Below are 70,687 nucleotides of genomic sequence, written 5' to 3'. Positions count from 1 at the left end.
TGACTGAATCTTTCCTAAATTGCTTTCATTTTTAAGCTGTCATTGAGATTTTTCACAAGTGTCTCCGTAGGCTACAAAATTGCTGAAGCACTTCTAAAGTGAGGAACAGACTAACTAGCAGCACAAGCTTCTGCTGTAAATCTTGCTGCTTCAGGCTGCTGAGGATGCAAAGGAAAGTGATTATAAGGCTCATCCCCTTAAAACATTTGCATGCAAAGGCCCTGCCATGTGGAACAGAGAAGTCCAGGATTGCCCTGATTCAGCTAAGAGTACCTTGATGATTTCAGGCAAGTCACTTGAGCCAGATTTCTCTGAAATCATTCATCTGATTTTGAGAGTTCAGTTTTGAGGATGCACGATTTGAGATGTGGGCGTGAAGTAACTGCAGTTCCAACAGACTCTGCATCCGACCAAAACGTCAACAGCCCAGACACCAAAAATTTCAGACCTGGGGAACTTTCCTCTTGGGTCTTTCTATTTCCCAGTTACTAAAATGTGAAAAACAATAAACTAACCCTCTGTAACTCAGGCTCTTATGGAACTAACTCTAATATTAAATGTTATGTAAATAAAACCCCAACCATAGTCTGTTGCATCCAAATGTTTACTGGAGATTTATGCTTTTGAAAACCTTTCCAAAATAGCAATTTAAAAAAAAAGATAAAATCTGAGATGATCTTACCCCTTTTCCAGAAGATACTGCACAACGTCTACGTTCCCACTTGCACATGCAGCCATCAAAGGTGTTTTGTAATATTTATCTTTTATGTCTACTGGCACACCCTCCTCAAACGCCTTCTGTAGAGACAGAATGTCTCCTGCTCTGACAAGGTAGTTAATATTCACGTAAGTTTTCCTTGGCTCATCTGTATACCAGGCACGGTCATCGTGCACGGGGTGGGCAGATGGGTGGTCTCGGTTAAGATGGTAGCTGTCAGCAACGTTCTGAATAGCCTCAACCATGTACACAGGGAAGCCATCTTCCCTACGTGGGCATGCGCTCTTCGGAATAACACAAATCGGCACGGGGACGGCGATGCCTCTTCTGCCTCTTCGTTTCTTCTCTTTCTTCCTCTTCTTCCCTTTGCGTTCAAAGGACGTTATAAGACAGCTTTTCTGCAGGTATTTAGAGCCTTTAAAAAACTCTTCAGTGTCGATTCCCTCAGGGTGAGCTCCTTCATGCATTTCAGCAATCATCTGTATTTGTTCAATGTCCACAAAGGCACAATGCTTCTGAATAACTGCTGTAAAATCATCTTTAGCTACTGTCCCATCTCCTTGGTCGACGGCCTCAAAAGCCTTGCGGAGGGCAGCCTGGTGCTCTAAGGACCAGTCATACAGCCTCAGTGCCCAGCGGGGGTTGTCCTCCTTAGCCCCAGGCTTGGACTTTTTTCTAAAGGTATTTTCAATTTTACGCAATTCTGCTGCTGCTGCTTTAAAACCACCTTCCTTGGCAACGGCTCTTGGGGTCTTTCTTAACAAGTTTGTCCATGTAGGATCACAGCCTAAAAATACAGACACCATTTCACTGATAAGGCAGTGGAATTCCTAATTATGTAACAAAGAGATTTGTAATATATATGCAACTAACTGCCACAGGTCTACAATTTTTTACTGTCTTAACTATAAATCGCGATAGTACGTGGAACTGCATCATAGATCTCGGACTGGAAGGTTAGCCATGTGTCTGTATTTCTCTCCCAAAGGAAGATTCATTGGGCAACCCATGCTCTACTTATCTGACCACTCGTGAATATGTATAGAAAGGCAGAAGTTCTGTGAAAATTGTACATTTTTACTTAAAAGTGGTGAGCAAGGTTAAGAAGAAACAAACTAAGATTAAAATATCACTCAATGTTCTATACCCCAGCCTACTAATTTGGCAGTGGACTCCTTAGTTAAACGTTCAAATCACAAGAACAGAATGTAGGATTTTGCACGGTCCTTTTGAATCAAAGGTTGAAATGCTACAATCAGCTGATTAAGTTAGAGAGTGATCACAGCTTCTTTGCTTTGGAGTATGCTTCAAGGCCCAGGAGTACCAAGTTTTCTCCATGACTACACAGATGGTTTTTTTTTTTAAATGATCAGAAAACCAAAACTTAATTTTCTATTGGAAGTTTCAACGCAATACTTCTAAAAACAACTCCAGTCAGAACCACTTCATACAGTCTGATTCTAAAATATACAAACCCCTGATGTTTCTCCTGTTTTCTCTGAGAAATGTTTTACCTCATCTTGAGTAGAAATAAGTCATAATGGCCTATGTTGGGCACTTCTTAATGAGAACTACCTTTGCCACACGATACCCCAGAGGGTCAACTCCTCCATAAATGCCAAGTCAAATCTCTCCTTTAGCACAGAAAAAGAATATACGTGATAGTTGCAAAGGAACTTATTTTTAATGTACCTCTTTGCCCTATAAACTTGCAGCAATCTGCAAATCCTCCCTCCGCAGCATAATGAAGCGGTGTGTTACCATTCATAGCAATCAGGCCCAAGTCTCCATTATATGCTGAAATAATCCTCAAAATCTAGAAAAACAAAGACAGTACCACCAAAAATCTTGTCTGTTTCTTAAGATGGGAAGTGCGAGAATGATTTACAAATAAACGCAGTAACATATATTTTCAGTTTATATAGTTAGGTTCTCCCCCACGCCCAGCTGATCGATGCACACATAACATTCATGTTTTCTATAGTACTGTTTTTACTTAACTGAGGAAATAGAAACCTTGTTCAGTTGTAGACATCAAGGATGGTCTTCACTACTGCCAGTGCAGGCCACTGTCTTAAAAGTAACTGACATTGCACCCACCATCAAAACCGCATAATTTTATATACTTCCAAGAGGGTACGGGGGATAGGGAAGAATGTGCCTACCTGCAGCTGTTTGCATCTGCCCTTCTTATAAGGGCAATGTTTCATCTAAGTTACACAGCTGTGACATGCTACACATTGAGAGAAACAAGCTCTCTAGCAGAGCTGTTCACAGCAGCCAGCCACACTGGCACACACACTCAGAGGTACCTTGGCAAAAAGGGCTCTTCAATTATGAGAGAGATTCTTACCACTGCTGGATTCCCTTTGATCCTTAAAAAGAAGCTGCTTCTGATTGCTGATTATTATGCTTTGATCAGCTGAGATACTGGACTCAAAAAAAAAACCAACACAAAAACACCCAACCCCCCAAAAAAACAAACAGAAAACCCACCCTATGTTTGGCTTTGCAGCAACGCTTTAACCCTACAAATGACAATACCTCAAAAAAGCCCCCTCTGGCTGCAAAATGTGCAGCACTGTGTCTTTCAAGGTCAAATAGGTTAACATCGACTCCTCTCTCAAGTAGGCCACGCACCAGCTCGAGAACGCCTTCTCTTGCAGCTTCCATTAAGGCTGTGCGACCTGTAGCCTGCAAAGCAGCAAGAAAACAATTCAGAATTTGTTTCATATGCTAATTCAGGTTGGAACAGTATGATCTGATTGTTGCAGGGTGGCATAAAACTGAAGGTCTCCTTTTCAGGTATTACCAAAAAAAGGAAACAAGTCTAACAGATTCAAAGACATTTGTAGGTAAACTTTAAGAACCCAGTTATAATGCTGCTAAAATATGTGTAGTCAAATCCCAGCGACTCAAGTGCATTAGTAACTTGAGTCCCCTGAACAGTCCCCAGGAAAACCAACTCCTTAGTTAAGGAATTCTTTATTCTGTGTGCATGCTCTCCTGCATGTTTACAAAATTTAACACAAAATAGCACCTCTGTCATGAAAGAGCATGAGGAGGTATGGCTGGAGGAGTGCTACGGGGAAGGCAGAGCAACTGGGGAATTTCACTACTGTTCTGTCTGAGAGGAAAAGTTCTCATGCTATATCAGTGCTGTCTCTTTTTCTAGATAATAGTGTATATTTGTGATTAGCAGTACCTATTTTCTTTATAATGGCTAACTCGGGTAGATCTGGTGACCTTCCCAAGAGCAGAGCACATCTTGGATCAGCTATGAACATGCTGGCCCATAGCAACACTTAGAAGGTCTACCTTGCCACTCTACAGAGGGGCAAAGAGAGGAGTAAGCATGGATATTGTTCCACTGAACCATACGTTCTTCCCTGCTATCTGTCCTTCTCTGGGCCTAGCAAACCATTCCTATTACGGGACCAGGTATATGTGCCCATCATACTACCAAAAAAAAAGTGCAGGTTTATCATACTGCAGGTCCACTGAGTGCATGAAGTGGACATGTGCATGAGAAGACAGGGTAAGGATGTCTAAATGCTGGTTTTGCCACAGCTACAAGCTAGGAAGAATACTGCAAAACTGGGACCCAAGCAAAAGCTTGAGCTCCTTGACTTGATCAACAGCGGCAAGCTTCAGTCCTTCAGGTCTTTACTAAACTAAGGAAGTGAACAAATAAATGGCTAAAACATACAAAAGAGATAAAAGAGTTTCTTATGCCTCATCTCTGCCTTGATTCCCCATCAGGGGAATGATTTCATGCTGGACTCACCTTTTAGTGAATATTATTTCAACTCTGAAAACCTTAGGGCACATCCAGGCAAAGTACAAATCAGCATCGCTCCGCTGACATACAGTGAACTGCAGCTCCTAAGACCTGGCCCAGTTATGTTCTGGTTTTGTAAAATATTTGCACTCTAATCTACAAAGATCTAAATCGGGATACGCGATTTGAGCAGAAGCCTCAAATCCCTGCTCCTGCAAAAAAGGGGGATACGGCAGAAGGGAACAGGCGTGGCCACGGAGTTAAGCACTTGTCACTGCTTTATTATTTCAATGTGAGGATTTAAGGTCACATACTCTAGTCATCTGGTAACTATTCTATATTCCTGTATATATGTTTTGTTACAGAAATATTCATACTGGGTTTCTTGCATTGGGATTGGCTCCTCTTTCCAAGAAATTCAGACATATTTCTTTAATATCATCAGCTTGCTCACAGGCTTGTAGAAATACAGGCTTCCCATCAGCAGTACAGTTGTTAACATCTGCACCATAATCCAAAGCAATTTGTGTGCAGTGGTAATGCCGCCTTGTAGGTAAAATGCAGTAAAACAAAACACCTGCGAAGAAAAGCAGCAGGGATTACTGTGCCATACTAATGAGAAAGGTTACTTAGCTGTAAGCTTCACAGCTGAACAGACAAACTCCTTCAACAGAGACCCTTTCACTTCTCTTGTGGTATATACAGGCAAAAAAAAGAATTCTAGGTTAGGGCCTTTGAACTTGGGAAGTAAACCAGAACTTAATACGTGACAGGTCATGGGAGGAACACAATTCTCAATCGTAAATTATCTTTCAGCTATGTACTGGAGAGACCTATCATTTAAAGGCCTAGACTGTTCAGGGAGAATTATTTTCATTTTCAGCAAAGCTCTTATGGCCAATAGCTTCTATTGAGCTGCTCGACCACGGTTGCTCTCTACAGATTGGACACAACATACATAGCAAGCGTGAAACACGGCAAGGGGTCATTTCTGATCTGATTAGGTTTCCTTTCACTTACCTTTCCCTTCATTATCCACAACAGTCATGTCTGCTTTAGCTTTTGCTAATAAATCCAGAACCAACTCATGGCCTAGCTCAGCTGCCTTCATTGCTGGAGTACGTCCCATTTTGTCCTGGACATCTGGATGAGCTCCCTGTTCCAGCAAGAAGCTGCACATGTCGGTGTCATTTTTAATGCAGGCCAAATGAAGGGCACTATATCCTTCCACTGGCTCTGTGAAATTAATGAGATTTGGGAATCCATTCCGGACCAGTTTTTCTATTTGCTTCTTGTCTTTCTGGTGAACGCACTGAAGAAGCTTGTAGATCTGTAAGTTTAGAAGTCTGTTATCTACCGGTAACATCCTGGAGTAAGAGAAAATGGCTTCTTTCAAGGAAGTAATTTCTGCATGGGGAGAGAAGAAAACACGTAAACTCTGAGATGAGATTATAATTACATGCCAGTAAGAACAGGAATCAAACTATGTTCAAGGGATGAAAATATCACTTTAACTTGACAGAGCACTAAGCTTTGGATGAATTTATCTCATTTAGTAGATACAGCATATAGAGACCATAAAAACACATGTAGCACCTTGCAAAATTGTTCTTTCTAGTCTTCAAACTGTTCCGAAAAAGTCTCATTCAACATGAAAATTAAGTTAAGAAACTGTAAAGTAACTGCTTTCCATTCAAGGAACTGTTATAACCTACAATTACCTGGAAGCCTAAGGGGAGGCTGATCATCTGTCAATTTAGTACTTCAAAGAGAAAAAAAAAATAATCACAAGTCTCAGTGTCCTCTGCACTTGCTGAAAAACAAAATTGATACTAGCATCACCCATTAGTACCGAAGCACCTTTTTTTGTGGTAGCTGATGCACGAACTTCCTGCTTGGCTATGTACATAACACAGTAAATTGCATTTCTCTGCAGCAAAACCCTTAGGGAAAAAAAAAAAGATGCAGCCAGCGGGGCACTGGCCTGGAAAAAGGTTCCCCCAGGTGATGCAACACATGCTTCTTGAGAAAAGTGCCATGCAGGAAACCAGCTTTGTATTTGCCTCAATTCCGGGGTTTTTTTTAGGGTTTTTAGCCCCTTTTAGCTAGTTTCAGCACTTGGGGCTGAAGGGCCAAGCAAGGGTCAGATATTATAAGGATCAGTTCTGAAGCTTGCTTAAGGGGATGGGAGGCTTCCCATCTGCTTCAGCAAGCCTTGGGTAAGCCTGTCCTCCAAAATCAACAGTGCACTTACAGGACATGCAACAAAAAATTGTGGAGGAACAGGGTCCTGTTGTGGGTTTGGGTTTTTCTTTATCAGCAATACAGCCTGTAAATGGGATCACTCAGCAATCTGCCTGGCTGCTGCTGGGAGGATGTCCAAGAAAAGGTGAGTTTTGAGAGAGAGGTGCAGAAGGATGCACAATTCCAACCGACTTTTTGAGGCAATACCTCCCTTTCTGGAAAGGAAGCCTGAGAGAAAACTGCAGGAAAAGCAGAAAAAAAATTAATGAAGGCTAATCACGTTGGGGATGGATAGACCATGGTGATTTTGGTACCACAGGTACAACACGGCAGTTGTCATCTCTATAACTACTGTCCTTCATTTCTTTTGAAGTTCTGTGGCCAGCCTATTTTTGGGACAACAGAGACAGAGGTCAAGTTTACTGCTGACAGATCTCTCAGAACAGTCCCTCTTGTGTTTCCTCTATTGCTAAACAAGCTCCTTCGCACTCTCCCTGTGCATCTGGCCATGCTGCTTAAAGATACCTGCAGCCCTGAGCCACGGCTATGCGCCAAACAACCCCATTACACCCTCTGACACATCCGACTGCAGCTGATCGCTCCTTCCTGTAACAGCGTTAAAATAGCTGAGGTGTTTCAGGAGAGGAGTAAGGAAAAGGCAGGGAAGGGCCGTACAACGCCTGCAGCCACTTAAAGGTTGCCCTTTCTAGTCTATGGAGCATTGCAAAAACACTGTAAAATGTTCGTGTTTTGCTAGAACAACTGGTTTTTGTAACAGTTTTGACCAGCTCTACACCATGTTTTATTTGAACGGCAAGCTGCCACTTGCGGAAATGTTTAAGAGGCCACTAAAATGCGAAGACTTTCTCTTTGCAATGAACTCTGGTCAGAACAGGTCAGCTGCTCCCACAGTTTGGGGGCTTTCTCCATTTAAATATGACATTGCTTAAATGCTGAATTCTATTCTGTGTAGGTCTTAGACATCCCTCATGCTAATCATACAAAACGTGTATTCTTACATTGCATGATTAATTCATGAGGCAGCAATAACATAAATCTGTCGCCTGTGGCTTATTTATTCTCATCCCTACCATGTGGTGCTTATTGTGGCATATCGTCCTGTGAAAAGGAAAAATGCAGAGATTTTTTTTCCTACTGACAGGGTTTACAATGATAGCAGCACTCTAGTCCTAAAGTTTAAAGTTGAGAAATAAGACTACTTCTGGGTAATGCCCCGGTAAAGGTGAAAACTAGAGTCCCCTATGGAGTCTAGCTTTCAGAGCCTGAAACATTAGAAAGTTAATTTCTGAGCAAATCCTCAATACAGGAGGTTTTTCCTGGCCTCTGAGCACAGGGAAAGAAGCAGTGTAAACTCTGCAGGGGCTGTGGTGAGGAGCAGCAAGAAGGTACTGCACGGAAGGCTCTTACAGTACTTACAACACTGAAATTCAGCAAAAGGAATGTTTTTAAAGGTAATCCAATGGAGCTGACAAGCTTAGGTGTTCTCTCATACTTTTGTCCCACCACCACCCTGCAGCAGTAAGGAACTTGGGTTTACTTCCAAAAAATGGATCCTTTCTTCTCACTATTATTCATTATTTGCACCTGGATTTTGCACAGTGTTTTTTTCAGGAACTCATTTAGGATCAAAACTTGCCTTTTCTTCCCTTCTTTCTCCCCCCCTGAAGCTGCAAACGCTGAAGAAACTGCATTCTCCGTGGAAGTAGGTTAGTAATGCTACAGAACACAAGCAGCACTGCAGTTGGTAAAAATCTGCTGGTAACATTCAACGAAGGCACAAATGGATGTAATATTCAATGCGTATGGATTTGGATTTATTTTATGGATTATCCTTGAGATTCAGAACAGTGCTAGTGCCACGTTTTGCGCAAACACTGTCTTTGAGGCACAAGCATCTAGAAAAAGCATGTCCCAGAATGCTGTGTTTTCCAGCAGGTGAGACAACACACTTGTAAAACAAGGCTGAAACTAAAGTGAAATAAGTACATGGTTAGGTATTACTTGATCCCTGCAACCTTTGCTCCATTCGGGACACGAGACTGACAGCACACCTTACGCTTACAGCACATTTTCCTTTTTGCTCACGGGGTTATATTACAATTTTAGCTCCGACAGCCTGATCAGTTTTTCCTGGTGCTTCTGAGATGCTTATCATGGTATGCTTTTAATACTTCACACAAAATAATTATTTCCGTAAACTTAAGTGAAACTATTTTCATTACAATGGTGAAATATGTTGTTATCACAATTCAACCACCAGTGAGATCCTACCAAGTTTAAAGTCTTTGCTTCAAAGCACTAAGAACCAACAATTTCCACGAAAACAACCGTAACATTTTAACTGCAACAGCTAAGATTTCTTCGCAGTATTTCTTGAAAGCGACTGGATCAAGTTTTATTAGAAGTTTCTACAGCAACAGAATCAAAATAAGGTGGGATAGGAAAATCTATCCACAGTCAGGTAAAGTTACAACCAAGTGAAATAGGCTTCTATAATGAAAATATAACTACAGCATCCTGCAAATTTTCATTAAGTAAATACTACCAACCATATGTAATTTATAGAGGTTTTATCACTTCACATATAACAGATCTTTTAATGGAAAACGATGTACTGTTAACGTGGCTTTGAGACGGTCATGCTCTGGGGAGGACTTCATGAAGCTATAATCATAAATCCCAAGCTCGTAACATCTGCTTAGCAACAATTTTATCTGTTGACAAACATCAACAGAATCACTACCTTCGTTCTGCTGGCTTGTATCTTTGTTTTGGTTCAGAGCATGAACTCATTTCAAATTCAGATTAATCCTTTTCCCAGTACACCTAGTATTAAGAAAATCATTTCAATCAGATTCTTGTTTTCTCACAAAGCTTTCCAAGCTGTGACCGAGGTATATTGATAGGGAAGGTCTGCTGGCCAGTGCTTTCACTCGCTGACTCTCTGTCAAAGCCTGCTGCCTGACCCCTGCTGGAAGCACTTGTGACTCCTTTTTTTAGTCTTCAACATTGCAAGTTGAAAACATCCCTTCAATTATCACTATTCACAAACCAGTAAACAAAATTTTTATGTGTTTTATCTTTAGTGAGAGAAAACAGCTTAGCACTTTCTAACTTTAATCTATTTGCATGCTGGCCATAGAGATAAGCCTGAGCTCTGTATGCTGGTTATAAAAGAAACCAATATGGTAACAGTGCCACACTATATTTACAGCTTTATACAAATAATTGCACTGGATTTTTGCCTGTGACTAACGTTTAATAGGAGTCATGCAGCAAAATCCTCGTAAAACTGAATTCCAGAATAATGAATAGCCTATAATGCTGGGTTGTCTCTTTGAGCCCTTCTTGGTGTTAACTCTCAAGGAATGCTTTGCCTTGGGCTGAGGCATAGCTTAGCACTGAGCGATCACTGAGGTTTCAATCTCTACCCTGATACAGCCCTCTAGGAAACTGGGCCCAGTCCTGAGCCCTATAAAGACAGTCCCGAGGTTATGGCTGGATTAGAACAAAAGATGTGCATTCTTTTGTCTTCAGTTTGCCTTGCAACTTCCAGTCACTTAGCATTCATCCAAACTGGAAGGTAACAGAGCCCAAGTGGCAAGCAGCAGGCAGCCCTCATGGACTGCCCAGCGCCTGGCAATCAGGTGTATGGACCACACCTGCTGGGGACAGGGGCTGAGACGAGGTTGCTCCTCAGCTGGAAGGAAAGCTCAGGCTCTCTGCAAGCTCCTGGACTGCTGAAGAGTTGGTGATAAGGTGCTGCTGCACCCAGGAGCAAGCAGCAGGGGTGAGCAACCACTCCCACAGAGCCTGAAGAAGCCAGGTAAGGGATATTTCTGGTGTTAATTGATTTTTCTTGGGTTGTGACTCAGAGGAACGGGTGGTCTGTAGAGGAGCCGGGCTTCAGCGCAAGAGAAGCTGCTGGGAAGGGAATATGTTGAAGAGCTGGTGTTGACCCATGCTGTGCTTCTGTGGTAAGGACATGGGAGTAACCTCCAGTCCGCCCTCCTCTGAGAGAGGTGCCAGGCATAAGAGCAGGGTCTGGTATCTAGCATGGAGTATTTCTTTTAGAAATCTTGAAGCACAGCAGCTCTGTGGTGCCCCTCCTGCTCTGCTTCCCCCCCCCGCCCCCGCCCTCAGCTTGGCCTGCATCACCTCTAGAGCCCCCCCCCCCCCCCCTTACTTGCGTTCCTCGCCCAGGAATGCTGAGAGGCCGCATTCAGCCCTCGCAACCCGCCGGCTCTACCCCAACCGCTGGGGAGGCACCGTCCCGCCTCAACCGCCCGCCCTCCCTCCCACCACTAGGCCCGGCGGCGTCTTGCGGCTGCCCACCCTCGCCGCCGACCGGCCCCAGACCCCCCAGGCCGTAGCCCCAGCGCGCCCCTCACCGGGAACTCACCTGAAGAACCCTGGGCCCCTGAGAGAGCGGCGGCCCCCTGGCCGGAGCTGCTCCCGCCATCACCGCCCCCCGCCTCCGTGGCAACGGGGCGCCGCCGCCCGCCTGTCCCGGGCAATGGCGTCTGGCGGTTGCTTGGGAGGGTGAGAGCGCCGTGAGGCGGCGCTTCCCCTCAGTGCCCCGGCGGGGCTGGGGAGCGGCGGGACGCTAGGTAGGGGCGAGCGCCGTGCAGCCCTCGGCATGGCGGGATGGGACGGGGAGGGCACGCAGGCAGGCGGTTGGGCTGCGGACGGAGGGTGGCGAGGGGTGTCGGCGGAGAGGGAGAGGCTTGGCATAGTGATCCCCTGAGGGGTGCGGGAGCCTGGCCCGCCCTGAGGCGCTCTGGGCTGCGCCGGCTTCCCCGTGTCGCCTCGTGCTTCGTGGGGGAAAAGCCCCGTGTTTGGGGTCCTTGTCTTCTGTGGGGTCGCGGGCAAGGAGTTGGGTGTCGTGGCCTTTGACGTTTTCTTGCTGTTGACTTACTTTTTTGCCACACCCCCTTTCCCTCCCACGGGAAGCAGTGCAGTGTAGTTTGTTTCACCTCTAAATTTTACTAGAATTGTAGAATCCTAGAATAGTTTGGGTTGGAAGGGACCTTTAAAGCTCATCTAGTCCAACCCCCTGCAGTGAGCAGGGACATCTTTAGCTGGATCAGGTTGCTCAGAGCCCTGTCCAGCCTGACCTGGAGTGTTTCCAGGGGTGGGGCATCTACCACCTCTCTGGCCACGCTGTTCCAGTGTTTCACCACCCTCATCATAAAAAATTTTCCTCCTTATATCTAGCCTAAATCTGCCCTGTTTTACTTTAAAACCATTACCCCTTGTGATATTGTGGCAGGCCTTGCTAAAAAGATTGCCCGCATCTTTCTATAGGCCCCCTTTAAGTACTGGAAGGCTGCTTTAAGGTCTCCCCAGAGCCTTCTCTTCTCCAGGCTGAACAATCCCAACTCTCTCAGCCTGTCCTCACAGGGGAGGTGTTCCCAGCCCCTTCATCATCTTCATGGCCTCCTCTGGACCTGCTCGAGCAATTCCGTGTCTTTCTTGTGCTGGTGGCCCCAAAGCTGGATGAGCACTGCAGGTGGGGTCTCACCAGAGCAGAGTAGAGGGGGAAAATCACCTCCGTTGACCAGCTGGCCACACTTTTCTTGATGCAGCCCAAGATGTGATTGGATTTCTGGGCTGTGAGCACACATTGCTGGCTCACGTCCAGCTTTTCATTCACCCACACCCTCAAGTCCTCCTCAGCAGGGCTGCTCTCAAAATCACTGGCCACAAAAATGGAGTTGCAAGATCTGTATATAATCCAACTTCACAGGCATCCCCAGGGGGTTTGTGTAGCACTGTAATATACATGAGGTGTGTTAGACTTGAATTGAAACAATTGTTCATAGACCTGCCTGGAAGGAGAAACCTATTAACAGGAGAAAAATGTCAGTGCCAATGATTGGGGAAAAACACTCAAAACTGTTTAAGCATGTTGAAGCATAAGTCATTCTAGAAGGCAAACACCACCAACACTGGGACTTCCTAAGCTCTCTGTATTTAATTTCTGTCCATTTCCTTCAGTCTTTAATTTCAGCCTCCAAGTGCTGCAAACTAACTGACCCTCGGTGCTCCTGTTGGGCTCAGTGATTGTGTATGGATGACGGCTGGCTGCTACAGCAAGACTGTTTGTCTCATACCTAGCCAGGACTGATGATTGAATTATTTGCAGAACACCTCTAGCATTAGGAAGTTCAAGGACAGAGTTGTTTTTTGACATGAAGTATCATTTGCCAGGGAAGCAGTGACACACAGCTGGGTGCATGTCCAATGGCATGGAAAGGCGGGTGACACAAGGCATGGGACTGAGTGGTGAGTCACAGCAACAGAAAACATCATTTTAGCATAAAGCATTTCATTATTTTCCCTGCAAGGAGTGTCATTTGTACGGTAGCTATTTTGTGCTGGCACTTTGTAGTGTGAGTTGGTTGGATTATTAGTCTTGCACTGTTCTGCTTTGGTTGATTGCTTTCCTTTTTGGAAAATATACCATGTGTGCCCTTCTGCTCTTTCTCCCTGGTCACACTAAATAGATGGTGCAGACATGGCACAGCAGACAGTATTTCCCTGCCTGTTTTATGTAATGTTTAAGACTTTTTGCTGTTGCCACATAAAAGGAGACACATGTCTTGGCCTAAGGCCCAGGTGAATTCTCCTTTTTTCACTTAGCAGAGTAGCACGCGTTAAATGCGCATTAGAAAAGCTAGCACATGTATGTTGAAATTAGTCCTGTATGAAAATAACTGAAGATCCTGTCTGAAGCACCTGCATGATTTGACCATTGAAATTATGGAAACTCTGGAACCAGACCATAACAAGTGTGGGCACTTGGTATTTCACCCCAAGGGTGGATGTATGTATATGTGCATGTATGTTTGGGGGTTCATTTGTTTTCTCACAGTGATTATCTTTCCATGAGCTTTTTGAAAGTGATAACGAGGACTTGTGATTCAAGAAGCAAAACATCCTTTTTCAACTGCTGAACATCATCCTGGGTCTTTCAAAGCACTGTGGCTTTGGGAGCAGAGCATCTGTGCCTTGCTGGCTGAAGCTCTGGTATTGTGTGGTACTGCAGCAACTCCAAAAGAAACAGGATCAAGATCCTGTTAGAGAAACTTACAGTATTCCTTGTCTTTAGAGAGAAATAAAACTCGCCAGAGAAAATTATCCCAGGGTACGAAGCCTCAAGCTGTTGGGCTCTTTTTGGCTGACAGCTCAGTCTTGAAGGAGTGCCAAGCTGATGCAGGAATGCAAGTGGGATGGTGGTGTTAAAAATGTGACTGACTGCACTAAGGAAAGAAAGGTGTAAATTGCCCAGAGCTTTGAACACACCCTGGTGCCTGGTAGCTGGAGATTACAGCTCCCAGAGCCAAATCGGGGAAACACGTCACAGCACAAATCGAGACACAGTTCTTGCGCGGTGTGGTACAGACCAAGGTGCCTCCTGGTCTCTCTCCAGAGGTTTGATGTGGTATAAATTAGGGTGGCCTTTAGCCTGCTCTGTCCTGGATGCTCCAAGCGTGCTGGTTTTTATCTGTCGATGTAAAAGCATGAGGATGCTGCAGACATCCCACAGCTGACCTCTGCAAGGAAGCTGTGCACTATAGGGACTCTCGTGCTGGTTGGCACTAGGGTCCTGCTGGCATCAGTGGGAGCTAGATGAGAGCCTGATTTCAGTTGGAAGGTGTGCTTGGGGATTGCATGTTTTTTACTTAAGCCTTTTACTGTGCAAGTAATTATTACTGTTACTCATCTCTCTGGATTCTGATGCTACTGCAAAAAATCTGCTGCATGGTGCATTACACCCAAAATCTTCTTGGTCAGATTTGCCAGCTTGGGAGGATGACACAAACTTACACATTTGGCTAATTCTGAAAGTCGCCTGGACTGTTTCAGCTAGCTGTGACTTACACTGAGGGAGCAGGAGATCAAATCAAGGTGTTAATATTGGTAACTGTCAATAGAACTCTCTGCCTGGCCCACTCATAACAGTGCGGTGGGAGCGAAGTGCTGCCGCAGCTGCGCGGGGTGTGTGTGTGTGTAACTGGTGGTGATGCCTGCAACGCTGACCGTGAGTGCAGAGGTACAGCACTTCTACCCGCCAGAACAGCCTGGGCTGGGGAGTTGTCACGGGGATTTTCTCAAAAGTCTCCCTCTGGAAGGAACAGTGAACCTCTGGAGATGACCTTTGTTTCACGCAGCAGCACAACAAACTCAAAACTGTGCTGGTAGGTAATGCCCTGCTACCCCTTGTGTTATATGTGTATTTCCCATGCTCCACTCTGTGTCTTTTTTGATGATGCCATATGAAGCTGTTAGCACTCGGATCAATGCACAAGTTACTGATTTATCTTAACTTTTTTGCTCTTCTTTATATTCTTTCTGTGATTACTTACTGTCAAAAACAATGCTCATTCTTTCTATCAATTAATATGCACTCTTAGGAATAAGCCCTTGCATAGAAGAGAAAATCTATGAAATAACTGATGTAGGTGCTTAGTAAGAAAGCCCCACAATGGCTGGAATTTACCTCCTGACCAGCTCTCTGTAAAATCCATGTGTGTGTTCATACAGCTAGTAGAGTTCTCTGTAAATCACAGTGGTATTATGTCTGCTTATGCACTTTGTTAGGTCCCTGATACTGTGTCCCCGGAGAAAAGACTTGGGATAAAAGCTGTGTCTCTTTTGTGGTGGTTGTTTCCAAGGGGAAAATTAAATTTTTCCCAAACTGTCAGCAAGCCTTGTAACAGACAAGTAGTGATAAAAGCTAATGTCTTCTGCTGAGAAGTTCTCTGTTGAAGGCAATCTGAGATGAATGCTATATAGAAAAACAATCCCAGGAAACTGTCTGCAGCAGGTTAGCTGGGTATTAGGAGAGGAGCATTTCAAGTTTAAGAGTAGTGTCACTAGAGATTGGGTTTTTTCTTTTTTATTTTTGTCACCTAGGTTTTTCCTAAAACACTGTAACTGTTGCTTGTTTTGGATGTTGTAAATACAGGCTTCTTGTATGCATCCGTGCTTTAACTTGCCTTGAGGTAAAGCTGATTTCAGGGTTACTAGGTAAGAGGGAGGCACCCTCACCCAACATATGTGGCAAAGTAACTAAGGGGATGGTGGGGCAGTCCAGCAACTGTGCACTTCCCAGCATATGCTCCCCAGGTACTTCACGGGCCAGGGTAAGGGCTGGGATCCCTGGAGTCAAGGTGAGCTTTCCAGTGACACACAGGTGGGCAGGAGTTCGGCTGAAGAGCTGACAGCTCAGGGGGTCCTCGGAGTTTGTCACTGACTCGGTTAGCAATGTTTGGTTGCTGAAAGCTTCTGTTACTAATCCTGCAACTTCTGTACCCTATGAGATCTGTGGAGGAGGGAGCGCTGCACCCCTTTCATCACCATTTCTTAGGAGGGTCTCTTTCCTGTTAAGCCCAGAGACTCTGAAATCGTTCCCACAACTTTTTTTTTTTTTTAGGTTCACTTGTCTGATGCTGTGCCTTGGAACCCATATAACTCAGTGGGAGGATTCCAGATGACTTTCAGTGGGAGTTCATCAGGCCTGTTAATAAGTTCTGACTCTCTCTTGATTAGTTCTTTATATGTAGATCGTAATATTAAAAACCTGAGAGGGAAGATGAAAGATAATAATTTTGGAGCTATTTTTCAGTTAGCTTCTGCGCTGACAGGTTAGACAGTAGTGAAAATACAAACTGCCTTCATTTGTCCCATCTGTTTTCATCCAGCCTGTCACTGTATCCCATGTAAAATACTACACACTGCGAGTTCTTAATTTTCAAGACCAAGGAATAAACGTTCTCGGGTGTTGCTCATCTGCTGTTACATGAGGCTACTGAAATATTGGTCACGTGCTTCACCACATAGACAGCAAATAAAGGAGGAATTTTCAGTTGGAAGTGTTTCATGTCATTGATTTTCGGGAGGCTGCTCTTCTGGTGGTCCTGGCTCTCAGCAACAACTTCTTGCTGTAGCTTTTAGGAATGCAGATAGAAGGGAGACCGTGTAATGGAAAGCGACATTGTCTCTGAGACAGAGAGAAGAACATGTACCCTGGGCCTGATGGAGAAACATCTGGGTTTCAAAGCTGCTTGTTGGCTTCAGTGCCTACTTACTGTAAGGAAGGGTAATCTACACAAAGACTGGCTAAGAGCATGAAAGCAACTCCTCCAAAGCAATGTAAGGCTGCTGAAATCCCTGAGGTCAAGCGGGGGGAATTCCTATACAAGAAATAGATTGGTTCAGTTGGAATAAGCCTTGTTGCTATTCCCTTGCTTGGCCTTGTTCAGTTGTGGTTAAATGAGGAGAGTGGATGATAATCGTTTGATAATCTTGCTGTTGATGGGCTGAGGAACAGGTGGGAGCCCTGGCTTGTCCTCTTACCAGTGCCAGCTCCAGCGATGGGTCCAGCATTTGGGAAGAGAAGTAGAATGTTCCACAGTCTAAAAAAGGTGCAGTAAGATGGCTGTTCCACTGCTGAGTGTTATCAGGAGAGGACCTGGAATAGTCAGTCTCTTTGCTGATCTATGTTTCTGACTCAGACTGCCCAACAACCCACCACAACAGAAAGTGACTTTTCTCAGTAATTAATTAAATGTATTAGGAAAGACTTCCCAGATATAGGATGGAATTTCTGGTTCAGGCCAAAAAGTTAACCAGGTCAACTTATAGCAGAATCCGGTTTGATATGGGAGACCTGGCATAGGGGAGGCTAATGCTCTGTGCTGCTGCCCTGTATCTACCAGCATTACTGCCGTTGGTCTCAGCTATTCTGGGATCTTTTGGTTCCAGAATTCCTGGATTTTGTCCCATGCTACAACCAAGCTGAATTTACAACTGTGTACGTGTAAACCAGCAATCTTTGCCGCAACAGTTATTAGGAGACTGCTAATGAAGCAACTGTGCTCCATTACTCTCATAGATACATGTTACTAAAGTTTTCCTGTTCATGTTAATAGATTTTCTTTTTTCATCAGACCTTATTCCCTATAGTAGCAAAAACAGAGCTCCAGGCTGACTATGTTCTTTCTAAGCTACAGGTTGCTACTGCATACTGATATCTGTCACCTTGGTGTTTATCTTTAGGTTACTTTAGGTTAACACATTGATTAATCCAGGCATTAGATAAAAGATAGAGTTTATTTAGGATTGAATACTCATTTGTAAATGGAATATGCTACTTATTTTCCCAAGTCCAAGACATATTGGTTTTGTTATCCAGAACACCTGAAAAAGTGCTGAACTGTAGTTAGCCAAGTCGCTGTTTCCATATTAACAACTTTATTGTTTGGCTTTTCCTAACTTTCTACAGCCGCCTACCTCGTTCAAAGTATTTCAAGGTCTGTTTCTCACTCCTAACTTTTCCCTTAACCTCTTCCCATCACCCCTAATAAATTACTACTCAGGTTCCTACAAATAAGGTATTTTCATCTCTGCAGTAATGATTTCAGGTGGGCAGTTGCCCTGTGGGATATACTCCATTTTGTCTCCATTGTGTCTCTAACACAGTAACCTGGTATTTCTGGGAGCATTAGTCTGAGCCCTGACTTTCACAGTTTAAAAACCTGCCCAGCTTGAGTCACTGAACAGTACCAATATAGGCTATGCAAGTTTTACTTTACTCAGTGCGTAAGACAAAACAGAATCCATCACAACGGTTGGGAATAAAGCACACACAAACACCAGTGCTTTTTCCTTCAGCTTTGCTACCATGTAACGCGCCTTGGGTGCAGGAGACGTTAAAGCATCTACCATAGCATCTACAACCTCATTGCCGTTAGTGCTTCCCTCGCTCAGTATGCTGTTGAAAAAGTTTGCCCGCTCTTGAACATACTCCTTATTGTAAACTGCCTTTTCCTCTTCACTGAGTTCATTCCAGATCTCTTCAGCACTGACTGGTGGCTGAATTTTTGTAGAGCGTGCATAATTTCCTGGCTGAATAATACAGACCTAAAAGCAAGATGTAAAACTTATCAAGATGCAATCAGTCATTCTGAATTCAATTAAGTACTATAGTCAGTAAAACAGATCAAAAGCTTTCTGCAGACAGATTTCTTCTAGAAAATGCTGCCTTGTTGAAATTTTAACCTTGAAAACTTGACTCAAATCAAATATATTCCCGTGAAACATTTAAGATTGCAGAGGTGCTTTATTCTGACTTCCTCATTTTGCTCTGATGTTAATGTTCTTGTTTTGACTACGCAGCATACCTTCACAGAATGCAATTGTGCATCTTTGATTTTTAGGGAATGCTTAATGGTATAAATGTTTTGACAATACTGAGACAAAGCATTTCAGTATGACTTTGATGTCTCCAAAGAGGAATATTTTGGATTTTTCACTCAGTGGCAAATCTTGCAATTGGAATTTTTTTGCCCTAATCTCGGGCAAAAGGAGGATGTCAAAGAAAATTAGAAGGTCCTGGGGAAAGAAGTACTGTTTTTCCTAAGTAGGTGTAATTAAAAGGAAAATAGGCGTTGTCAGCCAAGTACAGAGGGGACCAAAGGTCCTGGTCTAGCTCTCACTGAAGTCATTAGCAAATTGCCGTAGATTTCTGTGCATGTAGATTTAAATTGAAGGCACGCAAATCCTTTGCTACTCTGCCTGTTTTCTTTGCATGTGTTGTTGCTACTCTTCTGCTACCTTCTGAGGCTTCTGGGGTATTTCAGAGCAGGATGAGCACTCGCAGTATGCACGCTTTTCCTCAGCAGCGAGCTTGTTAAAACTATTTGTAGATATGCAACATTAAAAACTCCATGGCATTTAACTGACCTGATTCCTAAGGACTACAACACAAGGTGAGGAAAAATGGTGCTGAGTTGTGTGAGAGACTTGGGGATGTGACAGGTGTTCTCCGGAAAAATCTGTGGTAATAGAAAACCTTAATGTCTCCACTCAGCCCCTCTACCAGAGGCTACCTACCCCTGGTGTGCCAGCACCGGCACATGCCTGCCTCTCAGCCTGCACGGCAATCGGCGCACTGCGTGCCGGGGGGGTTGGGGCACGGGCACTGTTAAGTGGGAGCGGGAAGGGCTGCAGGAGAGCTCCAGCAGAGAGATAGCATGCATAGCTGGGGGCATCTTGTGCTGCCTCGGATAGGTTTGTCACAGGGCATCTTTGGGAGCCCTCCCTTTGGGTGCTGTTTTCAAAAGTGTTCAGTATTAGCTAAGCTAATGCCAGTAATAAACTTCCCACATTTATTTTAAGCAAAGTAGGTTTGAAAACTTGATGGTTTGGAGCTTTTTGGAGTTGGCTAGGAGAGCAGGAGAGACGATGCTTTTTTCCCCTTCCTTGATTTTCTGTAGCCTTCTTTCTAATAGAAGACACAGACTTTGTTTCCTGTAGGCAGCCAGTTTGCCTGGCTGGAGTTCAGTGGGACAGAGCCATAGCTCCATCTGTTCCTTGACACCTCTGGATGACTTTCTGCTGTGAAAGGACAAAGGAAACAACAGGGCAGGGGAGGGGAGCACAGTGAAGAGGGACTGTGTATTCTGTAGGCTCTCTGTGGGCTAGGTTCTGAGACAAATGCCAGCCAGTGTCTTGCATACAGTGAGAAACAGAAAAATAACTCTCATAGATATTCTGGAAATGTTTGTCAGCCTGGCTTATTGTATTGTGTGCTGGGGCTATTCCAGGGGTGAGGGAACGTAAAAATGCCAAAAACGACCAGAGGAGCTAACCTGTTAAACTAAGCTCTTCCATGCATTTGAGATTATCCTCAGCTAATCGGTTCAAATCCTCATCATGCTGTGTGGTATTAGGATGTGTAAAATCACTCGCATTTTATAGCATTTTATATTTATCCAAAAGGGGTAGTTAATAGATGCATAGCAGTAATTTCTTCCAACACCAAGCTTATGAACAGTGCTATAAACCTCTGTATGTAAAGAGTACACCAATGTAACTCCTCTAGGGAAGACTTTTAGTGTTTGAGAAGAGTGTTTCAGCAGTGGAGTGACTCCAAGGAAAAAGCCTAGCGAAGCTGCTTAATGATCTAAGCTTCAGGTTTGACTATCAGTGTTGCTTAGACAGGGCACTAAGAGCACTCTTAGAGCCTCTTAGGTTAAGAGAATAAAAACATAATTACTACTCATAATTACACAGTATTGCCTCTTGTAGTGTAGCTTTTCCCACAAAAAGGAAGGAGCTTTTAAGCACTGCTATTGTGAGAGAAGAGAGAAAAAACCCCTCAGGCAGGTGACAAGCCTTCCTTTTTGCTGTACATCACTCACACCTGGGCTCTTTGCTCCTGCAGCCACCCCAGAAAAAGTTGCAGTTACCTGGTATTGTTATCAACTCTTCACAGAGCATGGCACTGCTCAGGCAGGCCTGTCTTAGGAAGTTTCTCCATTGTAGAGGATGTGGAGAAAGCGTGGAAGTTGCAGTGTTGCACAAAGAGGAGAAGCGCTATCCCACAGCTTCCCAGAATGGCAAACATCACCCAGGTCTGCTGTTTCGGTGATTTCTAGCTCACTCATTAGCCACAGAGAAACCACCTCTTTCAACAGGCAAGTTGCACCCATGGATTCAGCTCTGATCTTTACCTTTGTCATTTTTGATGCGTGGAGCTTACTTTGCACAAGATTAGATATAATTTTGTATAAGCTTGTTCTTGTTCCCTTGGCCAAAATTTCCACATGGCAGTTCCATGCCATTGTCTGGTTCTTTGTGCAAGTCACTTGCTTCTTTCCCCACAAAAAGATGCATTTCAGCCCCATAGGAAGTTTCAGGAGTGAAATTTCTCTCTTGCTCATATGAAAATCAATGCTAGAAATAGCAGGGAGTTTCACACAAAACAACTTGTTGTATCACTTACCTGAACACCGAACTTCTTCATTTCCAGTCTTAGAGCATCGCAAAATTTTTCAATAGCTGCCTTGGTCATAGAATATATGCCGTTTCCCAGAGAAAAATAGGCAATAATGCTGGACATGAAAACAATACGTCCTGGAAAGAAAGCAGTTCAAATAATGTAACTTCACTCTCAGTCTTTAACATAGAATTGATTTACCTGAGTCTTCTGAATAGCTAATAACGTGGTGTTTAGCATGATGCTGTGTTACTAAATGGTATCGAAAGCTGGGCTGTGTAGGTGTGCAGTCCCAGCACAGAAGTGCACTCAGCTCTGTTAAGCAGAGAACTTCACACAGAAATCTTCCTTCCATCTAGTGACAGATGCTGTACTAGACAAAGTGTAACACATTCCCAGCATGCTGCTTATTCCTTCTGAGTCCGAGACAGGATGAAAGGAGTGGAAACAAAGTGGTCCTCTAAAAACTTTAGAGTGAAAAATAGCAATAAAAGACTGCTAGTAATAGGAGAAGGACTGCAGAGGAGTGATGATTTTCCCTGTGGTGGATATATGACTACTAATTCCATTTTTTTCTGTGCTAATGATGTCTCTGCACTGAGACCTGGCTTACAACTGTGCACATAAAGTCAAAATCAGACTGCACAGTGATAAGCTTCACCAGGGGAAGGTGACTTGACAAAATGTGTGCAGCCTTACACTGCCTTGCTGTAATTTCCCTGATCTGTGCTGCTTTTTTCTCCTTTCTAACTCTTGCAGGAATGCCTTAAATAGCAGAGATTTCTGATTTGAGGCACTGGGCTGTGGCTCGTTTCCATTGTTTACTTGTAAACTTCTATCACATAGTTATACCATAGAGTTCAGAAATGTGTAAATGTGGATATATAAATACCAGGGGTGAGAGAGAAGATGGTGTTGTTGCTAACAAGGTATAAGAATGTTGTTGCACTCTTATTGCTGCCACAGATGCAGATAACGTCTGGGCCCCAGATCTGACCGAATGGTATAGGCTTGTGGGATATCAAAAGGGCATCATGGGAATGCAGTGAAATCTGTCTTGCTGAATTATGTTCCCTGCCTTCCTATGCAGCGTCTGGAATAAATCTTATATATAGTAATAGGAGAACAACTGCCAGCTTGCTGATCAAGATGCTACATCAGCTGGCCTGGTCCTCTGGAAAAGTTATGGGGGAATGTTACTCATCTCAGAGCTGGATGCTTAATTCTAGGCTGGAGGGCAACACCTCCTTATATATGTATCAACAACGTTGAAGTTTTTCTTGGAACAGGTGCTCCTGCTAAAACGGCAGTAAGCCCCTTCCTTCAGAACACGGCTACTGGGTAAGCGATGGTAGGATGACCTCTGCCTCTTTTATCCAGTAGCTAAGTGATTTGGGGCGCACACCCAGGATGTGGGACACATCATTTAACTTTTCCCTTTCACTAAGGTAATTGAAACCCAGCTTTCTGAGGAGAATGCTCTAACCTCCACAATTCAAGCTTTTCATCTGGAGAGGCCACTTGCTGCCCCCAAAAACATAAGCTTTAGCTGTCCTGGCTGTTCCTGTGAGGAAGGAGACAGGAAACCTAGGATTCTTTCTAGAAGTGCCCTGGCCTCCTCTCCTACATAGATGGGACTTGAAAATCAGGTGTGGGCAAGGCAGCATTGCCAGCCAGGAATAAGATGCAGAGTGCTCTTTTGAGATAAGGGACTATGCATGTGCAGCCACCCAGACTCAAATCTTCTAAAAGTTTATGGATGTGCTTAATATCATACACACAATTAGTCCCTTTCACTTCAGAGTAGCCCCTTGCAATTCATGGAGTCAGACAAATGCCTCTGATCAGCATCACAGAGTTATAGCAGTAAGTAGGACATCACGGGAAAAAAAGTGATGTCTCCCCGTGTAATGGCCACATAACACACTCACTGAGTATATGCAATAGCACATTTTTCTACAAAACACATCCAGCTTGCAGTATTTCAAGGTTTCTTTATTGTTGCATCAGAATATCAGCAGCCAAAGGCAACCAAGCGGAAAAAAGCAAAGTAACCAAAAAGGGAATGCTTTTATCTTACCAACATTTTGTGTAACAGTGACATCTGGGGCTTCCAGATGAAACCTAGCCCTTACTGTTCTTGATGCTGTATAGACACAGAACAAATCCTCACCTTAATAAGCTTACAACTTAAATGGACAAGCTAAGCAAAAGGGGTAGAAAGGAAAAGCGTATCTTTGTTTCCCAAATATAGATAGGGACAGGTAGGGAACAAACTGCAAGGCAATTGAGGCATGCTGCAATGCTGCAGAGGGCTATTTGAACCATTTAGTCTCAGAAGAAAGGATGAAGCCCACGCATGTGGAGGTCCATGCAAATGCATTTATCCCATTGGATAGCCATGCGTCTCTGTACCGCACTGTTTCACATACTTGAAGTTTCCTGCCCAAGGTCATAGAGAGGATCTTGCTAGGCCTGGAACTGGAAGCTGGATGTCTCTAGTTCACCTCTATAGGGTCATCCTTCCTCTCCTAATTGCCAAACAGTAAAATAGTAAAGCCTAAATAATAAAGTTAAGCAGGAGTTTATTGGATCTTTGTGTTTTCTGATTGTCAGTGCTTACAAAGCCTTGCCCGGGCTTAATGATGTACTGTAAGCATTTTTTCTCTCTTTTATTTTTTTGAGTCAAACACTGCCATAATTCATTATTTGTAAACACTTTTTTCTATGTATTATAAAGACAGGATCTTTAAGGGTATTTTTTTCCTCTTACGACTATACCCTCTTTTCAGGATCAAGTTGCTCTTTCAGGCCACACAGAAGGAGACTGTCATTTCAGTTCAATGAGAGACAATTAAGGCTTCTTTTATAGATGCTACATTACCCTGATTATAGTAAGCTAATTATTCTACGACTCTAAATAACAGTGGATTAGCATTACCCTTGTATTTCCTTAGAAGGGGAAGAAATGCCAGGGTTGTCCTGATGCTCCCAAGGAGATTCACATCTGCAAATTTTTCATATTTTTCCATAGACAGCCACCCTGTCTCACCAAATGTTGATATTCCTGCATTGTTGACAAGCCCCCAGAAACCTATGGAAGAGAAATGTCTCAGCAAGCATTTGTCACTGCAAAACAACCACCATTAGGCGATGAAACAACACTGGTGATTTGAACCCTTGGAAACATCTTTTTAGTTGTCTTATCTTTTTGTCTTTTCTACTTAGAAGTGCAGGCATGTTTTGTTTAATGAAGGAATGTAATTGTGGCCATTATCTGGACTATATAAGTCTCAGTGCTGTTTAATAATCACTCACTTTGTAGTCATCTTAAGTTATTTATGAATGACATGATCTGGGAGACTACATCTTACTGCCAATGCAGTGTACCATGATATTTTAATTACTTTAATCCCACTGTGTGCTATGAGCAGCTTTGTGAAAATTATATTAAGCAGTCTAAAGGCTAAGGGGTAATATTTTCAAAGTGCCTGACTAATTTAGGAGCCTGAGTCTTGGCTCCTTTTCCAGGATTTGAGCTTCGATGCCTTCTGAAATCAACCAGGATCAGGTACATGGGTACATCATTGGGTAAAGTAACCAAGTAAGGGCAGTGGCTACAGTATTTTTTTGGTTTATTTTGTACCCTTGGGCAACTCTATTCCTCCACATAACAATGCATTTTGGTGCTAAGGAGCCCAGCCCCCTGAAATGCAGTAAGATTCCAGTGTTTACAAGTGGAAATTTATCGGCAGCAAAGCTTGTTCTGACAGAACTCTCTGCCAGAAAATGCAAGGCCTTTAGCCCAAAGCCACAGCGCTTCGTGTGAGCACTGTGCAGTGCTAACAACCTCAGCTGTTGGAAAGGCTTTTTTGTTGAAGTGTAGAGTGCTCGCAGTTTGGAGCGGACGTGCTGACTAAATGCTGATTCAGCCATGCTGACTTGTTCTTGCCTTCAGAGCACATATCTGTAGATGTACAGCAAAGCAGTGAGTGACACAGTGCTTTTGAAAACATTTCTGTTTCTGTCCTCAAATCCTGACTGAGAGTATTTCTAGGGTAACCAGCAGTGTAACATGTATCCAGAAGTGCAAGGGTAGCCTGACTTGCACTGAAATAGCTAAGTTTGCAGCCTGTCTCTGCCAGCCTTGACAGGTTTTCTCATGCATTTTTTTAAAGAATTCTTGTACGCATCTGAGGCAAATGATTTTTTTGTCATGCCTTCTACAGGATCTCCAAGCCTAGTTTTCTGGTGAGGCAGAGGGGGTATCAGTGCCTGTCTTCCTTCTTCTGGACACAGAGTCTGGGGCATGGGTGTGATGCTGACCCAGCTGTACCATCCTGTACCCATGGTGGCAAAGTTATTCTCAGGGGGACCAAAGGTCCCCCCACTGAAGGTGCCACAGAAACCCTTGGGCTGAACTCTTTTCTTCCTGACCTTCTCTGACAAAGCTACTGTGATGATTTCATGGTATCTTGGGCTTTCCAGAGACCTGCCAAGAGCTGCTAATACAGGATTTCATTCACAGCAATAGTTAAAGCTGAAACAGATAGGTTTTTCAATTCGTTTGTAAAGCAGACCTCTGTAAGCTTTCCTAACATACATACACTACTTGTATTACGCAGTGAAATTGGTGTTTGAACAGAGAAAGAAACAAAGTTCTTTCAGTGAATGTCTTGTTTGCAGAGCAAAACACTCAAAATCAGGAATTTACCACACAGAACTTGGATAACCCTGTCCACCAAAGAGAATAAATCATTATTTAGCGGTCTGCCACACAGCAATCCTTGACACTGGATCTCTCTTGTAACTTTACGTACAGACTGACTGCTGTCCTAGCAATGCAGCAGTTTCCTTGTACTCACCTCTTTTCCACTGTCCCAGGTGTCAGCAGACAGTGGAGAGGAAATGGACCAAAAAAATGGCCACTGGAATTGGGCATCCTAGACTTCTCTCTTCCCCCTGCCATTGCCCTGTTGTTCCAGGCCTTTCCATCATTCTATGGCTTTATTTCTCCTTCTTAAAATGGAACTAGACCCATGGGACTGACCTCCCAGTAAAATGCTTCAAGATCAATGGATTAGAGAGTCCTCTGTAAAGGACTCAGTATTTTTGTACTTGCATGTGATCTGATCTGCAGATGGACTGACTGAGTAGCTGCACACCCCATCTCTTTCTACTTAAGGCTGGAGGTCTCTGTAGTCAGGTTTATTTTTACATAACTCTAACACAATACAAACTGAAGCCTGGCATCACTGTAAAAGCTGTTCTCTGATCTTCTCAGCTTTACCTTTGCTAATTAAAAAAAAAAAAAGTCATTCTGCTTCTGCCGACGCATCCTGCACAGCACAGCAACAACACTTGTTCCGCATATCCCTGAATTCACTAGGGCTTCAGAAATACAGCCACTAAACTTTAGACAATTGATTTTCTTCTTCTTTCTCTGACCTGTGAAGCACAGAATTTAGCTTGCAAAGCTTAAGTTTTCTCGCCAGCCATTTGCCTCATGGACTTCAAAGATTCCAGGTTGTTAGTGGTGAGGCCAGCCTGTGTGTATAAGCAGGCAGAGTTCACAGAATAATGGCTGCTTCTTTCTGTGCAGTGTCCAAATCAAAAGTCAAGAGGAGAAAAACTGGCTTGAGATAAACTGAAACAGGCTTTCCTGAAGAGAAGATTAAGTAAAACATAAAAAAAGATTTTGCTCAGGGTCAGATCAAAACATTTTGTTTGCCCTCAAGTGAAACTTACTGTTCCTCAGAACATTTTGGCATTCCCAAATGGGAAACGTTCAGCTATTTTCCACAAATTTTCCTGCCACTTTCTTCAGTTGAATCAATTTGCAAAGTTCTACCCAAGTAACAAAGAGTTTGTTGTTGCCTTATGCCACTTTCTCAGAAAACTTCCTACATCCTGAGAAACAACCCACCCAGCTGTGTACTCAGGGAAGCTGAATCTGCTTTGCTTTTCCTTTCCCAAAATGTTTGTGGTAAAAATTAATGCTATAAACATGCATACAAAATACATTGTATGTTTGCTTAGACAAATGCAGCTCAGGTAACCTAAGAAACATAGTCCTTAGATGGAAGTCTAGAAGGACAAGGCACAAGTAAGAATCAAACAGCAAAAGGAGAGAGATATTGCATTTCTGCAGAGTGTCCATGCACAGACACACTAGGAAAAAGCAGCTGATGTTTGATCTGGAAGGGAAAAATTACTCAAACTGTCAAAACAGAACTCAGCCCCAGCACAGTATAGGAAAAGGAGTATTAGACTGTGCTGCAGCAGGCAGGGAATAAATAAACTGGAAAGCAGAACTGGATGTCAAAGAGATTTTCACTGATCTCTGTGTTGGGAAAATGGATCCTGAGGACAACGATTAAAAGATATAGCAGGGGATCTAAAGAATCACTTTAGGAAACCTAACTTAAGATTAGTGAGGCTTTCAGGAGAAGAACACCAGCTCTCACATAACCTCCCAGATAATTTCTGCTTCAAGACATGCTGACCAAAAGACATGTATCCAGAGTCCTTATTTGGACCCAAAAGATGTCTGATGTTTTTCCAGAAGCTCTTAGAAGCTGTGTGCTTGCAAAATGTTTTGAAAATTAGGCCATTTCTATGTAGGTGCCTACACGCAAATAATATCTGAATTTGGCCAGGTTTTCTAAACTCAAACATGTATTCTTGGTATCACTGATCTTTGGGGTATCTCATCTAAACCTGAGCCCATGCAAAAATGGCAGACTCTTTCCTGAAAGGTTCCAATCCCGTACTAAAGGAAACTAGCCAGAGGAAGGAGAGTGTGGTTTGCCATATTACTACTGAAAAACGAAGAAAGGGACAAACCAATCTGTCTGTGGCAATGCTAGGTGTCCGTAGTAGCAGTCAAGCTGAGACTCCTGGGTTTTAGATAACTACATTTATGAGTCATAGAATCATAGAATGGCTTAGGTTGGAAGGGACCCTAGAGATCATCTAATCCAACCTCCCTGCCATGGGCAGGGGCACCTCTCAACTAAACTAGGTTGCTCAAGGCCTCAGTCACCATCCTTTGCTTGGAATAGCGTGCTGTAGTTGTCTTCATTGCAAGGATGAATCTATTTGTATGGGAAGTCTGGACTAAAATATGGTACTATGGGCCTACTGGGTGGCTTCTGTGAACAGGAAATCTTAATTAAGTGGAGGAGAGTACTTAATAACCTTGGAGTAGGAGGTAGGACTAAACTGATATTCCTCCTCTCCAGCTAGCTACACATCACCCACTCACAGCAGGCAACGACAGGAAGAGAAATTCCTGTTTTAAAAAGAAGAAAATCAGAAAAATACTGAGATTTGCTGTAGAGCCTGAGAGAGTTGAAAATTAACATGCCCCAAAGTCCCCGTCTACTTCATATTTGCTTTAATGTGCAAGTGCAAGAAGTTTCCTCTTTCTGAGCAAGAAAGGATTCTAAATATTTCAGAAAGACATCTTAATGGGCACACAAGCAAAAAAAAAAAAAAAAAAAAAAAAAGGCATCAGAGCCAGCAGATTTTCACAGAGGGACAGTTAGTTAGCTCTAGAGAATGAGCTAGGTAACAAGGAAATTGCTTTACCATCCTTTTCAGATTCACATAATTTCACAGTCTAGAATAGAACAAATATTTACAAGGAAACAAACTATGAAGCAGTGGAATATCCAGCTAGGTGTGTTACCAGTAGTTTGGATTCCTACTCTTGCATTAGAGAGACAGAGAAGACAAGGTGTAGCTTGGGTTAGTTATCTCATGGTTACGGCATAACTAGAAGGTGTAGGGAGTATTGTGCTTTATTCCTGAGATTTTATACATTTTTTGTACATTTTGTACTGAATAGTCTACTTAAAGCAGGAAGTCTTTTATCTTTTAGTCTTATATAAGTCTACTTATCCTGGGCCCAGGAAAATGTGAGAGCACAGTATTCCTCCATGACATCCCTTGCCTCCAGCAACTGCCAAGCAAGGCTTCTTGGACTCATTTTCCCCAGAATAAGGAACTTCTCGTGTGTTTCCATGCAGTGAACGGAGTCAGTAGGAGAGTGTGACTCTCCCATCCACTGGAGTCCACAATTAGGCAGTTAGGTTTTTCACTGGGACTCTAGGCAAAAAATACAGGCTTTACAGTATAGAACTGCAGAATCTTCAACTTGGGTCTAGGTTTGAAGCAACGAAAATCTACCAAAGAACAAGATTCAGGAGGGACTTGAGCTTTCTGAGCCCCTGTTAATTGCCAGCTTCTTGTCCGGAGAGCCCTCTGTTGTAGATTGTACACTCTTCAGGACAGAGACTCTCTTACTTTGTCCGTGTATCAGGTCTAGAATAAGAGTATGTGATGCTGACTGGGATCAATAAGCTTTATGCAAATACAAGCAGAAACAAGAGCATTCTGGAAGTCTGAAACAAGGAAAATAGTGTCTAGAGATGTAATGAATGCAAGAAAACATGTATTTTCATCAACTAAAGGAAAATATTTAAGATAAAGGACAAAATTTTGGCTTATCAGTCATATTAAGTTGACTCGGAAGACAGCATGTCTACCAAAAAAGCCATACTTATCTGAGATCCATGAGTCCATGGAAAGGATGATACTGTAATCATGAAGAATAAATATTTAATCTTTACTAGGATTTACGCTGAGCTGTTTAAACACAGTATGCAAAAAGCAGTCGTTTAACTCTGTTTTCATACATCTTCTGATGGTTAATTTGGAATCCATAGCCTTTGCACATTTACCATTAAACCTGGAGATTGCTGAAGTGGTTTCTTTGTGACTGTTTTTGGAATGATACAGGAGTGGTTTAGTGATCTGAATTTAGAAGTCCAGCACGCTGATGTGACGTACTTAAAATCTTTGGTACTAGACTGAAACTGATTATAGTAATAATTGAAGAAGAGAAGCGAGGGAACAGTCTCTAAGCAAACGCCTAGCGATTCCCAGAGATAGATGCCTCTTCTCAGTTTCTACAGGCAGTTGCTGAATAGAATTATCCTGTTCTGAGGGAGGGAGAGACAGACAGACAGAACCGTCCAATAGTACTTACAAGCTAAAAACAACATACGGAACTGTTAGTAACTATTAGAACTGCCAGTAACTATTTTAAAGGTGAATGTTTTCACAGCTTTTAAGTAAGATAGTCTGTGATCTGCTATAATCTTTCAGCCTGATCCATTGGATTCGTACAGCAGTATGAATTGTTTGTGCAAAAACCAAAAGCAGATTTTCTGTCTGTCCAGTGCTTATTTAAAAGAGTCTGCTGGACCGAACACCTGCTCTTTGCTCTCTGTACTACAAATGTCCGACACGTACTTGATTTTCAGTTTGGTCAGTCTCCTGGTGTAGGCTGTGGGTGCTGCTGTTTGTGATCCACTATGGAAAATGTCCTAAGCTTTCACTACGGAGAGTTCCATAACTGGTGGGACAGTGAGGCACATGCTCTGCTGCCCACCCTTTGGGAACCTTTGGGTAGTAGATAAAATGTTCTGTGCAGTCACATACTTTTCTCATCTTCTAGGTACTTTCAGAACATAAATGCAATTACAAATTGTTCAGAATTCTCTTTCCTAATGAAAAAGAATATCACTAAAAACAATCTTTGACCCAAATGTAAAAAAATTTTACAATTTCTATCTTTAACAAATAAATTGGTTAATATGAGAGCTAACCATCAGTTGAATCATTAAATTTAAACTGGTTTTGTGAAGTTAAAATACCAAAGAAAACAACACATCTATTTTCAGAGGTGCCAAGAAGGAACACTCCTACTGAAGTCTTTTGCTTAAAGACTCTACATAAGTAGAGTGTCCTCACAGTTTCTTTACATTTGAGATAAAAAATGTTTATGCCTCTATATTGATGAAGAAGACTTGTGGCATTTACTCCATTAACATCAGACATTAAAATAACTCCTTTGCTCCTTTTTATTTAATAAACTTAGGAGGAAGATTACTTGATAATTGAGAGTTTTCCCAAATGGCATATGTGCTACCTGAATCTATAAAATTACTCTTCTGCCTTTGCAGATGTGCTGGTTTAGGCTGGGCTAGAGTTAATTTTCTTCACAGTAGCTAGGATGGGCTGTGTTTTGGATCTGTGCTGGAAACAGAGTTGATAATTCAGGGATGTTTTCATTATTGCTGGCAGTGCTTACACAGACCCGAGGCCTTTTCTGCTTCTCACCCCACCCCACCAGTGAGTAGGCTGGGGGTGCACAAGGAGTTGGAGGGGACACAGCTGGGACAGCTGACCCTCACTGACCGAAGGGGTATTCCATACCATATGACGTCATGCTCAGCATATAAAGCTGGGGGAAGAAGAAGGAAGGGGGGGGACATTTGGAGTAATGGCGTTTGTCTTCCCAAGTGACTGTTACGCATGATGCAGACCGGCTTTCCTGGAGATGGCTGAACACCTGCCTGCCGATGGGAAGCGGTGAATGAATTCTCTGTCTTGTTGTGCTTGCATGCACAGCTTCTGCTTTACCTATTCAGCTGTCCTTATCTCAGCCCACGAGTTTTCTCACTTTTCTGATTCTCTCCCCCATCTCATCGGAAGGGGAGTGAGTGAGTGGCTGCGTGGTGCTTATTTGCCAGCTGGGGTTAAACCACGATGGTGGAGGACCCTCAAAATGCTGCAGCAGAAGAGCTGACCAACAATGGGAAAAGGTTGTGGCTGTAAAGGCCTGACTGACCCAGGAAAACCACTGTGCACATGTTGTGTGCACACTGCATTTCAACACCAGCTGTGCTCAAGTGTCCTTCCTGGCCCCTCCAGCAAGCCCTGATGTCTCTAGCATGATTTGCCTTGATCTGAAGGAGTGTCCACATGCCTATGAGCAGCAAGGACAACTAGCAAGTTAGTGCTGAACTGTGGACTCAAGAGTCTACACGACAGCATGAACATGACCATTGCATAAGCTGCCAAGCTGCCAGAATTACAGGACTAATTATCTGTAGCCCAGAGTTTCAGGTGACCTGATCCCCATTGAGCCTACAAGGGCTTTTGTGAGTCATCTGCATTGTCTCTGCAGCTTGGGAAAGAGACTGAGAAAGAAAGGCTCTGCCTCTTAATCAGATAAGGTCAAGATCAACCATAAATACACGTACTTAATGAGAGGTGTCTAGGCTTTTTCTTACTTTCATCCCCTTCTCAACGTGCTAATGAACCAGGCAGGCAGAGGCCTTGCATTTCATTATGCTCTATTCTCTGCTTATATTCCCCCTGTGAGCAGGAACTGTTTGTAATTCTGAGGGAGTCTTACTTCTGAGCCTGAGTAAGCCTGCTCTGAGCCAAATGTACTCCCTGGTATTACACTGAGTGACTCTTGCCCTGCAGCCTAAATGGGAAAGGAGGTGACTGTAGCCCCATTACCTGCTCTGTGCCATGTGTTCTGAGTGGATAACCCCGGATTTAGATTGTCTGCAATTATTCTGCAAGCTAAAAATCTATCCGTTCCCCTGGGTGTATAATTGACAGGTTTCCTTTTAAGTAATCCTTGCAGGGACTAGCTTGACAAATCTCAACTTATACCAAGAAGCAACTGGTTTGGCACAGCACGGCAGCTGTCCTCTCTGCATTTGCTTTATTTATTCCCCCTTTCACAAATCATGCCCAGAAATACACCACCTTCCCACCACCTCCGATGCGTGGATGCTTGTTCTTCTCTGCCTTCCCTGCAGTTTCCTCCTGTGGGACATCTGGGGAGGGATCCCCGGGACCCCCACACCCAGGGATTTCCGCTTCAGGTAGAAAGGTGAGGAGCCCTGAGGAGCCCACCCATTCTCCACTGCCGGCACCTTTGGACGGGCACCGCTTTGTGTACTGCTTAGCCAAGCATCAATGCATTTTTTAATATAAAAATCGCTGTTATTCTTGATAGCGGTGATTGCAATGAGCACCACCAGTGACCCGAGCCGTGAGAGCCCAGCTGACCGCCTCGGGCAGCTCCCTGTCAGCAGCCCCTCCGAGCCCCGGGGCCGTTTTCGGGGCGAGGTGCCCGCCGGCCCTGCCGCTCCCGCCCGCCCCTCGCCCAGCCCGCGGGGCAGCGGCGGCGGCGGACGGGGCCGGGGGGGAGGAGGCGGCCGCTCCCCGGGGCTGCGGCTGGCGGGGGCCACTAAGGGCCGGTAGCCGAGAGCGAGGCTCGCCCCGCCGCCACCCCCGCGGCCGCCGCCGGTCCCAGCGGCCGCCCCGCCTCACCTCGCCCCGCCTCACCTCGCTCGGGCAGGTGGCTGAGCACCAGCTCCTTGGCGGCCAGCACGTCGCGGGCGCGGGTGACATCGAGCCGCAGGACGCGCAGGCGGCCGGCGCCAGCGGCGGCGGCCTCCCGCTGCAACCGCCGCGCCCCCTCGCCGCCGGGGCAGAGGCAGCCGGCGAAGACGGTGAAGCCGAGGCGGTGAAGGCGGAGCGCCAGCAGGTGCCCGAAGCCGCTGTCGCAGCCGGTGATGAGCACGGCCCGGCCGGCCGGCTCCAGCGCTGCCGCCCCGCGCCGCCACAGCCGCCCCAGCAGCAGCAGCAGCAGCAGCAGGAGGAGGAGAGGGGCCGCGGCCCACATGCTGCCCGCGCCGCCGCCGCGCCGTGTGGGCGGGAGGGACCGGTGGGCAGCGCCCGGCCCGCCCGCCCGCCATCCCATCCCCTCCCCTCCCCCGGGCAGCGGCCGCCCGCAGGCACCGCCCTCGCCCCGCGGGCTTGCGGGGGGCCTGGGGCCGGGCCCCTCCGAGCGGCGGTGGGGAGGAGGGCCGGCATCCTAGTGAAGCCCGGGGCTTGGTAGGGGTCTCTCCCCACCGGGAGTAGCGGGGCGTGGGGTGTCTTTTTCCCCCCATGCTTCTCATGGCTTGTTTAAGAAAGAAATAGGGCAGTCTGTAAGCGTCGTGCGGTGGCCGGGCGGCTGGATCTGTGCGGTCAGAAGGGAGCTGGGTTATGGCGAAATCCAGTGCTGAAGTTACCACGGACAGTTCAACCCCTCCGCCTGACTGGGCTCCGGCGCGCCGTCACTACGGACTGGCCATAGGGAATTAAGTGAAAGTATTTCTGGATCCGTGAGATGGGGATTTCTAATACAGCTGCATTATAGTTCGTTATAGTTGATATATGTTATGTTATACTATTAATTGATGTGGTTTTTTTAATCGCCCAGGTCTGTGCCTGCTATGTTGTATCAAGGGTGCCTGTAGACACTCTATGTAGAGGAAAATGTCTGTTTCTTGTAGGCTAAAATGACAGTTTTTGCTGAGCAAAGATCTCTGAGAGCTGAGATTACAGGAGAATTTGATTAGGCAGGGGTTTCTCTGCCCTTTCTTTCATCTGATAAAGTCTCCAAGCAGCTATTGAAAGGGATAGTATTTCATATCTGCCTCCTCTGAGTAAAATGAAATGGTTGAAAGAACCAGATGCCTTTATTAATTGTGATTTAAAGTTGGCTTGTGAAAAATACAAAGAGGCCAGAGTCATTCCTTGACATACACAACAGCAGAAGAAGCAGCAGGACTTAACAGGCACGGGGATGGTCCTAAATATTTGCCTAATCTGCATCACCGTAACTCCACAGTCAGCCTTTTTCACTTCTGGCACCTTGTTTTAAATACCCACTGTATCGCGTTGTGGCAGACGGGTTTCAGAACTGGTGGTGCCCTGCTGAGACTCCAGAAATGGCACTGGTCCCTACAGTCAGTGGTGTTTCATGTTTGTATGGGGATCCCTTTGCACTGGCATACTGAATGATGTTCTAAGGAGAAAGGGAATAATTATTGTTTAAATCTCTTTTCCATGGGCTGAGGCATTCATCTGTCTACTCTTGTCAGCTGCCCACCTGTCTAGGTTTACTTTAGCTTTAAAATGGTCAGCGCTGTCTCTTCTGCACTGCTCAGGTCTCCTGTAGGCATTGCATAATAGGACTTAAAGCCTCAAGTGCCTTGGAAAAGGAGGTTATGCTTTGCTGCTGGGAGACAAAGGGGGAAGTGGAATGGTTAAACCCAAAAGAAGATATCCAGATACCTGTCCTCAGCAGGATTTATTTGATTATGCTCCATCACACTGGGAGAAACTGCCCTCTTTTAGCCTTCAAAAGATCACTCAGTCTTCTGCAACTACATGAGTCACAAAGCTTTGTCTTTACATTAAAAAAAATATTATGCAACCCTCAAAATCATAAGAGTTGATAACAGTCTGTCCTCCAGCCATCTTCCCTATCTGGTTCCCTCCAGCATAAAAAGATGGGGAGGGAATCCAGATTCACCTCCTCCATGCCTCCTACCCATCTCTCCTCTGCGTCTGCCAGTCTCTACTCTCTCAGCTTTTGCATGCCATTGTTAATAACATGAAGATCACAGGCAGTGACAAAACCATTCTCCCGAAGAAGAAAAGGTGACCCAACTAACCTCTGAATCTTATGCTGTCTCTATTCCAAATAAACTTCAAAAGATACTAAAAACGTGGCACACAAATATGGCATGCTCCCATCTGAGAACAGGAGCAGTATTTTGTCAGAGCAGCAGAACAATTTAGGCTAAAAGTTTTGGATTAGAACTGTATCCTTCACAGTTACAAACAACTTCATGACCACCTGGTCCAGTAAACGAGGCCACTTAGGTCTACAGTGCAGAGTATTTGCAGTAGAATTTCTCTATTTGTTGGATTGATTTTCCTCTGCTTTATATTGTTCTGTTCCTAACTCAAATATATATGTGTACACACACACATACACATGCGTACATGTTAATATTCATATTGATTTTATGACTATATGTTTTGTCTAGTTTCCGAAATCCCTTTTTGACCTTTAGAACTCATTTTAATTAAAAACTCTGAAGTTTTTATCTCTGTCTTAACCTGTTCTACCTCTTATGTAATTCAAGTCAGTTGTGGTTTACCTGAGGCAAGTCTAAGCAGAGGTCTGGATTTTGAGGAAGTAGATGAGGAAATGGAAAATGCCTACAGGCTGGTACTGATGAGGATCTGGCCAAGTCTATGCCTAGAACATGCCCAGAGATCTTCCACTCTTCCTGAGAGCGTTTCTGAGAATGGCAACCTGTGAAGCTCATGCTTAGTTTTCCTCTAGGTCACCCAGTAAGTTTCAGTGTGAAATAACAAGTTGCCACAGTTAAAAACTGAAGAAGCAGCTTTCTAGAGTCTCTTCTTAGGTGATTAGATAGGCAGATATTCAAAAGTGCTGCATTCCTGAGGACCACAGTGGCTGCAGTTCTTCCACACCTTGGAAAAACAGGTCATTTCCAGAAATGCCAAACTATGGATTTAAGGTATTTAAGATTAGGCTCCTCTTAGAAAACAGTACTGCTCAGATCTTACTAACTCTACTAGTTATTGCTCCAAAGCAAATCAGATGGAAAAAAATGATGCTATAACCTTTTTGTTGAGCAGGGGAGTGTTGCCATGTTGTCCCTACCCTCAAAACAGACTGCATTGTTAAAGGACTGTCAGGTTGTTCTCAGGCAATGGCTGGAAAGGACGATGATAAAGGACAGCTGGCATGGGCTTTGCTCCTCTAATGCACCCCAGGACTTCCAGCTTGACTTCAGAGGAGACAGATATGCTTTTTACCTGATTCCTGAGCAAAGGGTCAGTGGATGTGAGGAGCAGAGCTTGCTACAGGACACTTAAATAATACGCACAGCTCTCGTAGAAATCAAGGTACAAGGGAGGGGAGGAGGCAGTGTAGCTTTTCTCTGCCCTTAATCTCCTTCTTGTCTTTTTGCCTCTTCTCGTGTCTACTCACCTCTATTTATTTTACCCATTCTCTTGCTCCTGTTCCCTCAGCCCCTCATCCCTCTACCCCTCCTGGCAGTCTTATCGCAAATTGGAGCTGTCTCAAAATTTGCTATCTGTCATGCTCGGTGGTACCCACTCTCAGTAGTGGGTAGGAGGAGTAATGATATTTGATGTCTTTCTTACAGCCTCAACTCTCCAGTATCATGTGTAAGTCATTATTATTTTTATTTTCTGAAGCAAAGATGAAGCTCTGATGTCTTTTCAGGTAACTGCAGATCCATCCTTGGTTTCACATGAGTCACTTTTGGTGCAAAGTGTCTGTCAAAGCTTCTGAAAAATGCTGAGAATGTGTGAGTGCCTTCTAAAAGCTCCAAGTAACCAAAAAAACCTAGGAAACAATAAACACAGACCCCTCTTTTGTTGAACGTTCTTATGCTTTTGAAGCCAGTTTCAGGATTTCCAGGGTGCAGGATCAGGATTTCTGACCCATCAGAGCTAGCTGTGTTACACACAATTCACCAGGAATGCGACTCCTCTCTCAGACTGCAGACCATTTAGCTTGCCTCTTGGTATTGTACAGGGAATAGCATAGCATGCTGCTGACCTTAGCTGGGACTTTCTGATACCAGCCCAGTGAAAACGATGCTTATCTTACAGAAAGAAACATGAAACTCATCTTTACCAGCCCATCTGGATAGATGCTTAGCAAAATACACTCCTACCTTCTAATGCTAACACACAAATGACACTGCTTGCTGCAACTATCCAAAAAGCTGAAATGGAATCTGCTTCTGCAGGCAAACATTTCAGGACTGGAAAAACTAGCTTTCCAGGAAGAAAATTAAAATAGTGTATTTTTGGTACAGTTAGACAGCCAAAGACATTCTGAACAGAAATGCTTGCAGTTTTTAGAGCTGGCAAGCTGTGTGTCCTAGTTCAGGACTCCGCCAGTGAACGCTCTGCTGTGGTGTCAAAGGAAGGGAGCCAATTGAAGGCTGTCATTGCATGTAATTAGGTAGGAGCAGTTGCATGTGGGCTGTGCATGGGGAATATCAAGTCTTTGAAGACTAAGCAGGATGTCTGGTTCTGTATAATGTGATGAGCTATATTAAAATCTTATTGCATATTTTTAAAAACCCTGGACTCAGTTGACAAAACAGATTTAGGATACCACGTGTATTGCTCGGCATGTCATAAAAGGGAGATGGCTTCCTTTTAAAGGGCAAGACAGGAATATATCTACCCATGAAATATTTTCAAATACTTGTTGCTGTGTACAATGTCCAGTCTATTCCAGAGATGGATTCTTCCATTTGTCGGAAGTTATTTTATTAAGTTGCTAGGATTAAGTCCTTTCTGGCAGTATTGGAGTAGTAGCAAACAAAGAAAGGGAGATGGGAGGGAAAATTCTCTTAGAAGCAGGAAAATCCGCCTTCTCCTCTAACCTGAAGTGACTGATCCTCTTTAAACTGGAACACCCCTGGCTCAGGGACAGATAAGTCATGGCTCAGCTGGTGTATCCTTGTGCATGGACAGTGTGGAAAGTGAAAAGACACCCTACACCTTCGCATTATTACATTCCAGAAACAAACAGAAAAATAAACACTGTTTTGTGTCCTTTCTAACTTGCAAGACAAATGTTGGATGATTCTGACTTGAAAATGCTATCACAAAATGACACAAAGGGAGTAAAAATGCTTAGACTGCTTCTCCACACAGACTAATACGCATTTCTATCATGGAAGGATTACTGCAGCATAGCAAATTGAGAGTTTCAAGTGGAGGTGGAGGATAAGGATGAGGGGAGATCAAGTTTCCTTCTTTTCCTGATGACCAGAGATAGAAAGAGCTGAAATCAAAGTGGTTTCCTCCAGCACACGTTTTCACCTTAGCCACTCAGTGCGATTCATCAGGTAAACTGTTTTGAACCTAAGGGTTACTGAAGAAGAGGCACAACATTATGAGATTAGGATTTATCTCTGGTTAAAAGTTAGTTCAGTTTGAGAAACAGCATGCATTTGAACACAGTGGCTCTTCGTGAGCACCTCCATATGAGGAAAAGCCCTTACACTGTTGGACTGATGGGAAATTCCAGTGGTGTCAGAGTAGATAAAAAATCAGCTCAATGGTGAAAAACTAATCCAGCGTAAGTGTTAGCAAATTTTAAAATAATTTTACCCAAGCCCTAAATATCCCCTTCCAAATCTGCCCAGAATTAACTTTCAGTAATTTTGATTTATAATAAGTGCCTGAAAAAAGCAGAGGATGCCTTTACATTGATTTGACTGCAGATTCTCACAGTGCAAGAGGTAGAAACATGAAATCTGACTCAAGTTGCTATATCCTAAAAGATCTGTAAGAAAATACCAGGACCTTCCCTCCTTTCCAAGAGTGTAGCTTACCCTTGTAAGGACAGGATGCTGATGAAAGGCAATTTTTAAGCTGGCTCTGATTGTGTCACATCTGAACTGGGCCCAAAACTTTCTGAAGTCAATACAAAGATTTCTGTTGCTTTTGGATGCCTGATTGCACTGTATTGATGCAATGACAGAACAGCAGTAGCCTGGAGCTCATACAGTGACACAGGCACTGGGATTTTAGCTTTTGTGTAAGAAGTATGCTGAGCTTGCTATTTTTGACCTTAGTATTCCACACTGGCACCTATAGATTTGCCTGTTGAAGCTGTTATTTTTATGGAAAATCTATCCCACCAGCCACGTTACAAGCTGAACAACTCCATCATCTCTGCTCCTCCTATAATCTTCCAAAAGCAGGGACCTGAAGCTCTGCGGTTTGCTTAGATCAGCAGAGCAGAATCTTGATAGTACCGTGTTTATTTGCACTTGGGAGTTACAGGAAAATGCACATGCCAGACGATGCCCACGAGATGGCAGCCTGTGCAGCCTGTGCATAGAAAAATGGGCCCTGTTTATACCTGCAGGAAAAGAGACTTACCCTATACGTGTGCCACCTTCCCTCTGCAGGCAAAAGTGGCTCTGCAGCCCCGGCCAGCACACACTGGACAAGGTTTAAGCGTTCGGATAATGCCGTGCAGATGTGCCAGCTCTCACCTGCACCGCAGGATCTGACGGGTGGGAAGCAGGTGAGATGTGCTGACAAGCATGGAAATGCCACAGAGAAACCAGACAAGCTGGGACATTTCAGAGGTGTAACAGGAAAGTTACATCCCTGACAACACACAATCTGGAGAGGGGATGGAATGAAAGACACCTAGGAGGCAGATGGCCCAAAAGTGCTTTGTGCTGATTAGCAGCAAAAGAGCTCTGAGTTTGCAGTGCAATAAATACACATGAGCACAGGAGGGTGCTGCTCCATCTCTGACTTAGCATAAATATCTCTTCTCTGCTCCTTGGTGCCATCAACTTACAGGCTTCAGAAGGACATGTGTTCGTTCATCCTGGACAAAGACCTAGATGAGGCTAGCAGCTGAATAACCCCAGATGGCTACAGCTTTCTAGAGTAAAGTAACATTCACATGAAGGGCAGATTGTGCTCATCGGTGATGGCCAGCCACAGCCATCAGTCTACTGGATAAGCACCCAGGTCTGTCAGCCTGCAAAATGGTGTCCTAAGAACTTAATGCTGGTACAGGTGAAGGTATGGATAATTTTACTATCATCCCTTACTAGCTCAGGGCATAAATCAGAAGGCTGATGGTTTAAGGTGCTATTGCCCTTGTGCTCATTTGGTCAAGGTAGAATGTGGCACATAATTTGCCAGTTGGTCCAAACTGGGGGAGTCTAGACACCGATTCTTACTAGAAACAGCTCTATGGAAATTACTTTACAGTTTCATATTGAGTAACATTTGCCTCTCCTTAGCAGTGTCCCAGATGGTAGTGAGGGCACAAGGATGGGTAAGGAAGTGGAGGAGAAGTGGCCTAAGGGCACAGAGCAAATCAGAGACCGAGTGTGACAGGGAAGCCTGGTTTCCTTACTTAAAAGTCTGAGTTTCCCCATGTGCAGGACAAGCTTAATACCTTCTCCCACTCCCTGAAAAAAAAAAAAAAGGAAAATCCCAGAGGATGGAAATATGGGAAGGTTTGCATTTTTTAAAATAGAAGTTAGAAGTCAAAAGTCAATTCTGTGGTAGAGCTGGAGGAGTGCAAGAGAAGGGAAAGTATTACAGACAGTGGAGGGGTTTTTAATAGAAGAAACAGAGATACTGAAATTTGCTGCTAAGTCCACTGATGCAATTTGAGCCCCATAGAGAATGGTTCAAGAGAGAGCAGCTCCTACTCACCCACCTGCACCTGGTCCCAAACCTCACTGACATTACACAGAAAGAATTAACCAATAGGTCTGGTTTCCTCCTGGAATGTAAAAGCCCACAGAAAAAAAACAGACTTGTCTTCTCTGATATAGTTCCATCTCGAGCTGCCGGAAGTGCCATCAAGAATGCTGTCTGAGCAATGGCACGGGGTTACCTTCTTGGCCCTCGAGTAAGAGGGACAGCATGAAAGGCCGGTTTCTGGGCTCAGAGGGGGCGTACATGGTTAACAGGACCAGGTCTTTGCAGATAACAGGCTGTAAATGTTATTCTTTAGGGCAGTTTCTAACCCCTTTTCCCTGCCTCTTCATATAGTCCTACTTTTATAGGAAAATACAGGACCCATTTTTTAGAAGCTGTGTGTTTACCTGTACCCCTCAGCTGAGCAGTTTCCCTGACTCAGGATCTTTGCCTCCTCTAACGGTTGCATCACTGGTAAGCCATTGTAACTGCATTATTACAGAAATATGGGGGCTCATTTTTCCAGCCTAGGCAGTGCGTAGGAGATCATTTGGACTGGCAACCTCCCAAGCATAATATACTAAAATGTCATTCTGCTCCTGGGTGAAGCTTGGATTCTTCCCAGCTTATCTTCTCCTTTGGCTTGCAGCATCTATGTGTCTTGCCCTCATCTCTTGGCATGCAGATGCCTGAAGGTGTAGAAGAAATTGCTCTTGTTAATGCTGGGAAAGTGAAAATAGATGTATTTTAAATCCTAAAGGGCTGGGTTTTGCTTAAGTCCTTCTGCTTTGTTCTTGCCATTGTGCAAATGCCCACTTTTTGAATGGGCCCCCAAATGAAAGTGAGATGCTTTGGAGCAGCGCAGTGAGTGCTCAAGGCCTCCTGACAGGACTCCAGCTGCTCAGAGTCACTCTAAAACGGGTCATTTTTAATGCTCCTCACAAGGGGCTCAGAGCATAACATGGATTTGGAAGTTCGGATTTAAGGTTTTAATGATAAACTTTGCATGTGGATTTTGGCCATTCCCTTCCTCTGGCATGTTTTTTTTTGTTTGTTTTTGGCAGATTTCCAAGGGTACCAGACATACAGGGAACAGGAATTTGACTCAAATTCAGACAATGTGCCACAGAGCGGCTCAGTTCTGTGATGATGTTTCTGCCTCTGAAATCAGCTTCCTTTCCAGCAGAGCCCACTGGCATTGCTCTGACAGCACACAGGGATGTCCACGCAGTCATGATTTAGATCAGTGAGAACTGAAGCCATTGCTCAGTTGGCAAAGGGAACATTTCAAAGCTGAGTTCTTACCTGGGTTGCTAAAGAGTATTGTGTTTCTGAAAGCTGTGTGTCACATGGAGGCTGTTAAATAATGAATGCCAGGATGCATAGCTAAGTGTTGACATACAAAAGAAGCTGTGATCTGAGCACCAACTTCTCTGCCTGGCAGCAGCAGTGGGACACAGTTTCCCTAAATTTGCTCAGCTACTTTTTTTCTTTAAGTCATAGAATCATAGAATACCAGGTTGGAAGGGACCTCAAAGATCACCTGGTCCAACCTTTCTTGGGAAAACTACGGTCTAGATAAGATGGCTCAGCACCCTGTCTGGCTGAATCTTAAAATTGTCCAATGTTGGGGGATCCACCACTTCCCTGGGGAGATTATTCCAATAGCTTGTGAAAAATTTTCCTTTTGTGTCTAATCGGAATCTCCCCAGGAGTAACTTGTACACATTACCCCTGTCTTTCTCATGTGACTCCTTGTAAAGAGGGAGTCTTCATCTTCTTCATAGCCACCCTTTAAATACTGGAACATGGTGATAAGGTCTCCCCTAAGCCTTCTTTTCCTGAGGTTGAACAAACCCAGTTCTCTCAGCCTTTCCTTATATGGCAGGCTTCCCAGTCCTTTGATCATCTTCATGGCCCTTCTCTGGACCCTCTCCAGCCCGCCCACATCTTTTTTGTACAGTGGGGACCAAAACTGAACACAGTGTTCCAGGTGTGGCCTGACCAGCACTGAGTAGGGCGGGATAATGACCTCTTTGTCTCTGCTGGTGATGTCCTTGTTGATGCAACCCAGCGCTCTGTTGGCTCTCTTTGCTGCTGCAGCACACTGTTGACTCATATTGAGCTTGTTGTCCACTAGGACCCCCAGGTCCGTTTCCACAGAGCTGCTCTCCAGACAGGTAGGTCCCAGCCTGTGCTGCACTCCTGAATTATGTTTTCCCAGGTGCAAGACCTCACACTTGTCCTTCTTGAACTTCATAAGCTTCTTGTTAGCCCACTCTTCCGTCCTATCCAGGTCTTCCTGCAGGATGGCTTTCCCTTCTGAAGTGTCTGCCTCCTCACTCAGTTTGGTATCATCAGCAAACTTTGCCAGGATACGCTTGATCCCATCGTCTAGATCACTTATGAAGATATTAAATAGTATTGGGCCCAATATTGATCCCTGGGGGATCCCACTTGTGACAGGTTGCCAGTTTCAAATGAAGCTGTTTACCACCACCCTCTGGGTGCAGCCTGTCAGCCAGTTCCCCAGCCACAGACTGTTTGTCGATAAAAGTTGATAATAGCTTTTTCTTTTCTTTCATTAGCTTCTGATAAGAATTTATTTTCCTAAGAGAAATAGGAAGGACTGGAAAATTTCTGAAGAAAATGAGGAAAAAAAAGTAACTTTGTGTTCTACTGTGCAAAGAATTTCATATCCCCTCCTGAACTGTCATTTGACATCTAAAAGAAAGAGGCTGGCAAAACCTGATTAAACCAGGCTCAAGTTTGGGCAGTACAGCCTCAGAACCAACATTCGTCCCTGGTCCTGAAGGGGTTTAATCATAGACATTGAAGAAATCAAAATCAGTCTTTACCCTGTCATGCCCGTACTACCAGGGAAGAGCAGAGACTTAGCAAAGGTCAACAGAGGCCCAAATGCAGCTTCTTGAACTGGCTTTGTGCAGGCCTCTCCTGATTAAAAACACTCAGGGAGCGGCTTTAAGTTACATCACAGGGTTTTGTCAGCATGGACGTGGGCAAAGTGGTACCACTCTATGCCCAACCTGCTCTCCCTGTTCTCTTTTAACAAGCTCTTATCTTCCTTGCTGTGTTGTGTGATTACAACAAAAGCACTTCTGGCCCCTCTAGAGACTGCCTGTCCCTCACCGGGCAGATTCACTAGGCAGACTCGAAGAACTATTCAATGGTGTCCTTAAGTAGGCTGGATTTTACAGCAAACACAGAGGAAATAAGCACCAGCATAGAAGTCAGTACCTGCTTAAATACTCAGTATTCAGAATGCAGGTAAATTTAAAGGTGCTAAATTTTTGAAGTCAAAACGCATTCTCAATGTTCATGAAGTTAATCATGCGTCAAGCACTTTGTTGCGCAGGGAGCTGAAGAAAAAAACCAAACAGCTTAATATTGCACAACAGGGGTTTTAGGTTTGCTGGTCTCAATTCCAATTTTATTTTGTTGTTCCATAAAATCATGCATTAGCAATAAGATTTATACTAGAAGTTCCTTGGAGTCTCTTAGCGCCAACTCCTTTTCTTTTCTTTTTTTAAGAGGTGAATTTATATACAAATGTAGCCATTTTCAAGTAACCAATATATTCAATAACGTTTCCCTCTGTGGTACATTTATGCTAGACATCCAGAAATGAGAAACTCTGAAATGCCAGTGTCCTTAGAATGCTGTCTCCATTTGATTTCCTTCTAGCCTGAATTTTTATAACAGTTACATTTGGGTTTCAGTCATACAGTACACTGCTGATGAATATTAAAGAAGGTCTACATACATTTCTTGGGTTTGCTTTTACAGACTCTGCTTGTACAGAGGTTTTTTTATTATTTTTTTTGTCAGTGCCCTTCTTGGTGCCCTCTATTCCATTCTTTTATTGTTCCCAGGTTGTTCTGAGAGACAAGTGACAGTGCGAGACAGGAGGAGAATGATTACATTTTTCAAGGAAATTATACAGACTAGAAAATCAATAGTTAGATGCTCCCTGGGACTGCCTAAAACTTCTTTGAAGAATAATTAGCTTGCAAGAGAGCTCTGGTAGCTGGAATTCCTCCCCAATTCTGTATGCATAAGATAAATTTAGTCTGGGATAAGCTGTGTGCTTTGAGGTCTCTTTGCTGGCCTGGGGAAATGGTGCTTTGAGGTCTCTTTGCTGGCCTCGGGAAATGGTTTGTGTGGAGAGAATGAAGGAATTAGCTAGAAGAGGTATGGAAGAAAGCCTGTCTGGCCGTGTCCATCCTAAGCTCAGAAGCAAGCCACAAGAAACGGGAAACTGAGCTGAGCGAAGCATAGAGGGGAGTTAGGTGCTGGGGCTCAGCACCTGCTTATCCAGGTGTCTCTGTTCAAATGGCAGTTAGCCGTTGGGCTAGCAGTCCCATGGAGTAGACCTGAGTGACTCTCAACGTGGAGGGTCAAGCCCACAGGCAACTCAGCAGGTATAAACACTTCATTTGATAAAGCAGCATGAGTCAGATCCAGGGCGGTGTTTAAGCTAAATGCCTGACTTTGAGACCAGCAAAGGCTTTCTGAGTAGGAGGAGAGGATGGAGAGCAGCATAGGACTCCTGCTGAGCCCCACCATTGTGTGCTGACCCCATCGTATGTTTGACCGTTTTCAGTGTGCTGCTGCCTCCTGGGATATTGCTACAGGTAACCCTAAATTTGGGAGATGAAGTGTGGGGTTTAATAGCTTTGTTGGCTTAAACTGATCTGGGCAGAGTTGACCTAGGAGTGACGTTAGTCTTGCTCTCCAGAGCTGTCAGTACTCTGTCTTTCAGAAGCATAAAAATACACCTGAAATGCACAGAAAGCTGCTATGAGAGGTGTCAATAGCAGTTCATGACAAAGTGACATATAATCAATTCATTAGCTCTCTAGAAGAAAGGACTAATAAGGCTGAAAAACTTGCTGGAGGCATAATGTAACAGATACTAAGATAAGTGAGATTTGCAAAAGATCTAACAAACCTAGATAATAAAGCAACACAATTGCAAAGGAAGTCACCGTAGCAGAGATGATCCCAGGGTAATAGAGAATGATTCCTGCTTTTCACTCACCCATGGAGATTGGTGTTTGGTATTTTTTGGCATTTGCATTCTTGAAGTCATAAGCATTGTACAAAAACACATCTTTGTTTTGCTTGGAGTGTGTGGTTTTTTGTTTATTTTTTAATGTATCCATTCTTAGGAACTAGAAAAAACATCCAAGCATATGTGTAACATTAAGCATGTGACTCATCCCCACTACAGCCACAGATGTGTCTCTCTCTTGCAATTAAATGTGTGCTGAAGTGGTCTGTTGGAGCAGAGCCCAGAGTACTGCGTGCAGGTTTGAGCGCATTGGTACAAAAGTGGTGCTAACAAGCAGGTCTAGAATTACAGACCTGTCAGCTCAGCTTCAGTTCCTGGAAAAACACTGGAACAAATAACCAAACAAACGATCTCTGAGCCCCTAGAAGAAAAAGAGGGGATGAGTAACAAGCAGCATAGATCTATTTTTTTTTGAGATGCAATAGGTTCAAACCAACCTAATTTCTCACTAAAATAGGACAACACCCTGAGATGTAAGGATGGCATGGATGAAAACACTTGGCTGCAAAACTGGTTGGAAAACTGATAAAAGAATATTTTTGTTTTGTTCTAAGGGGGCTGTTTTGTGTGCGTGTCTGGCATTTCCCTATGTGACCTGGCTGATGGAAGAGAGGGAATGCAGTTTAAATTTGCCACTGACACCACACTGTAAGCATCTGTGAGCACACTGGGCAGGGTTAGAGTTCAGTACGGTCTTAAATGCAAGCTAGAGATGTGGTAAAAAGAAACCAGCTTGCAATTCAGCTGGGACAGTACATAGTGCCTCTGCTGAATATAGATTTATGTATTGCAATAAACTTTTAATATAGGTTATTATATAGTTACAACAGGTTGGGGAACAACAACCACACGTGTAGTTGATTTATCAATAAGAGTGAAAGATGTTGATGGCTCACAAGCTGATCGTGAATAAACAGTGCCATGCTGTTGCAGAAAAGACACATCAAATGTCTGAGCAGGACTGTTACCGCTGTGGCAAGTGTCATAATCCTTGCAGTCAGCTCTGTGCTAGCAAGAGGAGCACAGCGTTCCCTTTTGGCCAGCATGCTTCAAGACTGAGCTGGACAATGGTTGAGTATGAAAAGGAAAGCAGTAAGACTGATCACAGGTCTAGAAGACTTGATCTGCTAGGGAAGATTGAAGGGGTTTCATCCTCGGGAGAGGGAGACTGAGGGGGAGACTAAATCTCTTCCAAAACAATGTCAGCTGCTGCAAAGGAAAAACGGAATGATTTGGTCTTCCTGATCATGGCAGTTAAGACAAGAAGCTGTGGGCTAAAACACTTCAAGGGAAAACCAGGGCACTTTAGTTTTAGTAATTAATCTAATACTAAGGGAATGTGAAGGACTGGAGCAGATTCCCTGGGAGAGGTGAGTCTCTGACACTTTGAAAATAAGCTAGACTTCTGTCTGTCAGGAATGACCTATGCACATCCTCCCTTACACAGGTGGATGGACTAAATGACCTCTGGAAATCCCTTCTAGACCTCTGGTTCTGCTAGGGTTAATTTACACTACTCTACCAGCATACATCCAGGTTAATTTAACTAAGTCAGTGCCAATAATCGGGTGTTGATGGAAAGGGAATCTTGTCTTCTCAGCAATACAGCTATAGATATCCAGAGGTTTTCTACTTCGGCATTGAGAAGTACTAAATGTGTAAGCATAGAGAGGAGCAGGGTAGGAGAGTGCACAAAGCAACTAATAAATCACAGTATCTAACTTGAAACTCACTTGTTAATTAGTGTGTCAGATAACAGTTGCTGATTTCATCCCACTTTGCCTCAGCCCCTAAAATGTTGGTGTTTTCAAAGGCTGATAGAGGAAAGTGATGCAGAGCAGGCTTCTTGCAGCTCTCCAAACAGCACAAGATGACAGCCTTATATACTGCAGACAAGTTGACTATACAGATATTTTCAGCATTTAATGGTCCACCAAATGCTATTAGTGTTGCTAGCGTTGGGGCTCTTCCTTTCATCTAGACTTCTTCACAGAGTCTGCTTAATGTTCTGCATCTTTTTTTTTTCTTTTCTGTAGTTAATTTCTGGATCCTCAAGCTCCCTTTTTATTTTTACTCAAAGGTAATTTCTTCCCTACAGCTGTCTGCACATAACAGCTCCATTAAATGTGCAAGTAGGAAAACAGTACGTGATGTTTCACTTCGCATGTGATACTGTAATCATTGTGATTGTGTTCTATTTGAAAGCTCCATTCCTGTTACCTGCAGGAATTGGCAATTCTCTTCACTTGTTTATTTTTAAGAAGAGATATTAAAATCTACCAGGACATTTTAAGTCAGCTACTTCTTGCTTCATTCCTCTTTTTATCATAGAGCACTTATTAGTCTTTCGACTACAAAAATGCATTCTTCCATTCAAAAAGAGGAGTACTACAAACATGGAAGAACAAAGATAACTGACTTTTTGCCCAGCTTCTGAACTCGCTTTATGGACAAATTCCCAAGAAAGCAGTTCCATTGAATTCTCCTCATTAGGAGAACTGTCTAATTGGTGGAATAACCCATATCTGATGGGCTTGACCTCAGTTTCCTAAATCCAGACTCTTGAAAAGGCTCAGGTTTGCATGTAAGCCTTGATGGAGATGTTCAGGTTCAAATATTGTGAGATGATGGATCAGTAGAGTTACCCAAAGCTTGTCTGGTGCATAAATGTCTCCCAGAACACTGGATTAGGACTCCAGACCCCTCAGCTTTCTCTTTTCCCTCTGGCACACTCTGTAAGGCTCCTATCAGTTCAACTGTGCTGTCTATACGGGGGGTAGGTTCTTGCATCAATCGGAAAAGAGGCAAAGGAGTCAGAGACCTTCACTCCTAACACAAAGATTCAGCCATAGCAGTGGGTATTTAAGGTTTTGAGCAGTGTTTGAGGTTTGGTGCTCTGGTATGGCCCTAGGCAGGATAGGAATGTTCTTATTAAATTAGTTAGAAGCACATAACTTTTTCTGTATTGCTGAGTTATCAGAATTTGTGTCTGTTTGAATATGTTTGTGTGGTGACAATCTTGAAGCTCCAATGGGAAACGGTATTTTGGGCTTTGCCTTGGGCATGAGTTGACCTGTGATACCGTGCAGTGCAGAGTGCATCCGAGTAGCACAGTGGAAGGTCGTAGGTTGTTTCTTACTTAAAAAAATAAAAAGGCCAAAAAAAAGCACCCAGCCAACAGACAGGTTTACTGCAGTTGTATTTTTCTATGCTTCTCAGAGCCCATACCACAACATTGCCTGTAGTTGTGTTTTGCTATTTATTTTTTTTTTTTTCTCCCTAGGAAATGCCAAAATAAATTAGATACATTATAGCAAACTAATCTTGTGATTACGCGTTTCAGAATTCTTGTCTCCCGGTACGTGGTATCTGGGCTCCTTGGACAGATACTGCCTGTGGCATTCGCTGCTACAGCGATGCGTGTCTGCTCACATACAAGCATCTATAAATGGCACAACTTCCCCTGTCGCGAGGTCACGGGGACAGACTTTTGGATGGGAGAAAGTGCCCCCTTCCCTCAAGCTCTGCAATGTTTCCCTGTTCTGCAGGGAAATCTGCCTTCAGTAGACTTTCCCCCCACACACCCCCCTTTTCAGTTGTCAATTTGGAGATTCTCTCAGCTTATTTCAAAGCTAGTTATAAGCCTTTTAAATTAGCTTTATACTGATACACCAATAGGATATTTTTGCATGTTTTTAGCACTATTTAGAGAGATGAAAGCAAAACTTAAGGCAATCTTTCTGCCTAAAATGGGGCTAAAGAATAAGGACTGTACGAAAGGCCTGTGGCTCTTTAGAATGATACGTCCTGTGGTATGACATCAACAATATATCATAAATGCAATGGTACGAAATAGCAAATACAGCTGGTCTACAGTAAAACCCAGAAAAGCCACCGTGGCACCACCACACTGACTTCTGTGGGACTGGTGCTGTGCCACCCAGCCACCAGTTGTGCTTTGTCCCTCCATATATGTATGGTTTTATAACTTTTACATATCTTCAGTATCTAATTGATGAACTCTCAAAACAGGGGCTGCTGATAAGTCATTCCTTCAAGGAAAGACTGTGTGAGAAGTGGAGGATCCCACTGTGAGTGACCTGCAAGGCTTTAGAAGAGTTGGGTCGTCTCCAGTGCAGGCGAGAAGTACATGTGGCTCCATTTGTGAGTCTGATGCAAGTGGTGACTTGGAGCACGGCATCTATGCAATTAACTTGCTCATGTAGAACAAGTCCCACATATCCTGAGACCTGTCATCTCTGTATCGTGTGTCTGGTGTACCCAGCACAACCAGGATGCACACCATGGCACGCAGCTGAGGAGGTCACTTGTGAATGGCTGAGTTTTTAGGCATGGAAAATCCCAGTCCTAGCTTTCTTGGCAGAATTAAGCGGATAGTAGAGATGCAAACAATGCTAACCATGGCTTACGAGTGTTAAGCTAAATATAAAGTGACTTGATCATGGCAAGCACATAAGAGGGTTCAGTAAATGTTTGTATTGATTAAACTATTAACAAGAATAGCAAATCCCATTACACTAATCATTATTATATTGCTTTTCTGCCCTCTCCTCCCTCGTTCTCCTCCCCTGAATGTTTTTCCTAGAATACAATAAACACATGTAGGGAAATTTTGCACTTCAGGGGCGCTGGCTGTCTGAAACAGCTCACTGTGGAGGTGAATAGTACCTGCAGCTGGAGCTGTGTTTGTGGCTAACCTCTGCTTAGGAAAGGAAAGTCTGGAGAAAAGTGCCCCCAAAAATTGAGAGGCTGCTAGCAAGAGAATGACGATGCTGAGGGTTATTTAACCCAGGGGGGTGCTGTCATAGTATCTTTTGACAGGCATACAGACACCCAAGAAGGAATGGTATTGGCTCATAGATGCGTTATTAACATATTTTCCAATGGTGAAAGGATGTGTTCATGTAACCAGCTTTCCTCTGATTCTCCATCACCACTGACATTTTGGTTCTGTCAGGAAATAATTTTATAGTGTTTCCCAGGCAAAACAGTTATATTTGAAGTCCCATTCTGTGCTGTCTTTAAAAGGTTAGAAAAATGGAAGTATTGCAGTTGGGGAGAAAGAACAGGTCTTGGGTGATCAGTTGTTTCTGTTCTGAGTGGTAGGACAGAGGGTAGGACAGATGCTATATTTTTTCTTTAAATAGACTTGTAGCCCAATTGAGTTTTTATTAAATGGATCAAAGTGATCTATTGAAAAACATCTGTTGGAATAGGTTTTCTTCTGAAAACTTTCATTAAAACTTGGAATATTTTCAGGGATTTCTGAAAATCTTGTTTTAATGGCAGTACGGTTAGGGGGATGTGTCCCAAAAGATGTTGGCAAAATCTTTTGGCTAGGTTTGTAGGCTTTAAGAGCAAGTTACTTTAATTTGTGTGTGTTACACATTAGCAATGAAACACATAGGACTATTTAAGGCATTCAAATCCCTCGTTCCCACTCAAAGCGACTGGGCATTCAGATCCTTTAGTCGGCTTCAGCAGTCTATAACTTCAGTGTTAGTTTGATATAGCTGATTTGTGTTAAACACACTTTTAAGTGCAGTTATAATGCATCTCATGGTGGTATTGCCTCACAGTCATAATTTTATGCTTGTATGCAGCAGCTCTCTGTATCCCAACGGAGTGGAAAGCTTTATAAACAAATGTAGGCCATTCCCAAGTCCTCAGGCAAGCAAAACTTCCAGTGAGGTCTTCAGAAGCTTTGCTTACAAAATGTCTCTAATTTCAGAGCACGAATACTACTGCGTATACAAGCAGGCATCATCCTTTGAGTGAAGGTCACTTTGGGGGAAAAGAAATAGCCATGTATCAGCCCACACATGTCCCCTGCAGTAGTTTGGAGGAGAAAATAATGGTTATCAGCTGAAATTGCACAAGGTTATGTGCACAGAATGGGATTACGCACTGAGGGAGTTGACAACTTTGGCTCAAAATGATGTTCTGGCTAAAGAAAACCTTTCCTGGGACATTGTGCAGAATGTATGTTTGGCATTATTCATATAACTGGTTACTTGCCAAATATGTAAAGACTAAAACCTCAAGCTTTTCATTCAGGAATTTTCTGCTTTAGCATGTTCTCTCCCAATGCTTTGATGTTCTGGAATTAAAATGTTTGCTTTCAGTCTGGCTTGATATTAAGCTGGTTTAATGTCTTATAGAAGCTCTTTTGAAAGCTTTCCTTTTCCTCTCTGGATCCAGCTCCCTGGATGGGTGACATCTCTTATCATCAGTCAGACAGTTCTGAGTTGTGGCTTTGGATAATGAAAACCAAGCCCTAGCATTTTCCTTCCCAGCAGAGTTCTTCCTTTATTTCCTTTCACCTCAGATGTTTGGTTTTTTTCCCTGAGCATATCTCAGTTTGTATAGTACAGCATTGTACTGTACAACCCAAAATTTCAGTGTCTCAGTGTTCTCTTCCTTACAGATTGGACTTGCAAAGGACTTGGAGACCTCTCTCAGGGTTCAGGAGGTGCTTTCTGTCTTCATTGACAGTTTTTCATTGTCTTGCGATTGAAGTCACCACGCATAATCCTCCCCTGCCAGGAGTGTGTCATTTCCAATCCCAGCTACGCTACTTCCTGTAGCATCTTTTCATTGTGACATGACAGTATTAACGTGTAGCACTCTGTGGGTTTCCTTCCCAGCTGAAAGCATGCTTTATGGTCCTGATACAAAACTCAGAAGGGTCAAAGCAAAGATGCTTCTGACAACTAGACACCTGAAGGTAGTGTTAGATGGAGAGCCAGGGACACTCTTCCCTTTAGCAAGAACAGATGAGACCAACCAGTGGGGACGTCTGGAGATGCATCTCATTTGCTGTCTTTGTTGTTGTTGGTTTTGGTTTGGTTTGATCCCCCCCCGCTTTGTCCCAAGCAGGGATGTTGGGGAATATGCCGTTTCAGTTGTTCTCCTAGCCATATGCTGGAGTAAACGTAATTCAAGAGCTATCACAGCCTGCAGCAGCAAGAACACAGGAATGGGGGAGAGATGACCCAGCAATGAACAAGCTACAGGATATTTTTGGATTTGCCCTTTAAAAGCAACTATCGAGCCTCCTAAATTCCATCGAGGTGCTGGAGAGCAGCTAACAGTCTGCCTCAGTGTTGGAGACTGAGCTGGCTGGTCTTCTGTTTGCTGCTGATCTAAATCTAGCACAGCTCTGGCCACAGAGCTCAGACGAAGATTTGCTCACATAGCAGCAGGCTCTAAAGCACTGCCTGTGCCCTGTTGCTCTCAAAGCCCGTCCCTTTGCTCTCACGGTGATTTTGGTGGCAGTGCTTGCAAGGTAGAACTGAGCTCTGAGTAAATACCCACCACTGGAGCCAATGACAGAGCCTGCAAAAGATTTTGTGTCAGTATTTATGTTAGTTATTTAATGCACATTCGGGTCACATCACTTGGTATGATGTGAGATTTCTATATATATTAACCAGTGTTGACAGCTGGGGTTTTACAGCTGTTCAGGATAGTATAGGACAGCATTTACTAGTTAAAGGAAACAAAAGCCAAATTTGATTTGTCTCTGCCCCTCGGGTGGCTGGTTGCATGTGGCTGTGCCCCAGGCTGGACTCCTGGGGCCAGATTGGTGCAGAAAGGCAGTGTCCTTCAAGTGTCGCAGTGCTGGAGGGGTCAGGAGGCTGCTCCTGCGCTGTTTTCCCAGGCCTTTTTCTGCTGGCTGGGTCACCCTTCCTTGTCCCAGCAGAGGTAAGAGCTGCTGTTGCAGGAGATGCTGGTTAGCTCTGTCAGGTGCATGTAACTAAGCTGTGAGCATGCTGTCTCACCTCTCAGTTTTTGGACTTCAGCAGAGGCACAAGGAGCTGCAGGCTTCTCTTCTTCACGAAAGTCAGGGCACAGTTCAGCGGGCAAAAGAGGACTGCAATGCAGAGGGCTGCAACCAGAAAAGTGCCTCTGTTTCAACCACTGATTCAATACCGGAAGAGAACATTAATCTGTCACACACAGAAAAAAAATAAAATAAAATAAGAATCTTCAGCACAGCCTTTATGGGCTTTGGAGGCACTGCTCCCCTGTCCCACTGTTACCCCAGCACCCTTTGCACAGGGGCTGTAAGGACAGCAGGAGGAGGCTTGGCTGGGGAAGGGGCCCGCTCACAAGCTGAGCTCCCTCCACGCTGTGCAAGCGAGCACTGTACCCCTCAAATGCAAAGTAATGGTAGCCAGCAGCGGTTGGTTAGCAGAGTGGCCACGAACGCTGGATCCCCCCCAATGCTGGCTGGCTGGGATCTGGAGTAGGGGCTTGTGGAGAATCATGGCAGAGCTGGTGATTCAGGGAGTTAGGTGTCAGATTTCTTGGTTATTTACCCATCTACTTTTGTGATATACTCTACATCTAACACACACCATGTCAGAAAGGAGGAGAAGATAGTTACTTTTTCTGCTATTTTGTGAAGGAGACCTTAGCTGCCTACTCTTACAGCTTTTTTTTTGTCATTCTTCTCTCTACTAAGAAAGGAAAGTACATTGGGACTCTGCGGCCAGAGTCATCACCTCCCTGGGGCCAGAGTCTGCTTCCTGTGTTGAGGCTCTTACAAACCTTGGGAACACCTTCAAGTGGTGACAAGTCTTGCAGAGGAGACTTAGCATGCAAGTAAATAATATTGTTTGTAAGGCAAACAAATTTGTAATGTAAACAAGTAACTATAAATGAGCATGACAACAAACCTCTTTCAGTGAATGCTAAGGCAGCTTCTGTGTGAAGAGCTAACCAGGAGGATTTCTGCCATCTGATAAAGGCTCGATGCTGTCAGCTACTGCATTGTATTTTGTTGATGGGAGCTCAGGTGGTCTCTGGGACAGTGGGGGCTTTACAGAGCTGTTTCTGCACGTGTTGACTCTGTACTACCCAGGTAGTCTTAATTACAAGTCCAGCCTGGGAAAGCAAGTGTTTCCCAGAATATTAGCTAACACCATTGAACACATGTTTTAAGCTGTCGATGACCAACCCTAGTGAGGAGCGGCCACAACAAGGACTTTGTTTTTGAAGTTTTGAAAACCATGTTCAGGAAAAATACTTACTGGCTAAAACATTTTAAAGACATTTTCCCCTCATCTGGACATTATCAGAGAAGTGGCAGTCAAGTACAATTGAATATATAGCACAAGTGGTTCCTACCTGGAGCCTTGAAAACCTTCTTCCATTTATAGGAGGTTTTTCTTTCTGGTAACCTGTGTCTGTCTGGTTCCTCTTCTTCCCATATCAGGATTGACGGCTTCTTCATCAGCCCATACATGCCTGCCAAATGAACAGGGTATGAACTAAGTGAACTTGTACAGCTCATTCTTGAATTACATCATGATGTTTCTCCAAAGACGTAACAGGTACAGATGAAATATTGCCACTTGCAACTAATTCTAATTAAAAACCTGAAGGTAATGAGCTCTATAGCAGCCATCCACACTGGGGAGCAGGGAGGCCATAGTTTGCCAGACTTACAACATTAGAAGTAGAGCTGGTCAAAAGTAGTAGAAAGAAGTAGAGCTGTTATTTCTCCCTGTGCCCACTGAAATTTGTTATTACGCATTCCATTGGAATTTCAAATCTCTGTTTATGTAATCAGTTGCTTGAAGTTATTTTTATAAAATCTTTGGAAACATTTCCATCAGTTATACAGAATGAACAGGAGAAAGTCCTGCTTTATGATCAACCTAATGCACTTCAAAAGGCTCAGCAACATGCTGTGATGTCAGATTATTTGCAGAAGGCCAAATCAATTTTATGATCAAGCAAACATTAGCAAACTACTTTTCTTAGAAGAAAGCATTTTCCAAGAAATACTTTTGAGGAAAAATCAAATGGCACTTATTAGAAACCATCACTGGCTGGGACTTGTTCTCTTTAAGGCACTTATTCCCTTTGCAATGGTAAGCCATTGCATCCAAATATCATACAGGAACAAATTCAGGTTTAAAAGCGTTCTGCTCTGTAGGGCAAATGAATCGGAACTGGGCCCTCTTTGTCTGGTGTAGTGAATAATCTTAGAGAGGGGGTTTTTATCTGTTTGCTTACCTAGCTTCCAAACAGGGTGTCAAAGGGCTCTGACCCATAAAAATGCAGTGTCTGCTTAAGGGACCATATTTCCTTTAAACCTGGTGGCTGCTACAAGTTGTCTCCAGACAGTGCATGGGAGGGAGAGGGGAAAGGGCGGCTGCTGGTTGAGGAGACAGTGACTTCTCACTCAAGGAGAGAAGAGACCTACCTTGCTTTAGGGAAGGAGCTAGAATAGGGTGTTAAGGAAAGTATCTCTTCGTGCCCTAGGGAGAACACAAGGAAAGCTCTGGATTACTTCTTTCTGGCCAAGAATCATCCTTCTCTCTGCCATGTTTGCTAAGACCTATAAAGATACCTGAAAGCTGTAACAAAAGGCATTGTGGGTGGTGCTTGGCTCCTGTTATCTGTCTGTTCTCACCTGTAATGCTGGCCCAGAGAAAAGTGACTTGGACTGAACCTCTGATTCACATCTATCCTGGACCCAACTGTCTGTCACATGGTTTAACTCCTGATATCATTCTCATATATCAGATATTTCTTATGTATGTCATTTGTCAGTGACAGATGTATTATAACTACACTTGGGTAACCATGGTCCATGGCAAATCCCTCTGGGAGTGGGCAGAAAGACTCGCCTTGTTCCCAGTCCCCTCTGCTTAGTGCTTTGCCCCTCCGCTTCTCAGAAAGCAGCCATATGACTTAAAGTTGTCTTTTACCTGCTCCCATGTTTTAGTTTCAGCATCAATGCATCGTCCTGTTTCGCATCAGGTAGTGTGAATCCACATGATTGACACAGACAGGCATGACTTGTGCCCTGGAGCTGGTGGCATGAATTAAAAAAACCTGCTAGAGAGGTCTAAAGAGAGATACAGAAAGCAAATGGATGACTGTAGCATTCCTCTTGCCACCTCTCTTTTTGGCATCCAAACATTTGGGACTTTTCTCCTTTTGTATTATAGACTTTTTTTTAAAGCTATAATTTATTCTCACATTTCTGCCTGTTTTTTTATTTTCTGGACCTTACATAAATAACAGTGAAGTCTGATGTTCTTGAATGGATGGATAAGAAGGGCACAGTCCATCCCTTCATGGTTTACTACCTGGTAAATTAGTCAACACTGTATGTATGGTTATTGAAACTGCTCCGGAATTTTCCATCAGTGTGTTTACTCATTGGAAAATGTGGTCTCCGTAAATTGAAAGCAGGATTGAAATTTGAATCTCTGATGAGGACTAAAAGCTTTCCTGATTCTGTGTGAGTCTTGGGTAGAAAGAAAAGAGAAAAAGCATTTTTATTATACATAATAAGAATATAAGAAACCACAAAGGTAGCTGGGGGAAGGAGTGGAAGGCAAGTAACCTGAAAGGAGTTTTAGATTTATATTGATGATATCTCAATTAATTTAATGATGACCACTTAAAATGGGAGTGGGGAAAACAAGGCTCTAATGGAGGACAGGCACTTAGGCTTTTATAGTAAAAGGGCAGTTCAAATACAAGACGGATTTGGAAGGGCTAGAAAAATCAAAACTTTCTGAGCTGTTCTATTTTGGTGGAGCTCTAAGGCTTAAATGGACTTGCGTAATGTGTATGTGGTATTTCCACCTTCACGACAAGGCAGAATGGAACTTAAACAACAATGCTGAGACCTATAGGGAAAAGCTTATGGGGAAATGGGGAAAGCAGTTGGGTGTGATGCCAGTTAGACATACAGGCATAAATATCTGTTTTAACTGCTGGGAAGGGTTCTCTGATGACAAACTTTTTACAGGAGGAAATACAATTACTATTCATTATTGAAAATAACTATTTGTTATTCATCAGTCTGTTGTCTTAAAAACTTAACTCCCTCTTGTCTGGGGTTAGAAATGAATGCTACCTGGCACAGCTGTTTGGCAGGACAATTTTCTATCAGACAGCTCATAGGTTTTGAACTATTTGACCAAACCAGAGCAGTGAATGATTGAGAATAATAAATGTAGTCCCAGAAACTAGGGGGAAAAACCTCAAGAACAGAAGAAAGGCTCTGGTTTTTGACAATATCTTCATAACAAATCATTCGACTAACTATAAGAAAGCATCAGGTCTAAGGGGTTTTCACCACATGCATTCCTAATTCAATAGACCTGAAAAACAGGTTGATTTTTAAACCTCGAGTGGCAGACTGCTGCCTGGTCTAAACTAATGCAACTTTTTTTAAGACAATATTACTAAGCCAGACTATCATGGGGTGAAATTCACCTCTGTGCTGGGATTTTCTAAGAGCTTTGGTACCACAGGCTGCATCTGCTGGACATTTCCTCCCAGAGCCTCCCGAGGGAACCAGAGGAGCAATTTAGTGCCAAAGTGAAGCTCCTAGGACTGAGCTGACCATGGCCCCAAACAAGTCCTCTGTCCTCAGCAAGGAAACTGTGTAGAAGAGTTTGTTCTCGCCCACCTTTTCCTACTGAAAATGTCACAGCAATTATTTTCTGTTAGCTGGGAGTTCGCAGCATAATGAGTACTGGGAAAACAGTTTGTCAGTTGGATGGGAAATTTCAAGATAGTAGATTTAAAATAAATAAATAATATACTCATAAGTTCTGTAGTAAAATAGATAATGTATTTATATGTATCAAGGAAGTATTTAATTATCATATACGGAAGTATTCAATTTTTATGTGTGTTCAGTCTTATTACATATTTTAAATTAAGTTTCTAAGCATATGTCTTAGAACTGCTCAGAAGGTTTCTGGCTCCGAACACTGTAACATGGAAAACCAGAGTTGCAGAAACCTTTTCTTTCACTTGGTTCCCTTTCCCTGTCAAAACTGTCCTCTGGAAAATTTTCCTGAAGGCTCAAGGTGAGGGGTGGAGTAAAAAAATATAGGTGCACACACATTGCAAATATTCTTTCTGACAAAGCACACTATTTCAAAGAGAGAAACAGATCTGTAGAATACTTCAAGCTCTAATCCTGGTATTTTTCAAAAATATTTGCCTGGTCAGATGCTGTCCAACTCTGGTTAATGAAAGATAACGTTTCTAAATTGGTACAAAGTTAAGCTTTTGTTTGGGACACTTTAAAATTAGCATAAAGGTTATGTTACATCTGTGAATATTCCCAATGACTTACAGAATCAGAGATTAGTTTATCATCATGCATGAGTGATAAATAAATAGTTTCCCAGAGAGTTTTGTTTTTATTTTACCTTGTATCTCTAATCCTACTGCTGCAATTGCATTAAAATGTGTTGATGGTTTGTTTCAAGAACGACAATTTATAAATAATAGATATATTCCTGGTGATCTCTAAAAATACTTTTCAGTCTTGTGTGGTTTAATGACTGATGAAGCTTGGAAATGAAACTCTTGTCTGGGGTTTTTTGTAAGCTAAACTTCACCATGGGAGTAAAATTCCTATGACCTAAGTGGGGTCAGTGTGAGGAGGGTATTGCTTTAGGATGCTAAAGAAGGCTTCTGGCAGAATTTAGGAGCCAGTGTAACACAAGTGCCCAACTACCTGGGCTTTGTTCGGTTTCTTTTTGAGAAATGATCCATTTCTGTTTGTGTTGTCTGCAAATGTAAGAATTGAGAGAAAGCTAAAAGAGGTCAAGGCAGCATATGGCTCCTTCACCTCCTTCTCTTTCCATAATATTATACGCATGGCTGGTATTAGTGGTGAGCATGGCAGCATGTTCTGAATGTATGCAAACAAGATAACCCTCTTTTTAATATACTGCAGAGCAATATGCATTTTTAATTACCGCTTAAAGATCTTGGTTTGCAAACAGAAATCCTCCAGCCAGCAACAAACAGATAAACAAAGCACTGATGTGCACAGCAGGGCTCACAGGTACTGGCTGCATTTTACAACAAACCGAACTCGCTGATCGCAGCTCAGCTCCCACTTTCCCTGCTGATGTATTTCCGCACGGCTGCCTGTCTGGTTTGTTCTTTTGAAATCTTGATGAAGTTCAGGCTAGCTGACAGGACTGATCCTTGCCGGGATTAAAACCCATGATCACGCGGAGTCCTGAGGACTCTGCACAGGATCTGAAGTGCCAGCCTCCTCCAGCACACAGCCTTCCCCCTCAGGCTGGCAGCAGCAGGCAAGAGAGTTGGCAGCAGCAATGTGGTGTGGGGGATGGAGGTTTTGAACCCCGACGGGCTCTGCCCACTGGCGATGACCAAGAGACGAGGATGGAGGAGAAGTGTTGCTGCAGATTTTCTGGATTGTGTAACTCCTTAATCATGTGTTTTTATGTATATGTCCAGGGTGTTTGGGTCTTGGCAGAGAAGTTGTCTGTTGGAAACGAGAATTACAAAAGCACTTCAGGGAAGTGAAAACTGGCCTCCCATAAAATGTCCAGAGATGTCGATGCATAGTTTCTTTTGGAAAAAGAAAAAAGCATATGACTATATATGATACATAGATTCTTATTTTAAAAAACAAGCTTTGAATGGGAAGCTCCCCTTCATCCTAAAATAAATAACTCCTCCCAACCTATAGTTTCAGAACAAGATTGGTTTTTGCTGTCTGGGTTGTTTCATAGCCCTGATGGCTGCTGTATTAAAGCGCTCCTCTGTTTTTGATAAATCCCCAAGAGGTAGGAAGGCAATATAGTTGCAAGCCAGTTTTTCAAAGACTTGTGGATAACCCGTATTAAAGGCACAAAAGCATAGCTACAAAAATCAATCATTTGACTCATAACTCCAAGCATAGTCATTCGCAGCCTGGAAAATGGCCTGATTTATCCAAGGTGGCCTGCAGTTGTCGTAGCTGAGTGAAGTTAAATAATGCAGTACTCTTTAAAATTGCATGAGTCTATGATTTCGTTTGCTTTATTCATTCATAATTCCTACTCCCTTGTAGTTTATTGCAGTCAATGATTATTGCATCTGTTCAGTCCACCTCTGAAGTGAGTGGGAATAGCAGGTTGTTGTGACTCTTCCTTGCTCGTGCCATGCACTGAGCTATACTGTTGCAAAAGCAAGCTCAACGTTCCCTCTGTTGTGAGTTTAGGAATGACTGTGTGGCCTAGCCTTTTATCTTAAGGTAAGTGTAGCACGGAAAAGTGAGTGAGGAAGGGTTACCTCCTAATAAAATAATTTGATCCACTGCGTTGACATCCTTAGGAAGCAGAAGAACTTCGACAGTGCATCCGCAGCACAAGGGAGTGGTTCAAATGTCTCTGTCTCCTGTTCAGGCCCACCACAGCGTCTTGCTTTCTGGATCTCTGTCACAAGAGTGCCTCCATGGACTAAACTGTATGACTAACCAAAGTAGATGGATGAGGAAGGAGAGGCACAAGGCAAGTGAAAGTGCAGGGAGAGCACCTACCACTGCTACCTACTGCAGAAAGAACTGCAAAAACAACTTGACCTTTAGAAGCAGTAGAGACTGTCCAAGAAGCCATGGGTTTGCTTGAAGCCTTGATACTTCAGCGCTCTGTATAGTTCTGCCACCCCCTCAGCATACAGTCCTGAGCAAGCGACTGCAGCTGTGGACACCCTTCCTTGCCCAGGATTGGCTGTACTTGCCACTGCTGGTGTTACAGCCCTCACAGCTCTGCTCAAAGGTGAGGTTGCGTTGAGTGGCCCATGATATATAGAAAAAAGTAATCAGCTGGATTAACTAACCTACCTATTTAAATTGACCAACTGATCCAGATAACCTTACCTGGGCTAACTTAGGATGCGGTTATGAGACCCACTCTGCCAGCAGCATCATGGGGATGAGAACAGGTAGCCAAGGATGACAGTCTGTTATCTCCCACTGGTCCAACTGTCTGCATGGGGACCTTTCTCCAGGCCCACTGAAGTCCTCAGGACAAAGTTTGGAAACGAGCACTTCCCACTGGTCTGAAACCATGGTGAAGTGCAGGGTGAGAAAGCATCTTTCAGATGTGGGATCTAAGATTATTTAGGAATTAACATTATTAATTTCATCAGTTATTTCTGTGCTTGTGGAAAAGGTATTGTCCTTCCTATGTAACAGACAGGGACAGAGGGAAGCTGATAAAGTACCAAAGAATCTAGCAGTGGTCATGTCTTAACTGAGATTCTGGTGCAAGAAATGAAATCCTGGCCCTATGAAAATCAGCAGGACTCCTGCAAACAACTTCAGCACAGCAGAGATCTGAATGAACAGAGGGAGGCTGTGCTGTGGAGCCAGAGGCATTGCTCACATCCAGTATCATCTCCTCTGCAGAAAGCTGAGGCATTACAGACAAATGGAAGAAAAACAAGGAAAGAGAAAGTAGGTGAAAACAATGGAGACAAGTGACAGTTGGTAGCACAGTATGAAATACTGCGAGAAGTGGGAGAGAAAGAGTGGAGAAAAGTGTGACAGGGTAGTGGGAAACAAATTTAGTCCACGGAGTAAGGGTGGGAGGTCCCCCAAGTGCTCTGCCATCATGGCTTCTCTGTGCACTTCAGTGGTGATCTAGAGACCCACAGATGTTACAAATTTTGGTAGACCTCAGTGTGGAGTGCAAAAGGCCTGAGGGACATTAAAGACACCAAAAGATGACAGGTTCTCTCAAGACACTGGAAGTGTTTTGGGTGCAGCTAAAGAAAAACCACAGTTTGAATAATCTTTAAAGCACGAGAAAGGCTGAGACTAGATGTGAAACAGCGGTCTCTCCGTTCCGTCTTGTCCTGGCAGTTTAATTCGGAGAGCTGAACACTGTGCAGGCTGGCAGGGCAGGGTCACTTGACAGCTTTGTGAGGCTTGCTGCTCTGGGCAAAGCCAGCGGCAGCCCGTCTTTGGGCATGGTGCAGTAAATACTGATTTCTCTTAGCCTTGTGTCTGTTGTGCTTGTGTGTCTGATTAGGCAAACCCCAAGGTACTGTGGCAATGGAGGCTACAGCAATTAATCAGACGAGTGCTCTGGTTGTCTGAACTCTTCTTGAGTTGGGTCAGGTGCCGTCTGTTGAGTCTTGCTCATCTCCACATTTTTTCCTCCTTGCCCTGCCACACCCTCCCTGCAGTCATTGCAGTCAATCCTGAAAATCATGAAGCAGTTGCCAGCATTTCCAGGCAACGTGCCCAAAGAGCAACACAGCGCAGCAATTTCTCAAGCGGCTCGATCCCAGAGCACTTGGACAAGATGCCAAGAGCTCTTGCAATATTTGACAATACAGGCTCAGCTAATGGAGGTGAGCAATTAAGACTCTTTCTCTCTCCTTTTCCCCCCATCTCTTTGACCTCCTGGTCACAGAGAAAGTTTAAACACCTGATCTAAAGGCACCAAAAGCTAAAAGTAAGAAGAACCCACGACTTTTTATGAAGCAAGTTAAGCTATCACAGAACATGCTATGAATTGGAAGGGGTCTGACTCGCATTTCTCTGTATCTTTGTGTTACAATCTCTTTAGACCTAATAGCACCTTATTCATTTGTACTGCCACCACAAAACAAAGGTGATAGCCTACCTGAAAATTTGGGTCTCTGGGCCTGTACTAGAATAATAAATAGATTATTATAGTTGTCATAAGTCTTCTAATTCTAGAAGGAACTGTGACTAGGCATTTCTGTCTCCATTGTGTTATTTTGGAAGGCATTTAGGATGCATTTCAAAATCTATGTTTATATCAAATGTGTCTTTTTACTTACATCAGCAAAGATATAATGGTAAAAATTTCTGTGGGGACAAGTTATTAAAAAAAAAATAATAAAAACTAGAATAGAAGTTCTTTTCTTTGGAAACCAAAAATTGCATACACATAAAGTGTGCAAGAGAAATTTTTAAACGGAGCAAGTTGTGTAATGGTTCTGCCATGTCTTACCCCTACAGCACAAATTCTCTTCTCCTCTCCTTGTCCAGATCCTGCTGACCAAACTGCATGTTGCATGGGGGGACCTACCAATGTAGTCTTTTGATTTGGTTTAAAACATTTTATTATTAGTCAGATGGTGTTGGCTGTTCATGTTCACCCAACCCATGCCAAAAATACTACAGCAAATCTCACAGAATAAATAACAGCACTCGCTCAAAACTGTTAACAAAGAAATCCAAGAAAATTGTGAGGTTTTGTTTTTTATACCCACCCCTTCCTGATGCAGTGCTTTGATCTGCCATGCAATTGGGTCAACGCTTGGGAAATACATTTTAACATTTTAACATCCTCATCTGTGATATGAATACTATGCAGGAGATCCTAAAAGTAAAACCTCAGGGATCCTACAATAGAGTACCCTGTCAAAAAAAAAAAAAAAAAAAAAAAAAAAAAAAGACCTGCAAAAGCCCTTAACTAACACAGTGATCAAAGTATTCAAAAGCAGAAAAGACAGATATCGCTGGGCCAGATCCTTATTTATTTAAAACAGCACAGGGCCATGGAAATCACCAGCTCCCATGGAGCATTACTGGTTAAGAAAGGCTCTGTTCTTCGTTTCCAGAGCAGGATTATGCTGATACTCAGTTTTGTGAGCTTTTAGGCCTTGTCCATGCAGGTGAGTTTTACCAGAATAATTTTACTAGCATAAAGTAGTCTAAATGCTCATGAAAGCAGCTGAACGTTGGCCTGAAACCCTCTGTTGTTGTGCAGGGTACCTGTTCCTGGAGCCTGCAGGCTACTAGTGAATGGGGGGGATGTATCCTGGGCCATGCAGAGTCGCACAGGATCTGACCGCAGGCACTTCTGGTCTGCTGGCTGCTTCTGAGGAGAAAAGCAATGTGAGAGAACCTGTGCCGTTAGGTCCTGAGTAGCTGCAGCTAACAGCAGGCATTGGCTAGGGTACCCTACCGCCTCTCTGAAGGGTGTCTGCAGTAGGGGAGGCTTCATGGTGCGTGCTCTGACTTCCAAAATGTCCTTCCTCTGCAGAGCCTGGGAGCACAAAGAAAACTTTCAGTGCTGGGCAGCAATGCAAAGGGTCCCATTATTTGTCATGGTGAGATGTGGATGCTCTAAGAGATCTCTGCTCAGTGTGAGCGAGCAGAGAGGCTGCCCTGGGGAGACCTCAAAGGGACCTGCAGAGAAACCACAGAGAGAAAAGCAAGGAGGAGAAGGACAGAGAAGCTGGAAAAGGAAAGAGGCAGTATGGAGAAAGAGTGAGAGTGCTTTACTGCTCAGACATGCCTTAGGTAGGTTCACAGTGGAGGAGAGGGTTGGTTTCTTCTCTTGTAACCCTGTAGCCCTGTGGGCAGCAAAGTTACAGCCCTGATGGCTGAGGCTGAATTTTCTGTCACTCCCAAGAGGTGCAGAATTATGGCTGCAAGGACAGAGGCTCCTGGATAGCAGAGCTAGTTCAGCTAGGGTATAAGCCAGCCTGCCCATTGGCACCCTTCATCTGGTATGCAGAAAGAACTGGCATGATTCCCCAGCAGAAGCGCTTATAGCCGTCCCCTCTGTAGGACACTTGCCCCATGCTGTCCCAGATGAGCTCTGCAGGTTGCCCTCAGCCCTGTACCCCCGCAGAAATGACAGCAGTGTGGTTCAGAGAGACAGTCCCAACCTGCCAGCCAAAGCTCTGACCTGACTGTTTCTTATGAATCCCACAGCAGGCAGGAAGCTAAGAGGCACCTCAGGTTTTTTAATCCAGAAGTGTTAAAAATCACATTCCTTCCTCCCAGGTCACTGCCCAAGTCTCTGCTTCCCCTAGTTCATCCCTGTGAGTCCAGCCCTCTGTGCCTTAGTGGGACCTTCTCCACCTCATTCCTTGGCCTACCTTGCCTTCCTCCAGGGACTGGGGTCTACTAGGGCCTTTCACAGCCACCAGAGCAGGCTCTTTCCCCTGGAAAATGCAAAATTTTTGTTTTGCACAACAAAACGCAATGCAGTTAGAGGGTTACAACCCATTTCCTGAAGCATTCTCACCTCCCTCATTTGCCAATGAACTATAACGATCTCACAATCTTGTGCATTTTGATTTCTACTGTAGGCACAATCCACAAGTTTGCCTAAAAATTACCTTTCAGGGATAAGTGGCTTTCTATGAAGGTTGTCATTGTCTTCTGATACTCCTCTTCAGTCATGTGGAGCTGGGCTACCTCCATGCTTGAAGAGCGCTCTTCTTCTGTAGCTGTCCCCTCCTCTCGAGGAGGCCAGTGTGCAGCAGACACCTTGAAACCTGCTTTATCCAAGTTCCTTGCAAACATCCTCCCAATGGAGCTGTTGGACACAAGAATTACAATTGCTCTTCCTTTCACATCAATATTGCTCTCCACGATGCCGAAGGAGAAAATGATAACAAAGCAGGTCAAAAATGCGATGGAAATGCATACAAAGGCATAAAAGAGGCAGGAAAGGGCCATGGCGAGGAATAAGTCTACGGCCAGCAAGAAGAAACGCTGTAAGAAGAAAATCATCATTTGAAGGATTAGCCGCCACCTCCTTGCTTGCAAGCAAGCCGAGAAATCTGCTACGAGTCACCGCGTGCAACCGCACTGTTATACAGCTAGGCAGCGTTGCGAAATGTGCGGAGGCAAGTCAAAACCCCACGGGGAGGATGAATCATTTTCTGGGATAGAGCAACAATGGAGTTTTTCAAACCATGTACGTGTTCAGGAGAAAGCGGTGCTGTGTTTGTCTTGGCTTTGCTGTGCACTTGGATGCTCTGCTAGGCTGAAATATAAGGATTCGTTTTGTAAGGGCATTTCGTCATGTGTTGTCTTTAGGGCCAGTGATGTATGTAGGTTATTTAAAGTAGCCATTTTTAAGGGATTTCTTAAAGTAGTGTGTGCACAGCATTGGGAAGCCATGGAGTAGAAATGATCCCTATATCTGCTTGGCATGCTATGACTCTTAAATTTACCACTGTCACTGCTGCTGCAAAGCATGCCATTTCAGTAAATCTGGGAAGGGACCCAAGCAGGCACAAAACTGGGAACCCTGCCCCATGCAACCAGCTCTTGTTCTGCTGTAAAACACGCCACCCCGGGCGCATTGTGCTGCCTCGCTCTAGGGACTGCGTCAGTCTGGGAGGAGTTCATTCACACTGGAGAAAAGAGAAATGAGCTGGATGCTGGCAAGAAAGCTTTTTTGAGGATGGAGATTTTAGGGAAGGTCTCTTGATTTTTCCAGCTGGCAGAGTGGCAGGCAGAGCAGTGCCACAGCAAGGGGTGTATTTTTCCCTGACTGCAGCAATGCCCTTTGCGGATGGAGCACAACAGGGCTCCGTGCTACAGCTGTAGCCTCTGCAGCATTGGGAAGAGCCCAGTAGGCTTAGGAATGAGACTGGCAAAGGTAAATGCTGCAGCGTGAAGGCTCTGCTGACCTCCAGCAGTGGGTCAGGAGGGAAGCTGCCATATAAGCTCGCAGCTTCCTGGCTGCCCACTCTCTTACTGCTTTCTCTGAAGCAACCACTAAGGTGGGAGGCAAGACCTTTCCCTTCTTGGTCAAGGTGGAGGTGCTGCTGATCACCACTAACACCTCAGTGTCAGAACCTGCTCTTTAAATAGTATCTTCCTTTTTTTTTTTCTTTTTATTTTTAATGTGGATCGATGTAAAGGATCCCTCTGAGAAGGTGTGCACTGTCAGGTGTGTTGTGTTGCAGGTGGGTGTTGTGTTTATTTCCTGCTGTAACTGGAAAGGTACTGGGAGCATGGGACAGGCTGTCAGCACAACCTACACGTTTTACTGGTCCTTCTTGTTTGTTCTCCGTGTGAACGTGCACATCCCATCTCATTGATTGGTAGCACTGTACTATCACAGCAATCCAGCCCCAGGTGTTTTTGGGATGGAGTTGCTGCTAGCTGAACCCCAAAACCACCCTGCACACCCCACCCAGCATGTGTACAAATGCACAGAGCTTTATTTGAAGTGGACAAAGGCATACATGCATCCAGTTTGCCTTTAAGTGGCTCATAAGCAGTGAGAGGCAGTAGGGCTGTGTGTATTGGGGGACTCACGAGTGCTTTTAAAAATCTTCAAGCCCTTCACGCCAGAAGACGGGGCCAGGACGTGGCCTGCAAACAGTCTGTGGTGGAAGAGGACTACCCACCCACACAGCTTATTTAGCAGAAAGCGGGTGCCATCGCTATTCCTGGCACAGGAGCTGTGACTGCAAACGCCTGGGTGAAGCAGGGAGGCTACCTGCTCGGGTGAGAGTAGCTGTGGGTGCCACAGCCTGGGTGCCGTGCCATGCCAGAGGGTGGGCACTGGCCTTCGCCACCAGTGGGTTAGCAGGAGCAGGTGGCCCTGGTCAGGTTGGTGTGCATCTCGCCAGCTCGAGGGGTGAGCAGGACAAGCTCCTGGCTGCTGCTTGGTGGGGCGGTGATACCTGCCAGGCTTTGAGTTAGCAGCCTGAGCCTCCTCTATCCTTGCCATCTTGGCCAGAAAAAGTTTATGGTCCTTTTTGCTGCCAAAAAGGACAAAACCCCAAAGCATTGCGTCTGCAAGAGATGAAGTTTGCAGCCCCTCCTTGCTAGGCGTACTGACTGAGCATGAAAAGCCTCTGTGCTCCTCTGAGTACTGGAACCTTAAGTTCAGCCTAAAAGGCAGGACAGGGGAGCTCTGTGCCGCCGGGGAGACGGGCTTTAGCCGTCCTGCGCTGCCCCCCCCCCCCCGCCCCGGTATTTTAGCGTTCGCCCGCCGGCGATGGCGGTGTGAGGACGAACTCGCTGCCCCTCGGCACCGGTTCACCGGGGAAGGGCAGTGCTGCCTTCGGGTGCGGGGAAGCTTGACGGTGTCGAAGGGGAACGAAGGGCGAGGATTAGCTTTAGAGCTGGGTAGAACGTGCTGCGCGTCCCCTCTGCTCGGGGGTCATTTTGCTAAAAAAAAAAAAAAAGTTGTTCGCCTACTTGGCCTTTTGTTTAAAAAAGGGAATTTTTCCAAAAAAAAGGGTTATTTTTCTTTTATCGTAGTAAATACCATTTTTGAAGGCTTCTGGGAGGACGGAAGGGGAAAACACCCCCCCCCGGGGGTGCGGGGCCAGGGGTGCGGCCCCCGGCCGAGCCCCGCGCAGCGCCGCCCGCGGCGCAATGGCGCCACCTGTCGGCCGGCGGGCGCGGCGGGAAAGGCCGGTGCTGGCAGGGGCACTGGCAGAACCGGACACTCCTCCCGGCTGCCCCCCCCGCTGGTTTGGGGGTTACCCGCAGCCCCGGGTGACCCCCTATGGAGCGGCCAGACCGACACCAGCAGACCTTGAGGTGGGGGATGATGGTATTTCCATCCTTCGTCTGGTCTTTTCCAGAAATTCAGTTCTCTGGGTTTAAAAGAGACAAGCCTCCAGCAACCCAGAACCACTGCAATTTTATTTATTTTTTTTCCCCCCCAAGGAATGATTTCTCTGTTCAGGGATTCTTCTTAGTCAATGAATAAACATTAAAGTGAGCGGCTCTAGTGTGGGTCAAGAAAACACTTCAAAAGCAGTGATTTATTTTTTTTTCCTCTCCCATTACTGTAATGTGTGGGAGCAGTCAAAACCTCAGGCCTGCCCTGGGTTTTATCTTACCATATTCACAAGCATAAGGATATTTTGCCAGTAGGTGACCCGTGGGGCAGCAGTGACACTTCGACTGGCTGTCACGCAGCTTGGGTTTTGCACTGTAATTACTAAGCTAACTCCTCCAAAGGTTTCCACTGTACCCTTTCTTAAATGGCATTAACCCTTGGGATGCTACACGATTTTACTCAGCAGATTGTTCTTTTCATGCCTATTCAAGAAATTACCAATTAACACTCTGCTTCTGCATGGGGTTTGCTGTTTCTCATGTTAAGCAAGAGGATTAAATGAATACATCTGCGATGTGAGCTAAGCTATTGAGTCATTCCTTCAGGTTTGCTGTGCCTCTCAGAGAAGGTGTATGGTTGTTTCGGGCAGTGTGATTGGGGATTTTCACCAGGGCAGAGTAGGTCATGTGCTTGAGATCTCATGGTGGGCATGAGTCCATCAGATTACGGCTTCCTGCACAAAGAAGTGCATTAGAAGAGACAGAAAGTCCGTCAACCAAACGGTCTTTGAGTCAGGTAAATTCAATAGCAGCTGCTTGAGAGGGAGAGGGAGGCCCATGCAGAGGAGCAGTGATTTTGGGCAATGCTGCTGCTGTAGCACCCCACCATGCTGCAAGCTTGGCCTTTCTGCCATTGTTGGACA

At 44.2% G+C, this 70,687-nt stretch overlaps 3 protein-coding genes across 5 annotated transcripts in view; all 3 read right to left on the bottom strand.

The window, feature by feature from the left end:
* ANKEF1 (ankyrin repeat and EF-hand domain containing 1) overlaps positions 1–5,865 on the bottom strand; it is a 12,155-nt gene extending 6,290 nt beyond the window's left edge. The window contains exons 1-5 of the mRNA XM_086460385.1: positions 5,520–5,865; positions 4,877–5,076; positions 3,263–3,412; positions 2,411–2,534; positions 683–1,505 (exon numbers count right to left, since the gene is read on the bottom strand). Of these exons, the coding sequence (XP_086316511.1) occupies positions 683–1,505; positions 2,411–2,534; positions 3,263–3,412; positions 4,877–5,076; positions 5,520–5,865 (1,643 nt within the window). The remainder of the gene's footprint in view (positions 1–682; positions 1,506–2,410; positions 2,535–3,262; positions 3,413–4,876; positions 5,077–5,519) is intronic.
* Positions 5,866–18,347: 12,482 nt separating this feature from the next.
* On the bottom strand, positions 18,348–34,117 carry LOC147415945 (D-beta-hydroxybutyrate dehydrogenase, mitochondrial-like). The gene is made up of 4 exons (XM_086461305.1): positions 33,778–34,117; positions 24,497–24,649; positions 21,562–21,692; positions 18,348–18,695 (listed from the first exon to the last, which is right to left on the bottom strand). Exons 1-4 carry the CDS (start codon positions 34,115–34,117, stop codon positions 18,348–18,350), a joined length of 972 nt encoding a protein of 323 aa, XP_086317431.1.
* A 20,324-nt stretch (positions 34,118–54,441) lies between these two features.
* Positions 54,442–66,962, bottom strand: LOC147415944 (uncharacterized). Of its 3 annotated transcripts, none has more exons than XM_086461347.1 (3): positions 66,563–66,962; positions 55,760–55,909; positions 54,442–54,545 (listed from the first exon to the last, which is right to left on the bottom strand). In XM_086461347.1, the coding sequence occupies exons 1-3, from the start codon at positions 66,960–66,962 to the stop codon at positions 54,442–54,444; spliced, it is 654 nt and encodes a 217-aa protein (XP_086317473.1). The 3 variants fall into 3 exon arrangements, with proteins under 3 accessions (XP_086317473.1, XP_086317474.1, XP_086317475.1); XM_086461348.1 differs by having other exon boundaries at positions 54,442–54,565; positions 55,777–55,909; positions 66,563–66,959; XM_086461349.1 differs by having other exon boundaries at positions 55,790–55,909; positions 66,563–66,959.
* Positions 66,963–70,687: the final 3,725 nt, after the last annotated feature.

The sequence above is a fragment of the Leptosomus discolor genome, chromosome 2 (genome assembly GCF_034619465.1).
Source record: "Leptosomus discolor isolate bLepDis1 chromosome 2, bLepDis1.hap2, whole genome shotgun sequence".
NCBI lineage: Eukaryota > Metazoa > Chordata > Aves > Leptosomiformes > Leptosomidae > Leptosomus > Leptosomus discolor.
The sequence above is the reverse complement of the archived record's forward strand: the minus strand, read 5'-3'. Positions and strand labels throughout refer to the sequence as shown.

Excerpts from the sequence above, each read along its gene's own strand:
- LOC147415945 (XM_086461305.1), bottom strand. The coding sequence starts at position 34,117 with ATGTGGGCCGCGGCCCCTCTCCTCCTCCTGCTGCTGCTGCTGCTGCTG. Across the intron at positions 21,693-24,496 it reads CCTTCTAAGGAAATACAAGG|GACGTATTGTTTTCATGTCC; the intron begins GTAATGCTAATC and ends CTTTCTTTCCAG. Across the intron at positions 18,696-21,561 it reads TGAAGAAGTTCGGTGTTCAG|GTCTGTATTATTCAGCCAGG; the intron begins GTAAGTGATACA and ends TCTTGCTTTTAG.
- LOC147415944 (XM_086461347.1), bottom strand. The coding sequence starts at position 66,962 with ATGATGATTTTCTTCTTACAGCGTTTCTTCTTGCTGGCCGTAGACTTA. Across the intron at positions 55,910-66,562 it reads AAGCCACTTATCCCTGAAAG|GCATGTATGGGCTGATGAAG; the intron begins GTAATTTTTAGG and ends TTCATTTGGCAG. Across the intron at positions 54,546-55,759 it reads CTTGTGCTATATATTCAATT|CCCTCTGCATTGCAGTCCTC; the intron begins GTACTTGACTGC and ends TTCTGGTTGCAG.